At 43.2% G+C, this 59,017-nt stretch overlaps 1 protein-coding gene across 1 annotated transcript; it reads right to left on the reverse strand.

The window, feature by feature from the left end:
* Nucleotides 1-2,902: 2,902 nt before the first annotated feature.
* ODAD4 (outer dynein arm docking complex subunit 4) lies at nucleotides 2,903-43,239 on the reverse strand. The gene is made up of 26 exons (XM_075279087.1): nucleotides 43,091-43,239; nucleotides 41,648-41,779; nucleotides 40,148-40,301; nucleotides 38,847-38,908; nucleotides 37,473-37,632; nucleotides 35,193-35,414; nucleotides 32,457-32,661; nucleotides 31,630-31,716; nucleotides 30,925-31,121; nucleotides 30,213-30,313; nucleotides 28,114-28,189; nucleotides 25,796-25,836; nucleotides 25,187-25,243; nucleotides 24,230-24,261; nucleotides 18,743-18,784; nucleotides 18,543-18,581; nucleotides 16,631-16,684; nucleotides 15,901-15,939; nucleotides 15,730-15,768; nucleotides 12,806-12,829; nucleotides 12,704-12,724; nucleotides 12,447-12,512; nucleotides 9,206-9,271; nucleotides 8,467-8,556; nucleotides 7,401-7,424; nucleotides 2,903-2,990 (listed from the first exon to the last, which is right to left on the reverse strand). Exons 1-26 carry the CDS (start codon nucleotides 43,211-43,213, stop codon nucleotides 2,903-2,905), a joined length of 2,241 nt encoding a protein of 746 aa, XP_075135188.1. The 5' UTR covers nucleotides 43,214-43,239.
* Between the last annotated feature and the right edge of the window lie 15,778 nt (nucleotides 43,240-59,017).

Genomic DNA, 59,017 nt, shown 5'->3' on the forward strand with positions numbered 1-59,017 from the left:
GTGCTGAAATATACAGGTACTATATTACACACCCAATTCTAGAACAATAAAGGTATACACAGGGGAGAAACACCAGTGATAGAGCATAGCTACAAAGAGGATGTATACAGACCAGGAAGAGGCATGGAAGAGGAATTCCTCTACCTAGGTTTCGTCTTTGCTTCATCCAGGGGTCTTACAAAGTTTTTATATGATATAATACCCAACCAATTACACTGCACTTATACAAGAGAAAGCCATAACATATCTTGAGGGAGACCCAAAGGTGGCTCTGTCCTCGAAAATAGTCCACTATTCTAAATGGAACATGGTAGTTAAGGGGCTCATTGCAGATTTTTCATTGGGGCCCAAGAGCTTCAAATGACGTCTCTGATTGTATCATTCTGTAATTGATTTGTGGCATGTATGTTTAGGGCCTAGGTAGAAGGGTGTGTTTGTTAGCACAAAACTGGTTTATCCTTTTACTATTTTATACATGTGAGCAGTGGCATAACTAGGAATGGCAGGGCCCCGTGACGAACTTTTGACATGGCCCCCCCATGGCAAACTTTTGACATGGAGCCCCCCCTCCCCAACCAACACCGAAGACCTCGACCCCCTCCTCCGCACTCTATTATGTCCCTTAGTAAGCCCTACACACAGTATTATACCCCATAGTGGCCCCTGCACACAGTATTATGTCCCATAGTGGCCCCTGCACACAGTATTATGTCCCATAGTGGCCCCTGCACACAGTATTATGTCCCTTAGTGGCCCCTGCACACAGTATTATACCCCATAGTGGCCCCTGCACACAGTATTATAGCCCATAGTGGCCCCTGCACACAGTATTATGTCCCATAGTGGCCCCTGCACACAGTATTATGTCCCTTAGTGGCTCCTGCATACAGTATTATCCCCCCATAGTGGCCCCTGCACACAGTATTATGTCCCTTAGTGGCCCCTGCACACAGTATTATCCCCCATAGTGACCCCTGCACACAGTATTATGTCCCTTAGTGACCCCTGCACACAGTATTATCCCCCATAGTGTCCCCTGCACACAGTATTATGTCCCACTGTGGACACCCATAAACAATTATTATACTCTGGGGTCTTTTCAGACCCCAGAGTATAATAATTGGAGACCCGGAGGAATAAAAACATAAAAAATCACTGTTCCTTACCTGTCTCCCGGCTCCTATGCTGTCTTCTCCGCTGCCGTCCTTCTTCTATGACGTCGGATGTCACATGACTCGGGAAGCAGGCTGGGTTCATGTGATGTCAGAGACGTCAGACAAGTAGGAAGGAGGCCTGGCAGGATCGTGGAGAGGTAAGTAACAGTGTTTTTTACGTTCCCTTACCTCTCCCGGTCCGCCGATCATTATATATCTTTCACGTATATTAGAAGACTGTTATGCATGTGTGTCCTGATCTGGCTATATAAATGTAACAGAGCTGAATAAGTTAGGACTACATAAGACAATTGCGTAAGTTTAGTTGGTGCAATCTTAGGTGAAACTACCATCATGAATTGTTCTGGATGAAATATTCAGCATGGATACATGTCTACATACATAGTGTGCAATGAATACAATAGGGCAAAGCACATTTAGCTACATTCTACAGACTGTTCTTTTTACTATGGCGCACTCTAGTGGACAAAGATGTTATTACCACAAAGATAAACCTTATTTGTGTTGTACTTTAGCTTTCAATTTATTTCTAAAGCTTTAATGTAATTGGCATACATGTACGGGTAACATATCATTCATTTAAGTCCCTATGAAGAACAAGTCTCATACTCAATTTTTGTATTTATTGCAAACACACTGGAGACACCTAACAGAGAAACCATGAGTACAAGATAAACACTGACCTGATCAATTCCAAACTAAGGACCCAGTGCTTTAAGACGACTGATTACTATTATTACCTGTCTTGGTGACATATTGTAATTGTAAGGAGTGGAAAACCCCCTCTGGAAATGTGGGACTGCTGCATAGTGTGAACTACATTTACTACAATATTTCATTTTTATCATTGCCAGTGTGTACTTATACATAAGGGTTGTGCTGTCAGTACCTTGCTACTACCTAGGAGGAATATGCAAATCTGTCTCCCAAGATGTAAATAGGGAGTCAGTGCCTCTGTTATGCTGCCCTCTATAGGATGCACCCTGAACATCATGCCTGACTTTCCCAGAAGCCTTTACTGCATAATGTGGGATTATTACCAAGTCAGTTTCTCAGCTACAGACGGCCGTTGCGGTCTGGTTGGACCTCGTCAGTGCAGCGTAGAGAGAACTGACTTGGTAGAAGTGAGAGGCTGAGAGACCAGATTATGGGGATAACGTCCATCCTTATGGAGAGATCACCTATTAGGTGTGTAGAGACTTATACAGCCATAGTCGCTCCAATGTAAGGGATCATGGGAGGAATATGCAAATCTGTCTCCCAAGATGTAAATAGGGAGACAGTGCCTCTATTATGCTGCCCTCTGTAGGATGCACCATGAACATCATGCCCGACTTTCCCAGAAGCCTTTACTGCATAAAGTGGGATTTTTACCAAGTCAGTTTCTCAGCTACGGCCGGCCGTTTCGGTCTGGGATTTTTACCAAGTCAGTTCTCTCTACGCTGCGCTGACGAGGTCCAACCAGACCGAAACTGCCGTCCGTAGCTGAGTGGCAAAAACCGCGATGCGGTTTTTTACAGTCCATTAACTGTTCGGGAGGGAAAAATCGCCTGGCGTTTTCTGAAGCGGTTTTTTACCAAAATCTGCTCCAGAAAAGACGCCTCAAGTTCCAAAAACCGCTTCCGAATTAGGAAGCGTTTTTTTTTCCGTACCAAATTACGGCACACGGTATTCTAGTGTGAAATAAGCCTAAGACAATGTTCAGCCAGAGCTGTACTAGTTTCCCTTCACATCCGCTGTTTAGGTGGGCATCGCGCTGCCTCCCAGAGGCGTGGCGGAGACCCTAGATTTTTACTGGATGTCTCCGCCACACCTCTGGGAGGCATAAGGGGATTGGTTGACAATTGGAAAGCACCGCCCATATAATTTTCAATGTGTTCAGCAATTGGTTAGCACAAACAAGGCTTGAAAAAACGCGCCCAGCTTGAAACTGACGTTGCCTGGCCATTTTTTCATGCTATCACTCTCTTGCTCAATAACTGTTAGTTGTTTTTATCAAGATGGACTAAAAGGACTGCTTTTATGAAAAATACACCCTGGTAAGTGTCCCCCGTTTTTTGATTCTTTTCTGTGTACTCCATTTGCTATGTATGGGGTGTGAGCACAACTCTGTACGTCTGGTTTAAATCCTCTGCATTCCTGTCACTGGATGAAGTCAGTGGCATAACTACCGCCATAGCAGCAGAGGCGGCTGTCACAGGGCCCGGGCCATTAGGGGGCCCGGTGACAGTCGCTACCGTTGCGTTTTTTTTTTTTTAAATAGGTCGTTTAATAGACCGTTACAGGCCCTATTTACTTGCCAAACCTGGCTGGGCCGGAATCGGTAAGTGACACCGCAGGCCCCACAAAGACTATCATTATACTCGGGGGTCTTTGCAGACCCCCGAGTATAATGATCGGAGGCCCAGGAGAGGTAAGAAACATAAAAAAAACACTGTTACTTACCTCTCCACGATCCTGCCATGCCTCCTTCCTAGTTGTCTGACGTCTCTGACGTCATATGTACCCGGCCTGCGTCCCAGGTCATGTGACGTCCTACATCATTGAAGAAGGACGGCAGCGGAGGCCGACAGCATAGGAGCCGGGGGACAGGTAAGGAACAGTAATTTTTTATGTTTTTATTCCCCCGGGTCACCGATTATTATACTCTGGGGTCTGAAAAGACCCCAGAGTATAATAATTGTTTATGGGTGTCCACAGTGGGGCATAATACTGTGTGCAGGGGCCACTATGGGGCATAATACTGTGTGCAGGGGCCACTATGGGGTACAATACTGTGTGCAGGGGCCACTATGGGGCATAATACTGTGTGCAGTGGTTACTAAGGGACATAATAGAGTACACAGGAATGCGGAGGAGGGGGTCGGTCGAGGTCTTCAGCGTCGGTGTCGGTTGGGGGGGCCCCATGTCAAAAGTTTGCCACGGGGCCCCGCCATTCCTAGTTACGCCACTGCCTCTGTCTTTTATGTAACGGACCTCTCTGACCACTCCACTCAGCTCTTTCCCCCTCCCCCCATCTCTTATCCCAACTCACTTACTCCTCTCCACCTTGCCCCTGGCTTCTATTCTATTTTATAACCCATATGGTACAGAAAGTACTTTTAATGATATATTCACAAGCAGGTACACGTTGTTGTTTTTTTGTATTTTATTATGTTTTTGCATTTTTAATGAATAATTTGTAACGTTTCATCCGGGTTGGTATCAGGTCATGCAGCGCAGATGTCTTGATCAAGAAGTGGTCTAGGAGGCAAGCAGAGATCACAACAGAAGTCAGTACAGAATCGGCAGGCAGGAATGGGAGTCAGGAAGTCAGAAGCAGAGAGTCATACAGCAAAACCACAAGGGACTCAGAGTGAAGCTAACACCCAGAAGATCGGAATAGCCAGCAAAGCAGGAGAGACGGATACACCCAGATATAGACTAGAGAGTGAGGGAGAGTTACCCCTGAAGGACAGAGTGCAGCGCTGGCACATACAAGGCCGGAGCGGCACCTCAGCATGCCACTGCCAAGGAGCTGGCTCCCAACCTAACACTAAGGCGTGAGCAGAGTTATCCACCGGAGGACCAGGCACAGCGCAGGCACACACAAGGACGGAGCGGCACCTCAGCATGCCACTGCCAAGGAGCCGGCTCCCAACCTAACACTAAGGAGTGAGCAGAGTTATCCACCGGAGGACCAGGCACAGCGCTGGCACACACAAGGACCGGAGCAGCACCTCAGCATGCCACTGCCAAGGAGCCGGCTCCCAACCTAACACTAAGGAGTGAGCAGAGTTATCCACCGGAGGACCAGGCACAGCGCTGGCACACACAAGGACCGGAGCAGCACCTCAGCATGCCACTGCCAAGGAGCCGGCTCCCAACCTAACACTAAGGAGTGAGCAGAGTTATCCACCGGAGGACCAGGCACAGCGCTGGCACACACAAGGACCGGAGCAGCACCTCAGCATGCCACTGCCAAGGAGCCGGCTCCCAACCTAACACTAAGGAGTGAAGTGAGCAGAGTTATCCACCGGAGGACCAGGCACAGCGCTGGCACACACAAGGACCGGAGCAGCACCTCAGCATGCCACTGCCAAGGAGCCGGCTCCCAACCTAACACTAAGGAGTGAGCAGAGTTATCCACCGGAGGACCAGGCACAGCGCAGGCACACACAAGGACGGAGCGGCACCTCAGCATGCCACTACCAAGGAGCCGGCTCCCAACCTAACACTAAGGAGTGAGCAGAGTTATCCACCGGAGGACCAGGCACAGCGCAGGCACAGACAAGGACGGAGCGGCACCTCAGCATGCCACTGCCAAGGAGCCGGCTCCCAACCTAACACTAAGGAGTGAGCAGAGTTATCCACCGGAGGACCAGGCACAGCGCAGGCACACACAAGGACGGAGCGGCACCTCAGCATGCCACTGCCGAGGAGCCGGCTCCCATCCTAACACTAAGGAGCGAGCAGAGTTATCCACCGGAGGACCAGGAACAGCGCAGGCACATACAAGGACCGGAGCAACACCTCAGCATGCCACTGCCAAGGAGCCGGCTCCCAACCTAACACTAAGGAGTGAGCAGAGTTATCCACCGGAGGACCAGGCACAGCGCAGGCACACACAAGGACCGGAGCAGCACCTCAGCATGCCACTGCCAAGGAGCCGGCTCCCAACCTAACACTAAGGAGTGAGCAGAGTTATCCACCGGAGGACCAGGCACAGCGCAGGCACTCACAAGAACCGGAGCGGCACCTCAGCATGCCACTGCCAAGGAGCCGGCTCCCAACATAACACTAAGGAGTGAGCAGAGTTATCCACCGGAGGACCAGGCACAGCGCAGGCACACACAAGGACGGAGCGGCACCTCAGCATGCCACTGCCAAGGAGCCGGCTCCCAACATAACACTAAGGAGTGAGCAGAGTTATCCACCGGAGGACCAGGCACAGCGCAGGCACATACAAGGACGGAGCGGCACCTCAACATGCCACTGCCGAGGAGCCGGCTCCCAACCTAACACTAAGGAGTGAGCAGAGTTATCCACCGGAGAACCAGGCACAGCGCAGGCACACACAAGGACGGAGCGACACCTCAGCATGCCACTGCCGAGGAGCCGGCTCCCAACCTAACACTAAGGAGTGAGCAGAGTTATCCACTGGAGGACCAGGCACAGCGCAGGCACACACAAGGACCGGAGCGGCACCGCAGCATGCCACTGCCGAGGAGCCGGCTCCCAACCTAACACTAAGGAGTGAGCAGAGTTATCCACCGGAGGACCAGGCACAGCGCAGGCACATACAAGGACGGAGCGACACCTCAGCATGCCACTGCCAAGGAGCCGGCTCCCAACCTAACACTAAGGAGTGAGCAGAGTTATCCACTGGAGGACCAGGCACAGCGCAGGCACACACAAGGACCGGAGCGGCACCGCAGCATGCCACTGCCAAGGAGCCGACTCCCAACCTAACACTAAGGAGTGAGCAGAGTTATCCACCGGAGAACCAGGCACAGCGCAGGCACATACAAGGACGGAGCGACACCTCAGCATGCCACTGCCAAGGAGCCGGCTCCCAACCTAACACTAAGGAGTGAGCAGAGTTATCCACCGGAGGACCAGGCACAGCGCAGGCACACACAAGGACCGGAGCGGCACCGCAGCATGCCACTGCCGAGGTGTCGGCTCCCATCCTATTACAATTGTGTAATAATGCAATAAAATATACTACTGTTTACACTGAAAGTGAAAATGGGGAAGTGGAAGAATATTGGATACTCACATAGCATTTGGATCTGCGGAGGCAGGCACAAAAGGCGGAAACACATCTAAAAAATAAAAATATGTTCATGAAATCAGAGGTATCGTCTGCTGATACCATCTAGACAAACCATGCAGAGATCAATAATTACATGTATATAATAAATGTAATTTTCTGCAATGTACGGCTGGGATTAGCCAGAATCTCATCCACTTTGCAGATACAGTAAAACGCTGCATTTCACTAAAGGGAATGCAATTTGGGACATTTCTGTGTATATGCCATACATGTCTCATACATGCAGACCCCACCTCAGGGACCCACTTCTATATTGGGAGTGGTGATACCGACCCCCATCTTGCAATTCTCATGTCTGTTCTGTGTGATTTACAAGAGGTTATAATATACAATAAAGATCTGCAGACAATGAAGAATTCTGGGATATAAAGATATTTTGTCCTATTACTTATTTTTTCTGCACTCACCTGGTGAACCAGCTTCCTTCTAATCTAAATGGAAAACAGAAAAACAAAAAGAAGATTTATAATGTGAAATTAAACAAAAGTTATAATGTTTCTCTAGTACATTGTATGTGGCCGATCTATTTCTATATCTGGGGTCTATACTTCTTGTCTGATGTTTCCTCACTATAACACATCATATTTCCCATTGAAGAAAACCATTAAGTGCTGAACAAGAGGACAAGGATTTATGGGATCGGCTGTGAAGACCTAAGGTGCTGTATGGACCCGAAATGTCATAGACAAAGAAGCACATACTGCACCCCATATATTTACTCTACCCCTTATTACCCAGACAGCACCTTCAAAGCCAAGCCTGGGTGTGATCTTATGATAATACCTTGTCCTGTAAATGCCAGTGATACCAGTGATATGTAGTAGAAGTGCACATAGAGTTAGCTGCTTCTAGGACAGGATAGATAGACCTTTGTATAAAACAAGTCTTTTTACCTTTTGTCTCACCCCTATTTACTTGCACATTTACTTTTCCATGTCCCCTGATTTATAAAGTCCTGTACAATAGGTTGGTGCTATATAAATAAAGATGACTTTCTATCACACCGATGTACTGAGGCCCAGTGGTTCTAGAATATAAATGTCCCCAGCCCAGTGGTCTTATAATACAGTGTATCAGGCCTGCTGGTCCTATATTATATCTGTATCTTCCATAGTCCTGCACTGGTCTCTACTAATAGGAAGCTACAGTCAGCAGCAAATAGCAGCCACTTCCCATGTTAGGCTTGGTTCACATCTGCGTTCGGTATTCTGTTCGGGGGTCCCCAAGTGGATGTGAACCAGGCCTTATTGTCTAGGATCAACAATGGAGAATTCGTTCTGGTAGAAGCAATCTATGAGCATCTGTCAGGTCTCGGTGCGGCATTCTGGAACATTACTAGTGACTAGGACTTATCCTACTGTTCCTGGACATTTGTCTCAAAAACATGGCTGTCATACGCCTTGCCTAAGTTTCCCATAGCCCATATCTGACTAAACAGAGTATCCATCCATCTTATTATCTCTCTCCACTTACTCATCCTCTTCTTCTATTGGGTCTTCTATTATTACAATCTTTGCATTTTGCGGCTGCGGCTGCTGCGGATGTTTCTCTTCACTTTCGTTACTATAAGAGATAACATAGGACATCACATGTGAAGAATTTCTGTATCAAGATATTTCTCCTGGCAATGACTTCATCCATGAGTGGATCTTTCTGGTGGTGACTACTGGAGGTGTCTGATGTGATATGTTTTTACTAATAATCTCATCGGAGATCCTCATGATGATTGTAACACACTTATCACACGTTCCAGAAACTTTGCAAAGTAATGACTAAGCGATGACCTGCACCAGTCATAGAGAGACCGGTACCAATAATCATAATACATTGTGCAAGTCATATCACAACATAGTACAACATGTAACACAACCTAAATAACAATGGCTAGAGTAAGTAACTAGCTGTAATGTGGAGTAAGGGTAGAACAGCCAAATAGTTACCATGCATGTCTGCACCAACTTCCATGGCCTTTGTATAAAGTAGAGGAATATGAAGGTACAGTGTGAGCTCTGTGTATTACAACCACACTCTGACTCTGTAAATCGTATAGCTTGTATGGAGTTGTGCGCATTAGACCTTAACAACACAATGTTATGTGGTTGTGAGTGAGCAACGCTTAGAACTAAATTGTTCTCATTACCTGTATCACATATCTATTATGTAACATATATAATGTCTGTATAAAACCATCTCATTATATCTCTACACTTACATGACATGTTTGATCCTTAGATTCCTCTGTTGGACTTGCTCTCTCTCTTCTTTTTTGTCTTCTTCACTATAAGAGATATAACAAAGACATATGTGCTTACCAACAATTTACATTAAAATCAGGATGTTTAACTCCTTAAGGACGCAGGGTAGTTTGTACGTTAATGCTCGGCAACTTTTTTCATATTCTCCTTTCCCGGCTTCCAAAATTCGCAACTCTATTCGTAACCCCTGGAAGAAGGCAGCGCCGAAACGTGTGTTGGGGTTCTGGGTATCTGCTCCCTCCAGGCCTATTACTACAATTCTACTATGGCTATGTGTTCACTCTTATGTCTTTGATTATTCATTATACAGTCTATTTCACTCTCTTACTGAACACCTCTGAGACTTTCTGTTTCCGTGTCTGCTCTGATACTATATCCATTTACTATACACTCCGATGTTATGGATTCGTATATGATGTCTATTTATACTGCTAGCATTTATTGGATCCTATGGATTTGTACTTGATACTACTTCATACTGCTCGCACTTATTACCTGTCATTCTTATGTGTATTAATTGAGCAGCTCTGGTTATATACTGTACTAGTCAATTCCCGTATAGATCTTAGTATATTTATATACTGTACTATACCTGCTATCTCGGCTATTATTTGCTATCACCATATTATTTTACCTGAGCTAGTTACACTTGTGACTTTTATGTTGGTTCATACTGAGTAGCTCTTGGTATATATTGTACTCACTAACTATAGGCAGAGGTGCAGATAGATGGATATATTATACTAATTCTGTATGTTCATGAACATTGTGCTACCTTTGCATTCCCTTTATGCCTGTGTAGGAGCAGACTCCCTACTTGTCTGTTGCTAATTATCCTTCCCAAGTTTTTAATAATTTCTAATAAAATTTATGTTTTTATACTGAGTATTCCTCCCCGTTTTTCAGTTTTGTCCAGTTTATTTTGGCTATAGGAATACATTATTACGATGTGACCCATACAGAAGGAATATGGTATGTTCTGGTACTTTTGATGTTCCTTTGATGTCATGTTGGTTGCACACTCTGACTCTGTAAATCTCATAGCTTGTATGGAGTCAGGGTCAGACTGGCCCGCCGGAGCACTGGGGAATCCCCCGGTGGGCCCCGGGCCCCGACTATACTGCTGCTCATTTTAGCATAGGCAGGGGCCCGATCATCAATGGGCTGGATCAGGATGGTTAGGGGCCCGATCGGGGCCCTGACATTCCAATCGGGCCCCTGCCCAGGTCAGAGCAGGTTTAGGGGAGGCGCTTAGGAAGACCGGGCGATTTTTTTTCCTAAGAACCAGCGCAAGGAGAGCTACTGCTACCGGTACGGTAAGTATAATAACTTTTTTTGGTTTATAATAGGCCGCTGCCTGCTGCAGTATCTACCAGCAGGCAGCGGCCTATTTACCAACCCGGACCTGCTCACTGCCGCCCCCGCTTCCCCTTGTACTATAGGCCGCGGAGGCTGGCAGTGAATAGGCCCGGGCCAGGCCGTGATCCCACTGCCGCTAATTGGAGCCCAAGGGGAGGTAAGAAAACATAATAAACAATGTTACTTACCTCTCCGGGATCCGGTGTTAATCCAAGCAGGCTTCGGGGCTATATGGTAATGCCCAGACGTCACGTGGTCTGGAATATTACCATGTAGGCCCGAAGCCTGTTCTAGCAGTACCATATAGGCCCGAAGCCTGTGGTAGTAGTAATAACGTGTTACTGCTAGAACAGGCTTTGGGCCTGTATGGCAACAGGTTGTTACTGCCACCACAGGCTTTGGGCCTATATGTTACTGCTAGCACAGGCTTTGGGCTATATGGTAATATCCCAGACCACGTGACGTCTGACACATTACCATATAGGCCTGAAGCCTGCTAGGAGTAAGATCAGATCCCGGAGAGGTGAGTAACACTGTTTATTATGTTCCCTCACCTCCCCTGGGGCTCCGATTATTATACTCGGGGGTCTAAAAAGACCCCTGAGTATAATAATAGTTAATGGATGTGCAACTGTGGGGCATAATAGAGCTTGAAGGGTCCACTGTGGCCCCTGTAACCTCTATTATGCCCCACAGCGGCCCCCCTGCAACCTCTATTATGCCCCACAGTCTATTGTGCCACTGTGGGGCATAATATAGGCTGCAGGGGCTGCTGTGAGATATATATATATATATATATATATATATATATATTTATAGATATATACTGTGTATATATCTATAGGGGTTGGATGTGTGGAGAAGTGAGGAGTCAAAGATGTCTGTGTTTTACACTTTACAGAGTCAAGTCACAGCTGGAAGAAATGGTCATGGCGTTCCAAAGGGAACAGACGGGAAATGTGGGAGGACGTTTCCTGTGAGTATTACTGCACAAAATATCACACTGCATTGTATTTATTGTAATGTTGCAATTTATTGTAATGCTACTGCTAGCACCCCCAATTCCCCCCCACTGTCTGAGGCGGATGATCAAAAGATGAACAACTCCCCCCCCCCTTCCCCCCGAATTCAATACGGGGGGGGGGGGGTGGGGAGCGTCTTTTGATCGTCCGCCTGAGGCAGCAGAGAGGCTAGGTTCACCACTGGGTGAGGGTACATGAAAATGGCCGGCTGGAGAATGTCCCTAGCTATTTGGGCACGCCCCCTGTTGTGAGGCTATGGCTACACTATAACTTCTGTCATACAACCAAAGATGTGTCGCCCTGTGATTCTTTCACTCATGTTAGTGAATGGAGTCACATTGCAACCTGAGGGACCCAATGTGACTCCATTCACTAATGTGAAAGAGTCCCAAAGGGACACTGCGATCTTTGGTTGCATGAAGGAAGTAGTAGTGTAGCCATAGCTGTTTTGCACACTGTATTGTGCGTGAAAGTGCACTTTAAACGTGCATAATGGCAAAAACTGGATGGGCGATATTACATATGGCAGAAGGGTGGGCCCCTGAAAATAATCCCACTGGTAGGCCCTAGGCGGGTTGTATAAAGTAGAGGAATATGAAGGTACAGTGTGAGCTCTGTGTATTACAACCACACTCTGACTCTGTAAATCGTATAGCTTGTATGGAGTTGTGCGCATTAGACCTTAACAACACAATGTTATGTGGCTGTGAGTGAGCAACGCTTACAACTAAATTGTTCTCATTACCTGTATCACATATCTATTATGTAACATATATAATGTCTGTATAAAACCATCTCATTATATCTCTACACTTACATGACATGTTTTATTCTCAGATTCCTCGGTTGGACTTGCTCTTTCTCTTCTTTTTTGTCTTCTTCCCTATAAGAGAATATAAAGTGATGAAAGCAATAGATATTACCCAAAATGGTGTAACTAACAATAAAGGAGACATAATTCACTATATCCCTTCACTCCCTGACATCGTTCCTTACTGCACCTTTATCCTGAAGTGGTGAAAAGCAGAAATTCTATAAAGAAATGGAGACAAAATCCATCTTCTGACTACTCACCTAGATATCTTCTTAGGTCTCCTATAAAAAACCCCAACAAACAATATTAATGATTATAAAGACTGGATAAATGAGATGCAAATAGATCTTGTGACTACTCACCTAAGTTCAGTTCTTACTCTATTTCTGTAACAAAAATAAATAAATCAATCAGAATACTAATAATTAAATGCAAATTCATCAGTATCAGTCTGAAAGGTTTTATACATTGTTATAACAAGTGCTCATAAGTGAAGGTGTGAATTGTATAAGGCTCAACCCTTTACTGGGGTATATATATAACCATATACTGTATATGTGTATACCAAGAATGTATGTATTAACGTATAATGAAGCCTTCCCATGTGTTTCAATGAGATCTGTCTTCTTATTGAAGGATTTGAAAAGTTTAGACTTGGATACCTTTGGGTTACATTACTGAGTATTACTGTCTGCTATAATAGTGCCATATATATTTGGTATTTAGATCAGGTGGGAAGTCAATGGAGCCCAGAGAGAAGTGGGTCCTGTAGTGGGAATCACAATGCCCCTCACTTACTGTGCTTGGCACTGCCATTGAGGATGAAAGTGCCCTTTTAGTTTTGCTGAATCCCCCCCTCTATTGTTTACCCCATAACAGTCTCATTTACAGAATCTGGGAACAGTAGATTATCTAATATCTTTCTATCTGGAATATGGCCCTGACTGCTTACATGTATATAACATGGTCCCTAAATCCATGTCCCCATGTGCCCCTTATAATAATATCTCACCACTTTGATAAGCCACATTTCCCTTACTCAGATAAATAAACCATTAAATATCCTGAAGATTATTATCATACACTGTGTAGCCTATTACAAGTACAGCCTGATCCCTGTACCCCGAGAGCCTTGGCATGTGCCCCTTCTGGTACATATACCACAGATACTATAGTATACATGTATAATAAAATATACTAAATGACTGGCACCACCAAAACCCATTCTCTCTAGTAGAGTATATCACATATATAGAATAAACGTTACATAGAAGATTCTATTTCTCCTGACAATAAATTCATTGGCATTCTATAAACTTACATTATCAGATCTTTTTTAGGAATTTTCTTTCTGTGTCTGTAATAGAAGAATAAAGCTCCAGTGAGAATCATTAATACAAGGAAGAATATAAAACCTATAGACTATATCTGAAGTAACGCATGGAGTCACTCAGTTACAGAGGCCACATTTACTGTTGTGGCTCCCCTGAATATTGGTTTACACTGCTAGCTGTTAGGTGAAAAATACAAATTTGCTTATTCCCCCCCCCCCCCCATTTATTTATTTTTTTAATCTTGGATTTTTTTGATCACTGAGAAAAGTCATTTTTAGCTAAGCACATCCTTGCATAGTCTTTAGAAAGTCTATTCCACACCTACCTTTTGTATGTAAATTGTCTCAGCAGATTTTGAATAAGTCCGTTTTTATTGATATGCTAATTAGCCTTCTCTGTGCTCCCGAAAGTGTCTGTGTGCACCCGCTCTGCTATTCTCTATGTGTATGAGAGCAGAGAGGCTGCTGTGCTGAGGACTCATCTCTCTGCTCTCATACACATAGAGAATAGCAGACTGTGATCACAGACACTTCCGGGTGCACAGAGAAGGCTAATTAGCATATCAATAAAAACGGACTTATTAAAAAACTACTGAGGTAATTTACATACAAAAGGTAGGTGTGAAATAGCCTTTCTAAATGATAGAGCCTTTTCCCAGTGATAGAGCCCCTTTAAGGAGCCTCATTCCATGAAAAACAAGTGAATATCTGAATGAAGTCTTTGAAATGAATGGATGTTATTGCTGTGTGCAAAAATATGTATGTGAAATGTGAATAAGCCTTTATTGTGTGCCAAAATCTATCAGGTTTTTGTATCTCTATCTGTATCTCTATGTAAGAGAAGCCTCTTATAACACTGGGGGAGGATGAAAATAAATACCTGCACATCGGGACACAGCCCCGGAATTTCTTTTTCCATCTATTATAGAAATAAAAGAAGAAAGACACATTAAAAATCACATAATCTGCAGTGCAAAAGTTTTAGGCAGATGAGAGACAAGAAAACTCTGTACGTTTCATGGACAGTATCCCATCCTGCTAATTTCCGCATCTGCGAAAAAAAGATCAATTTTTTTTTTTGAACACTTAGGGCGGGTTCACACCAGCGCCTGATCTCCATTTTGCAGGTTTCTGTTTCCTGCCTGAGAAACTGGACAGGAGACGGAAATTGGCAGACAGTTTTCAATCCCATTCATTTGAATGGGATTGCAAAGTGTCTACCCGTGAGCGTCCGTGAGCGTCTTCTGCTCTCCGCGGCGAAACCGTTTTTTTTTTATCCGGATACAAAGTCAGACATGCAGGAATTTGTGTCCGGTTAAAAACAAAACGGTTTTGCCGCAGAGAGCAGAAGACGCTCACGGGCGCTCACCGGCAGACACTGAATACCGGTTTTCGTCTCCTGTCGGCAGAAGACAGAAACCTCACAACGAAGATCGAGCGCTGGTGTGAACCCGCCCTTAACTAAACTTTTCAATCTTTTTGGGTCCATGAAAAACAGATGAGACCGGATGTCTATTTATATTTAATAGAATTCATAGACATTCATTTTGCTGAGTTCACACAGAGTATTTTGGTCAGGATTTGAGGCCGAATTCGCCTCAAAATTCTGACCAAAAAGATGGCTCTCATTTAAATCAATGAGAGCCGGTCAGTTCTTCTTACTGGGAGCGGTTTGTTCCGGCTCCTGGAAAAAAGAACGGACATGCTCATTTTTCAAGCAGAGTTGCCTCGCGAATCCACCTGAAGACACTCCCTCCTCTCAACTAGGCCCATTTATTGGGCCTAATCCGGGGCGGAGTGCGCAACAGAGGAGGAAATAGGAAATAGTAAATTTGTCCTTTACCCCGAACCAGAACCATGTGCCCCTCTGTATTTCCCAGACATGAGCAATATTCCTGTATCTCTATGGAAGAGAAGCCTCTTATAACACTGGGGGAGGAGGAAAATAAATACCTGAAAGCCAGGACACGGGTCCTTCTTTTCTTTTTGCATCTATTATAGAATTAAAAGAAGAAAGACAAGATCAAAATCACATTAACTGCAGTGCAAAAGTTTTAGGCGGATGAGAGAAAATGCTGCAAAGTAAAAATGCTTTGAGAAATAAAGGAGTATGAAAATAAATACCTGAAAGCCGGCAGACAAGCGGCAATTCTCTTTTTCCATCTATTATAGAATTAAAAGAAGAAAGACAAATTACAAATCACATAATCTGCAGTGCAAAAGTTTTTTTTTTAAGTATTTTTTTTCTTATAAGCATTGAGTCATAACAATAACTAGATCACTTTGGTATTGCTATGATTTTACGAAGAGTAAAGGGAATCAGTATTTTTTATCTCATACTCAACAATGTAAGAACATTATTATAACAAGTGCTTATAAGTGAAGGTGTGAATTGTATAAGGCTCAGCCCTTTACTGGGGTACATATATAACCATATACTCTATATGTGTATACCAAGAATGTATGTATAACATATAATGAAGCCTTCCCATGTGTTTCAATGAGACCTGTCTTCTTATTGAAGGGTTTGAAAAGTTTAGACCTGGATACCTTTGGGTTACATTACTGAGTATTACTGTCTGCTATAATAGTGCCATATATATTTGGCATTTAGACCAGGTGGGAAGTCAATGGAGCACAGAGAGAAGTGGGTCCTGTAGTGGGAATCACAATGCCCCTCACTTACTGTGCTTGGCACTGCCATTGAGGATAAAAGTGCCCATTGCTTGCCCAAGTCAGTTTTGCTGACCCCCCCCCCCTCTATTGTTTACCCCATTGGGCCTGACTGTTTACATGTATATAGCATGGTCCCTAAATCCATGTCCCCATGTTCATTGTCATTCTATAAACTTACATTGCACGATCCTTTTTAGGACGCTTGGCTGCATTTGGTTTTTGTTTTCCATATCTATAATAGAAGAATAAAGCTCCAGTGAGAATCATTAATACAAGGAAGAATATAAAACCTATAGACTATATCTGTAGTCACACATGGAGTCACTCAGTTACAGAGGCCACATTTACTGTTGTGGCTCCCCTGAATATTGGCTTACACTCTATTCACATGGCCAGATTTTGTAGACGATTTATTTTCATGACCCAATAGACTTCACCCATTGATGTGACACATCTGTGATACGTCCGCGTCAAGAAATAAAAAAAATACGGGGCCACACGGTGGCTCAGTGGTTAGCACTGTGGCCTTGCAGCGCTGGAGTCCTGGTGTTCAAATCCCACCAAGGGCAAAAAAAAAAAAAACACCTGCAAGGAGTTTGTATGTTCTCCCCGTGTTTGCATGGATTTCCATCCCATATTCCAAAAAGACATACTGATAGGGAAAAATGTACATTGTGAGCTCTATGTGGGCCTCACAATCTACATTTAAAAAAAATAAAAGTACCTGCTTCATTTTTATTTTTTCGCGGATCAATGGCGGATGAAAAACTAAGCAGATGCTTAAATGAAGGCATTGAAATGTATGGATACTTATACTGTCTGTGAAAAGTGTGGATGGCATACGTAGGTGAAATGCGTATACGTATATATAGCCTTCCAATGTATTCACACGCATTTTACAGACAAGATAACTCTGTACTTTTCACGGACAATATTCCATCTTACTAATTTCCACATCTGCGAAAAACAGATATATTTTTTTTTTAATACTTAACTGTACTTTTCAATGTTTTTGGGTCCATGAAATACAGAAGATACACGGATGTCTGTTTATATTTAATAGACCCATAGACTAGTATGGCAGATGCTGGATATTCAACAATGGCGGCAGCCCGGCAGTCGGGCAGCGGCGACAGCTGCCTGGAATCTGCTGTTTCATACAGCAGACACCATGTACGAATACCCACAGTCAGTGCCCACAACGATCGTGGGCATTAACCCTTCTGGCATCTCGGTCAAAGCTGACTGAGGCGCCATTTTCCCAGTAGCGCATTGGCGCCGCCATTTTGCCAGTGATCGCCAGCATCTGGAGCAAGCTCCAGGGCCGACATCACGTTGTAAAGGCTCCCCGGCCTGTTTATAGTGACTTTCTTTTGCAGGCTGCTCTATGTGGCCTCCAAAAGAAATTACTGTATATACTCGAGTATAAGCCGACCCCCCTAATTTTACCACAAAAAACTGGGAAAACTTATTGACTCGAGTATAAGCCGAGGGGGGAAATGCAGCAGCTACTGGAAAATTTCAAAAATTAAAATGGTTTTTGGGTGCAGTAGTTGCTGGGTGCTGGGAAAGGGGAGGGGGTGGTTTGGTTGTCTGTCTGCCCCTTCCCTGAGCTTGAGGACTGTTTTTTTTTCTTCCTTCCACTTGGAATTCAGCCTGGCTGACTATAGGGCATCTGCAGATGCCCTATATTCAGTAGACCGGGCACTGTCAGACACAGGGAGACCTAATGTGTTTGTGTGTCACAGTCATTTTCAACTTTTATATGTATTCTAGTGAAAGGAGGGATTTAGAACTTTTACTTATTTTATTTTTTTATTATATTTTTAAAAGCTTCTTTATAGTGTGGCCCATATGCTTGCCATGCACTCCCCACACAAATCGTTCATGCAGGTAGTGCGCGGCAAGCGCATGGACCCCATTATAGTTTATTGTGCCCATGCGCTTGAACTGCAGAGCGCTTGCAGTTGTGCTTGTGTTCCGTCCATAGGAGTCCTCATGCGGACCCTTACGGATGGAACACATCAGCATATGTGAACCAAGCTTTAGAGAAGCCTCTTATAACACTGGGGGAGTATGAAAATAAATACCTGAAATCCTTGTTGTAAGCCCGGATTTTCTTATTCCAACTGTTATAGAATTAAAAGAAGAAAGACAAAATAAAAATCACATAATCTGCAATGCAAAAGTTTTAGGCAGATGAGAAGAAAATGCTGCAAAGTAAAAATGCTTTCAGAAATAAAAGTGTTGTTTTTGTGATTTAACAAATGGAAGTGAATGAAGATATTACCTGTATAGACGGACAGCGGTTTTTCCAGCTTTCCCCACATACCTTTAATAATAGAAATATTACAAAGTTATGGGTATCAGAATACGGCATCAGAAAACATTTTTTTAAGTATTTTTTTTATAAGCATTGATTCATAACAAAAACTAGATCACCTTGGTATTGCTATAATTGTATGGAGAGTAAAGGGAATCAGTATTTTTATCTCATACTAAATAGAGATGAGCGAGTACTGTGGGGATCAGCCGATCCGAACAGCACGCTCACATAGAAATGAATGGACGTAGCCGGCACGCGGGGGGTTAAGCGCGTCAAAGCGGAAGTACCAGGTGCTTCCATTCATTTCCATGGAGCGTGCTGGTCAGATCGGCTGATCCCCACAGTACTCGCTCATCTCTAATACTAAATGATGTAAGAACAAAACCCGAAATGTAGATTTCTTTTTCTTTTCCATCTCACTCTACAAATAAATGGAAATGAAAGGGAGTCTGTCAGTGGGAAAATCAGCAGGAATCTAAAGACAGTACATTGTAGGGCTAGTTCTACACTTTCCAAAGCAGCTTTTCTTAGTTTACATTGAAGCCACATTTTCATGAAAATCAGTGTTTTATTTTTATATAAATGAGATGAAAAGTTATTTTGGGACGTTATCGCTCTCCGCTCTACATAGTCACCACTAAGTGGCCTCCATTATTTAGTATGAAGTACTTCTGGGAGCAGCCTGATGTCCTCAGACATGTGCAGTACATCCAGTAGATGGCAGCAGTTAGTGGCAGTTATATAGAGTGAAGGCGGAGCCCCGCACTGGAAGAAATGCCCCTTAAGTACTTTGCAACTAATCTGCATAGAAGTAAAACACTAATTTTCATTAAAATGGAGATGCAATCTAAAATTAGAAACAAATGTAGAAGTGAATAATCAGCCCTACACGTTACTTTCATTAGTTTGAGACCAAGTTTCCTCACAAACACAGACTCCCTTTAAATGGTCACTAATAGAGATGAGCGAACGGCGTTCAATCGAATTGATATTCGATCTCATATCAGGCCGTTCGACGTGTTTGATTCCAATCGAACACCAGGTGGCAAACTCTCTAAAAATTCGATTCTCCTCCCACCTTCCCTGATGCGTTTTTTGCACCAATAACAGCGCAGGGGAGGTGGGACAGGAAATACGACAATGTAGGCAATGAAAAAAAATCGGAAAAAGGGATTGGCGGCCGGAAACAGATAACCTCCAATTTAGACGAATGGTGGATTTACCATTCGACTAATTTGGGACTGTGAACTACTGTATATGAATGTGAGACAGGGGCAGATCTACAGGCAGGGTTAGCTAGGGATAACCTTTATTTAGGGGGGAATGTCACTCACCCAGCTCTTTGGGGCTCTATCTTGTCGGGATCCCTGTCAGCTTGCGATATGCGCCAGCTGACTTTTTCCCATAGGAATGCATTGGCCAGCATTGATTGGCCGAATACCCTATTCTTTGTCCACTTCGGTCCATGGTCCGGGTTTCATAGCACCCTGCCCCCCTCTCCCTGACTAGTATTATAGAAAAGGCGGGGCTTAGGAGAGTGTGGGCAGATACTGGACAGGGAGACTCCCCGCCCACACTCTCCTAAGCCCCGCCTTCTCTATAATACTAGTCGGAAGAGGGACGGGGCTTAGGAGAGTGTGGGCGGGGAGTCTCCCCGCCCAATACCCGCCCACAATCTTCTAAGCCCCGCCTTCTCTATAATAATAGTCGGAGAGAGGGGGGCAGGGCGCTCTGAAACCGGGACCATGGATCGAAGTGGACCAAGAGCAAAGAGCTGCAGGTAAGCAGACACCGGTGGGGGTGGGGGGTTATTCACTACACAGCGTGGGGTACATGCTGTGTAGTGAATAGGATAGTCGTTACAATCCCAGCTCTGCTTAATCAACAAAAAGTACTGTCCGATACTACAAACTCAGCTTGGCTATACCGATAAACTGAGCGTGTAGTGTCCGATACTACAAACAGCTCGGCTATACCGATAAACTGAGCGAGTAGTGTCCGATACTACAAACTCAGCTCGTCTATACCGATAAACTGAGCTTGTAGTGTCCGATACTAAAAACTCAGCTCGGCTATACCGATAAACTGAGCGTGTAGTGTCCGATGTAGGTGAGCTGAGTGTGTAGGAGATGTAGATGTAGGAGAGCTGGAAGATATGCAGCAGACTAACACACTCAGCTCTGCTAACATCGGCCAGCTCTGCTACATCTCTGGTGTAGCAGCTCTGCACTACACCCAACCAACCCTCCATCTACTCCTCCTGTCACACACATCTCGTGTGTAGCAGAGCTCAGCACACACTCAGCTCTACTACATCTGTACAACATAATGTAGAGATGTAGCAGAGCTGAATGTGTGCTGAGCTATCTTACACCAGAGATGTGTGTGACAGGAGGAATAGCCAAGCTGAGCGCACGGCTGGCTCTGCTTCATTTCGCCATAGGTATGCATTGACCAGCGTTGATTGGCCAGTCTTACAGCATTTGGCCAATCAACGCTGGTTCTGCACTGCTACACCGGAGATGAAGCAGAGCTGAGTGTGTGCTGAACCCTGATGCACACTCAGCTCTGCTGTATCAGATTGCTACATCAGCCAGCACTGCTACATCGGACCGTTCGCTCAGCTCGCCTACTCCGGAGATGCAGTCGAGCAGAGCGCACGCCCAGCACTGCTACATCGGAGATGAAGCAGAGCTGGCCGTTTGCTGAGCTTGGCTACTCCGGAGTAGCCAAGCTGAGCGCACGGCCCGATGTAGCAGTGCTGGCCGATGTAGCAGTGTCCGATGTAGCAGTCCGATGCAGCAGAGCTGAATCTGCAACAGGGTTCAGCACACACTCAGCTCTGCTTCATTTCCGGTGTAGCAGTGCCGGCACTGCTACATCTCGGCATAGGAATGCATTGACCAGTGTTGAATGGCTGAATGCTATAGCATTCGACCAATCAACGCTGGTTCTGCCAGTGGAGGCGGAGTCTAAGAGGGGTCCACAGCAGTCTCCATTCTGGTCCAATATTAGACTCCGCCTCCTCACAGACGAGCCTCTGGCAGAACCAGCGTTGATTGGCCGAATGCCGTACTCTGTATACTCTTTGCAGACCCCCGAGTATAATGATCGGCGGACCAGGAGAGGTAATAAACATTAAAAAAAAACACTGTTACTTACCTCTCCATGATCCTGCCAGGCCTCCGTCCTGACGTCCTTTCTGACGTCTCTGACATCACATGAACGTCATGAACGGGTCATGTGACGTCTGACGTCATTTCAGAAGGACGGCAGCAGAGAAGACCGCGTAGGAGCCGGGGACAGGTAAGAAACAGTAATTTTTTTATGTTTTTATTCCCCCGGGTCTCCGATTATTATACTCTGGGGTCTGAAAAGACCTCAGAGTATAATAATTGTTTATGGGTGTCCACAGTGGGGCATAATACCGTGTTTCCCCGAAAGTATGACACCCCCTGAAAGTAAGGCATGCGGGGGTTTCTGTTGAATTGCCTAATATAAGGCATCCCCCGAAAAAAAGGCATGCCCGGCAGTGGTGAGCGGGGTTTGGGGGGGGGGGGCTTAGCGGCGGTTTTGGGGCGGGGCTTAGCAGAGCTTTCATGGGCGGGGCTTAGCGAGCTCCACTTCACTGACACAGCAGCCATGCTCTGTGCTCCGTGTGCACAGCAAAGTCGGCTGCTGCCTCTGCTGTTGTAGGATGAGCTCTCCCAGCTCATCCCAGAGGAAGACAGCAGCTGCCATACAGAAGAGGCAGCAGCCGGCTTTCCTGTGCACACGGAGCACAGAGCACGGCTGCTGTGTCAGTGAAGTGGAGCTTGCAAAGCTCCTCTAAGCCCCGCCCCCGAAGTCTCGCTAAGCCCCGCCCCCCGAAGCCTAGCTAAGCCCCGCTCACCACTTCCAGGATGAACAGCAGCACCAGCGCTGCTAGGAAGAAGGGAAAGGTAAGTATGATAACTTCTCCCCTCCCCTACACTACACTACCTACAACCGGCAGTCATGCTGACGCTCCACTAAGGAAGTGTAATAAGGCACCCCCTGAAAATAAGACAGGTCCTATATTTAGAGTGACAATTTAATATAAGACACTGTCTTATTTTTGGGGAAACACCGTAATACTGTGTGCAGGGGACACTGTTGGGGATAATACTGTGTGCAGGGGACACTATGGAGGATAATACTGTGTGCAGGGGCCACTATGGGGGATAATACTGTGTGCAGGGGACACTGTTGGGGATAATACTGTGTGCAGGGACCTCTATGGGGGATAATACTGTGTGCAGGGGCCACTATGGAGGATAATACTGTGTGCAGGGGCCACTATGGGGCATAATACTGTGTGCAGGGGACACTATGGGGTATAATACTGTGTGCAGGGGACACTATGGAGGATAATACTGTGTGCAGGGACCTCTATGGGGGATAATACTGTGTGCAGGGGCCACTATGGAGGATAATACTGTGTGCAGGGGACACTAAGGGACATAATACTGTGTGCAGGGACCACTATGGGGGATAATACTGTGTGCAGGGGCCACTATGGGGGATAATAGTGTGCTCAGGAGCCAGTAAGGGACATAATAGAGTGCGGAGGAGGGGGCTGGTCGAGGTCTTCGACGTCGGCGCTGGTTGGGGGGGGGGCCATGTCAAAAGTTCGCCACGGGGCCCCGCCGTTCCTAGTTACGCCACTGATGATGGTGTTAGTATGTCAGGATATGAGGGCCCCGCTTTTAGTGCCACACTTTGTCTGAAACTGACCCTGATGACACCAAATAGCAAGCTTTCAAGACTACCTAGTTATCTTCATCAGGTATAAGTACTTACTGTAAGGCCTTACTGATGTAAGGAAATGTAGATTGTGAGCCCTATATGGGACAGTGGCAATATCCGTAACGCGCTGTGGAATATGATGGCCCTATATAAATATGTCTCTTCATCATATACCATGCCTGAGGAAGAGATCTAAGGGGTAGTTCACACAGGCACAGAGGGGGCATAATCCGCCCCTTCACAATGGTGGTCTATGGAGGCCGCTAGCATTCTTTTTTCCGAGCTGCCCTTTCTCCAGGCAGATTCCGTGGCTCGTTGAGTCGCAGCGTCCGCCTTGCGGCAGCAACCTCGGAAGTCGGCCCATTCCTTTGAGCCTACTCCGGAGGGGGAAGCTGCGACTGTGAGTAGCCGCGACAGTCATGGCAGGCATATTTTGGCCCGAGAATGAAGTGGCTCCCCACGTCACTCTCGGTGCCAAAATCCGCCCTTCCTCTCCCCGTGTGAACGGGGCCTAATTAGTCTGGAAAGCTTAGTATTTGTCATCACCTTTTCAGATAGCTATTAAAGGGGGCTGAAGATTTTCTATTTTTATCTTCTATATCTACTGAGAAGTAACTAATATATAATACAATGAAATATTATCTCTTTCTATAGATCACAAACGTATATTACACAGGCACTTACTGGAATACGTTGGTATGGTTCGATTTAGGCATCTGTAAATGTAGAAAGAAATGATATATTTTATCCATTGGTGACTATGCTGCTATAGACATGGCTGACAGCTTTCAGCCCTGACTTTCCCTGTATACATCACTATTCCTATATACATCATATTTCAGTGAAGAGCAGGAGATATAAGCGGCTGTCCTCTCTACCTCTGTTGCTGCTTATTTCATACAATATATATTGGTTTTTTTGCACTACCCCAGATCTTAATACCCCAAACATTAGACATTGAGGAGCATCAGCTTTTCTGCATAGAGATTAGTAGATCCAAAGGAAATCACCAGGATGTTCATGTTCAGTTTCAGACATTTCCATGAGGCCATTTGAAGGGTTTAGGGTCCATTCACATGGAGGAAAATGGCGCTGAATTTGGTGCTGAATTTCAGTGCTGACAAAAAGCCTCCCATTGACTTGAATGGGTTCCTTTTTTGTTAGCAGACAAAGGAACCCATTGAAGTCAATGGGAGGCATTTTTTTTCAGCACTGAAATTCAGCACCAAATTCAGCGCCATTTTCCTCCGTGTGAATGGACGCTTAGGTGGCATGTGATAGTGTGTGGCATGAGGGGTACACATATACTCATTTATATGTCTATGACTGGACTGTACATTACTGCAGGGTCTTTGCTCTTCTCATGGATAAAGGCCACAAGGCATTAAATATTAACTCTACATAGAAGTCTAGGGGGAAACAAGTCAACCTGGAATCAGTATGTCCCCTATGTACTATGTATCCTAATGTCCTAATCTCCTGCTGGACATGTCTATGTCTGTACATTCTATGTATCTCATTGGTGGATATAATACTGCTATCTGCTAATGCCTATATTGGACACTACATTCACCCCTATGACATTCATCTCATACCATCCTACACTTGTATATTCATTCTGGACAATCATTTCTGACTTACCTCAATGAGACGACGATTAATCTCTACGTCAGAAAATAAAGTCACTTGCGAATCGCACTGTAAATGGTTTGGAAAGGGAAGAAAACAATTTATGTTTGGTATGAAAGGCCACAACTTTAAAAAATAAAATGCAAATTCAGCTTACACAAAGGAGTTAAAAAATGAGGGAGAAAAGAAAGAAGTCAATGGAAAGAAGAACAAATAGAAAGAGGACGGGAAAAAAATAATGGTAAATGAAAAGTATCAGAGACAACATAGGCTTGGGCGCCATAATTCTATATGACATCATAACTCATAGCAGCAACAGCAGTGACCAGGAAAGGTTCCAATAACCTTTGTAATTGGATAGAATGTTCTGCATCTACTCTCTCTCTCTCTCTCTCTCTCTCTCTCTCTCTCTCTCTCTCTCTCTCTATATATATCAGACTTATAGTGATTACAAAACCAAATTTCCACAGGACTAAAGAAAATGTTACATGACATATGATTAATATCAGTTCCAAAGTATAAGTAGAGGTATTTTAGCAGTGGCGTCAGCAGAGTACACAGCTAGGCACATAAAGAGAGATTATAGAAGACGTTCTATGGATCGGTGCAGCAATAACCTACCTTCATATCTGCATTGGTTTGACTATTGTTTTGATTGGTACCTTTATCGGGTATGTGACAAGTTGATCACCTTTTATTTAATTTTTGAGAGGGGGGTGTCTGAAAACCTGGGCTACGAGTAAGGGGCTGTTACCCATAGACTATAATGGGGTTCGATATTCGATATCTATCTATATATCTATCTCCTATCTATATATCTCATATCTATCTATCTATCTATCTATCTATCTATCTAATCTATCTATCTATCTATCTATCTATCTATCTATCTATCTATCTATCTATCTATTCACTTCAATGGGAGTGCTCGTAGTGAAAAAAGCAGCCCATTCATTTCTATGGGGAGCGCTCGTATGCCGGCTCCCATAGAAATGAATGGGAACTGATTTATACACCGCTGATTCTGAATGTGTTTTACGTTCAGAATAAGCTGCTGTTTACGTAGTGTGAATGAGCCTTTATATTGTGATGTTTAGGCCCGGTTCACATCTGCGTTCAAGTTTCCATTCGTGGAGTCTGCTTGGGACCCCCCAAACAGAAACCTATACGCATTAAAAAGCGGTTACTTTCAGGGTCTCTGATTATTATACTCGGGGGTCTGAAAAGACCCCAGAGAATAATAATTGTTCATGGGGGTTTATTGTGGGTCATAATGGTGTGTGTAGGGGACACTATGGGGCATAATAGAGCGCGCAGGAATGCGTTGGTTGGTCAGTTGAGGCCTTTAGTGTCAGTCAGGAAGGGGGGGGCCATGTCAAAAGTTTGCCACGGGGCCCCGCCATTCCTAGTTACGCCACTGGATGAACTGTACACATAAGACTGACCCCCACAATCACAGGCTTCAAGAAGGCCCTGAAGACTCACCTATTCAGGAAGGCCTACAACCTCCAATAACACTATCACCGCACTGCCATCTGTACAGTCTCCCCCTCTCCTACTGTCTCTATCCCCCTTCCCTCATAGATTGTAAGCCCTCGCGGGCAGGGCCCTCTACCCCACTGTGCCAGTCGGTCATTGTTAGTATTATATCCACCTGTATATTCTGTGTATTGTATGTAACCCCCAAATGTAAAGCACCATGGAATTAATGTGCTATATAAATAATAATAATAATATACAGACTGCATATATGTAATAGTTCTTAGTTGTGCCTCAGATACTTTCTTCTTTTCGCATTTGATCCATATTTAAAGACCTGACATGTGGCATAATAGTACAGATAACACAAAACATAGTACACAAAACTTAATAGCAAACCAGCCACAGTGTATTGTAGGGTCCATTGTGCTCAGCACCATCATACCTTTAAACCATCTTAGGGTGCGTTCACACGATGTAACGTGGAGCGCGATCTAGCACGTATACACGTGCCGGCAGATGATGCGCTCAAAATGCTCCCATTCATTTCAATGGGAGTTAGGAGCGTATATACCGCGTTATTTTGCGCCCGTGATTTTGCGGCCGCAAAATAACGCAACGTATACGCTCCTAACTCCCATTGAAATGAATGGGAGCATTTTGAGGGCGTCATCTGCTGGCACGTGTATACGTGCCAGATCGCGCTCCACGTTACATCGTGTGAATGCACCCTAACAGATGCAGCACTTCCATGATAAACATTTTACAAATATGCAAATGAGGCTGAAGTGCAATGGGGCATGTCAGGACCTCCAAGGGCTTTGTATTCAACTTTGAAATATAGCTCTGGCACGACCCATTGCACATGATCCTCATTTGCATTCCTATAAATGTGTCTTTTTCAGGGAAATGGCTCATCTGCTGGTTTATATAAATGGAAATGACACTCTATTGGCCTTTTTGGGTAAATGAAGCCCTATGGATACACTTGATATATACATTGTGAGCTTTTACTGGCTTATAGGCCAAATGCAATGCACTCTGAGCCTTAGCTGTGTATAGTAATGTGATCTTACTGACTACTGTCAAAATGACTACTAAATTGTTACTAAAGTAAAATTAAGAAAATAACAGGGGGTCATAGAAATACATATGGAAAAGTAAATATTTTATTTATTGTGCTTTATTACTAGTAATTAAATAAAAAGCAACTAATGGCATGGTAAGATTATCGATAGAATCCTCTCTGAGCAGACTGTGCCATATGGAGATACTGTACAGGGCTGCACACAAATGATTTTTCTCTTTGCTTTATACATTGTCCTCTGTAAAATAAAGAAAATAATAGAATTATTATCTATTATGATACAATAGGGATTATGTATTAGGCATAACATAATAACATAATGTTCCTTTAATCTTTTTATTAGCAGTACAGTATTATTTTCATGGTCACCTACCAGCGGGGGTATCTTCCCTCTCACTGTCTTCTGATTTCATCTCTCTTGCAGCTCCGTTTTTTGCATCTTCAAGAGCCTTGAGCAAAATACAAAAATTACAGAACAGTCAATGAATTTATTATTATTATACTGCAAGACAATATGATCTACAACCATTTAAATTCAGACATAAAACAGATGCTCCCCATTCTGTCTATAGCAAACTAGAGATGAGCGAACACCGTTCGATTGAATAGATATTCGATCGAATATCAGGCCGTTTGAGGTATTCGATTCCAATCGAATACCACGAGGCAAACGCAGTAAAAATTTGTATCCCCTCCCACCTTCCCTGGCACGTTTTTTGCATCAATAACTGTGCCTGGGAGGTGGGACAGGAACTATGACAACGGAGGCATCGGAAAAAAAAACGGAAAAAGGAGTTGGCGGCCGAAATCAGGTGACCTCCACTTTAGACAAATGGTTGATATAACATTCGATTAATTTGGGACTGTGAACTATGTGACTGTGAGACAGGGATAGATGTACAGGCAGGGTTAGCTAGGGATTACCTTTATTTAGGTGGGAATGTTACCCAGCTCTTTGGGGCTCTATCTAGTCAGGATCCCTGACTTTTTCCCATAGGAATGCATTGACCAGCGTTGATTGGCTGAATGCCATACAGACTACAGCATTCGGCCAATCAACGCTGGTTCTGCCGGAGGAGGCGGAGTCTAAGATCCGTCCACAGCAGTTTCCATTGTGGTCCGATCTCAGATGTAGCAGTGCTGACACACCTCTGCTACACGGAGAAGCAGCAGAGCTCAGCACACACAGAGATACAGTAGAGATGAGTGTGCAGCAGGGTTCAACGCACTCTCAGCACTGCTACATCAGATGCCACAGAGCTGAGTGTGCAGCAGGTTCAGCTGAACCTTGCTGCACACTCAGATCTGCTGCATCGGATTGCTACATCGAACACTGCTACATCGGCCAGCACTGCTACATCAGGCCGTGCGCTCAGCACTGCTACATCTCGGCACAGGAATGCATTGATCAGCGTTGATTGGCCGAATGCTATAGCGTTCAGCCAATCAACGCTGGTTCTGCCGGTGGAGGCGGAGTCTAAGAGCGGTCCACAGCAGTCTCCATTCTGGTCCGATCTTCGACTCCTACTCCTCACAGACGAGCCTCCGGCAGAACCAGCGTTGATTGGCCGAATGCCGTACTCTGTATGGCATTCGGCCAATCAACGCTGGTCAATGCATTCCTATGGGAAAAAGTCAGCTCGCGCATATCGCAAGCTGACAGGGATCCCAACATAATACAGTGACTTGGGCATGTTAGATGCCCCCAGACATGCTTCCTCTGCTGTCCCAGTTGCATTCCAGGGTGTTGGCATCATTTCCTGGGGTGTCATAGTGGACTTTGTGACCCTCCTGAGTCGAATGGTGGGATCCCCTGAAATGAAGCATTTTTCCCCATAGACTATAATGGGGTTCGATATTCGTTCGAATAGTCGAATATTGAGCGGCTATTCGAAATGAATATCGAATATTTTACTGTTCGCTCATCTCTACAGTATAGCAAACTCCTAAGACCATTAGTGGTGCAGGCAGCCATAATTTTTATGTCTTGCTTAAACCAGTAAGAGGCAGTGTTACATTAGAAAATCACTTGCCGTGAATGACAGGGACATGAGGAAAGAGCTCATAGGAAACATATTGATTTAATCATATAAGCTTCTAATGTGACAAGGAGGCCTGGGTCCATATCAATAGCTGGTATCTATTCTGAATCTGCTGGATCAGGCCCAAAGTTTTTGAAACAATCTCAGTAAATTTGTGCAAAAAGGGGGCATGACTTACAAAACACTGCTAACAGGTGGATAGTGCCACTCTTTTTGTAGCATATTTCCCTATATTGTTAACATAAATATGAGCATATCACTTCCAGGTCTTGAATGAATTGACAGGAATTCTTGTTTCTGAAATTGTTCTAAATAATTGATTATTGGACAGTGTAAAAGGACTTTAAAGAATAATGTTTACCAATGGGGAGATAAAAGTGACATAACAGCATTCAGCAATACTAGACAATATAAGGTTAAGCATACTTACAATAATGATTGCCTGCTCTGCATCCTTATTGTCTGCCATTCTTGCTTTCTCTAAGGCTTTTTCAAAACTGATCACAGCAGAATGATAATCCTTTAATTTTACTAAAATAAATGATAAAAAGTTTATTTTAAACAAGGCTGATACTGATACCTAGGATAGGCCATGAATATCAGATCGGTGGGGGTCAGACACCCCGCATGCCCACGCTCAGCTGATCTCAGCACCACTGCTAGAACTGCACAGTAGACAAAGACGAAGATGACAGCTGAAGATCAGCTCCCATTCAAAGAAGAGAATAAAGGATAGTTCATCAATATTAAAGCCTGGAAAATCCCTTTTGGCTACGGTCCCAAGGTGCAAAATAGCAGTGTTTTGGCCACGGCAGAAATAGCACATATGAATAAAGGTTGTCTTCACCAACTTAGTGGCATGTAGGGAAAAATTATTTCATGCAAAACTGTACAGGCATAGCAAATGCTACAGAGATGGGTGCACATTGGTGGTTAGAAAAGAGAAGGAATTGTCCAGTCAGGATATCACTACACCACCTAACCCTGCATGAGCCTAATTCCATCCCTCAGGGTGACATGCTGTTTCCTGCAAGGCTGTTCACAGATATTAGGCCTCTTGTGCCAAATTGAAAAAACTATCTACAGTATATACTAAAGTTTGAATGATTCATTTTTAAGTTACATATTATCAGACAATTTACCTTGGGCTTGTGCCACCAGGACGCTGGCATTGAGCTGCCACTCAACATCCCCAGACTCCTCTGCTTCGAGTTGAGATTTCTCACCATAGTCTCTTGCTTCTTCCAACAATTCAAGCTCCAGATAACATCTACCAATCTCATGGAAAAGCCAGGTCTTCTCCAAGCTTGAAGTTGCCAAAGGGATCTTTTCTTCCCACCTACAGTTAAAGGGATGGGGGGAAATAATTTCTTATAGATCCTTGCAGCCTACCTACTGGACCACTTCAAGGCTGCAGTTTTCCATGGTAAGTCTAAGGCCCCATGAAGCGTCTCACAGCAAAAAAGCACTGTGGGAAAAACCGCAGCGGCAACACATCACAGTTCTCCCCGTAGCACTTTAGACAGAAAGTTTGCAGGTTTCCTCTGCAGACTTTCTGTTACAATTATATCTGTGAGGAAACCGCCAGCATTTCCGTAGGTAGAATTGACATGCTGTGATTTCCAAAACGGCGCCGGTTTCGGAAATTGCGGCGTGCCCGCATGGTGGTTTTTACCGCAAAGTGGGCATGGGATTCGCTAGAATCCAATCCACTTTGCCCTGACTGTAAAACGCTGTGATTTTTCCTGGGCATTTGTGCCAGGAGCAAATTGCGGCGTTTACGTTCCATGAGGCCCGGCCTAAAGCAGTCTTCTACTTAAAGCTTCATAAACAAGACACATACTTACACTGTTACAGCTTCTTTAAACTTTCCAATCCGTGCATAGACCCGCCCTATGTTGTCAAGTGCACGGGATTTTGCTTCTAGTAAATTGCTGAAAAACAACAGGACGTGTAAAGGTTTTTTTGTGAGGAATAATAATTTTTGGCAGCGTAAAGTCAAATGTTAGTAATATACACCTGGGTCCCCCGTCACACTGATTCTTTTATGCCCTGTTCACATCTGCTTTTGTATTCCGTTCGCGAAGAGTCCGCATGGAGACCCCCCGAACAGAAAACAAACGCAATTGCAAGTGCTATAAAAGCACACAAACCCCATAAGAGTAGAATGTGAACTACTTTCCTGTGCGCACAATCCCTGCGGAGATCTGCCGGTAAGCATACGGACCACATTATAGTCTATGGGCTCCATTCGCTTTTACAGCACAGTGCTTTGCACTTGCGTTTGGTATTCCATTCGGGGGGTCTCCATTATGACTTATTGCGGATGGAATCCAAACGCTGATGTGAATGAGGGCTTACATTTTCTCGCAGCTATGAAGGTACACTAGTCTTGTCGCTCTGCCTCTGGGTCACATGACTGACCCCGTTGTACTCCTACTGCTTGTACACTGAATAGAATGGGGTCAGTCATGTGACTTAGAGTTGGAGCATCATCAGAGACAAAATTTCCAGCCCAGTGCAGTACTCAGATAATGTTAGCATCGGCATTACAGGGGACTGGGGTGTTTCTAACTTTCCTGATATGGTGCAGTCTGTACATTTCCCAAGATTTTTAAACAATTGAGGCCAAATAAAAAGTAAATTTATGATCACCACAGGCTAACCAACATACCATTCATTTGCTATTTTGAGATCCTTCTTGTGACTTTGTAGAGCTTCTTCCATATGTCCCATGTCCATATGAGCATTACCAATGCAGCTATGTAGGTTACCTATTAATTCCTGGTTACTTGGAGTGTTGTCTTTCCAGGTTTGGATGTTTTTTAATACTTGATGTGCTTTCTTGTAACTCCCTTCTGCATCTCCATTGGAAAGTACTACATAGAGTCAGACAATACTAACAGTGGTTAGTGACAATCACAAAAATCCAAAGTGTTCAGATAATTTTCTTGGTTTTCCTACAATATTAATAAATTGATTGTTGAGTGTCTGACTCCCAACATCCCTACTGATCAGCTGAATGAATTGTTGTGTGCCATGTCCCTTTATTATTTGCAAAGACTATTATTTTATCAGTCTTAGAAAACCCATTTAAGTTATAGGTGAAAATTTACATCTTCATCTTTACATTTGTGCCCAATCTTTGACTTTTATATACCAGAAAACTGGTGTAAATACTTTAATAAATTGTGTCCTCAGTATTTTATTGTGGATTTGGTTGCCAAAAATATCCTTAAAATGGGTAATTCCCATCTCTAGAATCATATTCAGACTTGTAGCTTAATTGAAGTGTTTTCCTCAATATACAGTCCTATGAAAAAGTTTGGGCACCCCTATTAATCTTAATCATTTTTAGTTCTAAATATTTTGGTGTTTGCAACAGCCATTTCAGTTTGATATATCTAATAACTGATGGACACAGTAATATTTCAGGATTGAAATGAGGTTTATTGTACTAACAGAAAATGCGCAATATGCATTAAACCAAAATTTGACCGGTGCAAAAATATGGGCACCTCAACAGAAAAGTGACATTAATATTTAGTACATCCTCCTTTTGCAAAGATAACAGCCTCTAGTCGCTTCCTGTAGCTTTTAATCAGTTCCTGGATCCTGGATGAAGGTATTTTGGACCATTTCTTTCTACAAAACAATTCAAGTTCAGTTAAGTTTGATGGTCGCCGAACATGGACAGCCCGCTCTCAAATGATCTGAAAACAAAGATTGTTCAACATAGTTGTTCAGGGGAAGGATACAAAACGTTGTCTCAGAGATTTAACCTGTCAGTTTCCACTGTGAGGAACATAGTAAGGAAATGGAAGACCACAGGGACAGTTCTTGTTAAGCCCAGAAGTGGCAGGCCAAGAAAAATATCAGAAAGGCAGAGAAGAAGAATGGTGAGAACAGTCAAGGACAATCCACAGACCACCTCCAAAGAGCTGCAGCATCATCTTGCTGCAGATGGTGTCACTGTGCATCGGTCAACTATACAGCGCACTTTGCACAAATAGAAGCTGTATGGGAGAGTGATGAGAAAGAAGCCGTTTCTGCACGTATGCCACAAATAGAGTTGCCTGTGGTATGCAAAAGCACATTTGGACAAGGCAGCTTCATTTTGGAAACAAAAATTGAGTTGTTTGGTTATAAAAAAAGGCGTTATGCATGGCGTCCAAAAAGAAACAGCATTCCAAGAAAAACACATGCTACCCACTGTAAAATTTGGTGGAGGTTCCATCATGCTTTGGGGCTGCGTGGGCAATGCCGGCATCGGGAATCTTGTTAAAGTTGAGGGTCGCATGGATTCCACTCAGTATCAGCAGATTCTTGAGAATAATGTTCAAGAATCAGTGACGAAGTTGAAGTTACGCCGGGGATGGATATTTCAGCAAGACAATGATCCAAAACACCGCTCCAAATCCTCAGGCATTCATGCAGAGGAACAATTACAATGATCTGGAATGGCCATCCCAGTCCCCAGACCTGAATATCATTGAACATCTGTGGGATGATTTGAAGCGGGCTGTCCATGCTCGGCGACCATCTAACTTAACTGAACTTGAATTGTTTGTCCAAAATACCTTTATCCAGGATCCAGGAACTGATTAAAAGCTACAGGAAGCGACTAGAGGCTGTTATCTTTGCAAAAGGAGGATCTACTAAATATTAATGTCACTTTTCTGTTGAGGTGCCCATACTTTTGCACCGGTCAAATTTTGGTTTAATGCATATTGCGCATTTTCTGTTAGTACAATAAACCTCATTTCAATCCTGAAATATTACTGTGTCCATCAGTTATTAGATATATCAAACTGAAATGGCTGTTGCAAATACCAAAATATTTAGAACTAAAAATGATTAAGATTAATAGGGGTGCCCAAACTTTTTCATAGGACTGTATTGCTTTAGCTATCGTGCGCCATTTGTCAGATATTGCTCAGTGGGCCTCTACAGTGTAGTCTAAGTTTTAGACTATGTCTCTGGTCAGGTTGATGTCTCTATTTCTATTTTGGTCACCTCCATTATCTTTCTATCTCTGTAAAGTGCTTTCAGTTGCTGAGCCCTAATAAGGACTAGAACAAAGCCTGATCATTGTCTGATGCAAATCCAGAGATAACTGTAATTGAAAAACAAGCACAGAGAATACCACTTGCCGGAGCTGAGAACCAACAAGTGGAAGGGGCGATACAGGAGGGCAATTGGAAAATCCATTCACATTTACACAGTTGTCAAAGCTGTGGAGCCTCATTTTATAACTATTTAAGGCTATACCATAATCTTTTGCAGTAATGGAATATAGAAAATCCCTACAACAATGATTCTGGTCAGTGCATTGAATTTGTCTGCTGTCTCCTTCAAACTTCTATCCTCACAAATGTAAGAAATCCATTATTAATAAATTATTACATACACATATCAATCTCTTCCATGCTCTTCAGAATATACTGGTTACGATCAGATGGTTTACGCCGTTCCCGGTTCCATTTCTGCTGCATAATTCTGCGGTCCCTTTCTCGGGCATAGATAGGCTTCTGCTGCCTCCAGAACTCAGTTCGGGTGTCCAGATAGGTGATTGCATTCAAGATCAGGTCCTGCAGTTTTAACCCACTTCTAGTGTTTCCTTTCACTAACCCTGTGACCAAGTGAAGTTAAACACTTTACAGACTCATTCACTCATTACATAGTAAACTGCTAAACAGATTTTGATGGAGACAAAAAACAAGACCAGCTTAGCTTTTTAATGTAGTGTTGTTTCCCGGACATGATTCTAATATTTGTCTGATACAGGTCTAAGGCGCTGTCAAGCTTTTCATTTAGAGCAGGAAAATGAAGATAACAAAGTACAACGGACACCAGCGGCGCCTGACAAACACCACTGTCATTTTGACGGAAAGACTAGCGATGCATGCTGCTCTATTTTTTCCTGTCAAATATGACAGAATCTCCAATGAAAGCTTCTAATAGAAGCTTCTCACGGAAATCAGAACCACACCAGCGCCTGAACTCATGCAGAAGACAGAAACCTGTCAAGCCGGTGAGCGTTTTATGTGCTCCACGGCAAAACCATTTTTTTTAAAACCGGACACAGAGTACTGCATGTTCGACTCTGTGTCTGGTTTTAAAAAAAACGGTTTCGCCACGGAGCGCACAAAACACTCACCGGCGCACATGGCTGGAGACTTTTCAAGCCCATTCAAATGAATGGACTTGAAACATGCCGGCAGGTTTCCGTCTTCTGCCCCTGTTTTGTGCAGGAAACGGAAACCTGCAGAACGGAGTACGAGCGCAGATGTGAACGAGCCCTTACAGGTCCATGTATCATTACTTTTCTAAATAATTAAAGAGGAGAGAAAATAAATTTGGTGCCCGATAAAATAAATAAAATTAAAGGGAAAGTTCATTATAGAAAAAGTGCAAAGTTTGTACCATGGAAATCCAAAAAGAGGATAATTGCTGGGGGTCTGATCGGAGGAACTTTGATAAAATATGGATATAACATACTGTCTCATGAGTTGTCATAGAGGGGTTTTGCTTCAATGTATCAGAAGGCCACTAACTAGCTCCAGATGTCACAACTGCAGCTTTCAGACTGAGAGTACTGCTAACCAAAGCGCTATATTTTGAACAAAGATAAATTATAATATTAAAGGTGGGAGATTCCAGCACGTGAGCAGAGCTGAGAATCCTTTAGAAGTGTATGAGATACATGAATTCAGGGTCAGATATTGGAGCTACAAGTCTTGCCAGTATATCTGCCCATCTATGTTCTGCCAGACAGACTTAAAAACATTTCTGTTTGCATGCACATGTCTTTTTGTCCTGGGCTCTAAACATCCCCCCAAGTCTGGAAAGAGTAAATATCGCTTAGGGCTCGTTCACATCTGCGTCCCGGGTCTCCGTTCTGCAGGTTTCCGTTTCCTGCCCGAAACTGGAAAGGTGATGGAAACCTGCAGTCATTTTTCAAACCCATTCATTTGAATGGGTTTGAAAAGTGACCGGACGTGAGCACTGGTGAGCGTTTTGTGCTCTTCACGGTGAAACTGTTTTTTTTTAACTGGACACAAAGTCAGACATGCAGGACTTTGTGTCTGGTTAAAAAAAAAAGGGTTTCGCCGCGGAGAGTACAAAACTCTCACCGGCGCTCACGGCTGGACACGGTCTGACAGGTTTCCGTCTTCTGTCTGCAGAAGACGGAAACCTGAAAACGGAAATCAAGCACTTGTGTGAACCCAGGGTCAGGCTTGTTATAGTTTTGTTTGCTATTTGTGTATGTTTTGGAGATACTGGAGTCTCATCTACCATAAAGGGGCAAGTGGTGGCCCTTATATCTGTGGATGTGTGATTGTAGGGGTCGTTTTAGTCCTGTGTGTGATACCTAGAATCTAACAGAATTGCTATACAGTGAGCCTTCTATATCTCGTATGAGACCCAATCCCTGGCAGAGATCCCTACCAATCATAAGAACAAAGGTCCTCAGTCCCCCCCATTTGAATTGTGCAGAAGTTGTGCACGTACATTACCACTATATTCCTGTATGGGACTGCAGAAAAGTAGTAGTAAAGTGCTCAGCTATCTCAGACAGTCCCACAAAACTGAATGAAGCATGTGCCACTGCATTCAAATGGGGTACTTGGGGCCTAAGGATAGAGCTTAAGTGTTGTTCATGGAACAACCCCTTTAAGATAATCACCTTCATCCTTTAATAGTGTCTCCAGATACTCCATGTCATTGTAGAGCTCTCCAAGCAGCTGGCGTCCAGTTTTTTGGCTTTTCAAAGGGTCTACCTTCTTCTGCTGCTTAGGGTCTTTCTTGGGTACCTTAGCTGGTGCTTTTTGTTTAGCCTTTTTACTCTAATAGCAACAACCAAAGGAAGACATGAAAATACCATTATCTCACTGTCTGAGCGATGAAATAAATAATATAATAATTTACAATATCCATATATTTTAAGACAGAAACCAGAAGATTGTAAAATGCTACCCAACACTTTACACCCATCAGTGCTTTTGTGCAACTTTGTACCAAAGCATGACACTTAGTAAAAATGCATAAGAATTCATGCTTGTGGCTAATATTCTTACATAGGCAGAACCCAAGATTTTGCTGCATTAGGTAGGTATGTATTGAACAAACCTTCTCCCCCTCCCTTTTTTCACCATTGAATAATTTTGCATAGAATCATTTCAGAATGGTAGTGACTGGTCATTGGTAATGAAAAGGAAACATTTCTGAGACTTGTGTACATGTGCAGTCAGGGACAGATGTACACTCATGACAATACGGCATATATTCATACATATGCAGCATGTACTCACACATATACAGCATGCACACATCAATTTAAAGCATATACATAAACATACAATCAGCATACACACAAAGATGAATGCAGACCATATTTGACAACTTTTTACTGCTTACTTTTTAATCCCATGGAGTAAAGAAACACACGTATAGATTTTTTTAAATATTCACTCTAATAGTTTATAATACATCATTGCTCTATGCAGCAGTTGGTGCTCCTCTCCTGTTCCCTTGTCTCTCACATACCCTCTTGTTAGATATGGCTCAAGTCCTCAGATACAACTGCGCTGTACGGCCCGCAAAGTCTCACACTGCGTATACGTGCCACATCACGCGTGCCGCGTTACTCCGTGTGAACTTACCCAAAGAGGTGTCATTCACAGGGGTGCAAAAAAGTCGCACTGGGGACAAAACTGGGGACGACTGCCCCTTTCACCAATGGTCACAAATAGTGACACACAGTTACTAAGATCAGTATCTTATGCCAGACTAAGTAAAGGTGATACTGTATTTGGAATATTACAAGTACAGTATACCCTCACAAATTTATTAAAAAGATGTAGGTGTCATAATAAATGTTGCAAATACTGCCAGGCAGGCAGTGCTGGGCAACTCAGGATAAGAAGCACAAAACCACAAGGCATTATTTTTTTTTCAACAACATAGTACCCCTTCCTGCCTGCTAGAGAATGATGCCCGAGGTGGTCTTGCTTAGTCCTCGTCCTAGCCCTGGCCAAGTCATTAATACCTAGTTACTCACCTCTTCCTGTTTGCTTAGAAACGCCATGCCTTCCTTGTTCTCTAGCTTTACAGACGCTGGAGCTAAATTAAGGAAATAAACAGATGTTGTTATATTTTCCCATCATCAAATTTTTCCATGTGTTCATCTTTAAACTATTTTCTATACTTTATTATGTCTATTATACTTCTAGTTTATATTTATCTGTATGTATTGGTTTGAAAACAGGTCGTCAATCCTTAAAGGGGTTGTCCCTTCACAAGGATCCTATCTATACTGCTGGTTAATGTGGATGTAAGACTTTTCCTAAATACACTGCTTCAGCAAAACTGCTTTGTTTGGCCACTATCTTACTTTATTCAATTCTTTGTGGCCACAGCCCTGACTTAGCTGCTCATGAGTCAAGTGATGTATCTGCTGCTCTCAGGGGGGAGGGAGGAGGGGCTAAGTGCAGGGAGCCAGCCTGTGTTTCTAGCTATTCCTGTGTCTACACCACGTGACCTAGCTTCCTGTTATCAGATAGGGGAGAGGAGCTGCTTTCATTTCTTCTGTTCTCCCAGTTATTAGGCTAGCTAATTCAATTGTGTTCATTATGGCAGAGACAGGCAGTCTCTGTATGTAACACAGAATGGAGTTGCTGCTGCCTGTACTTCATAGTCCAATGTGGGTGGGCGGAGCTACATGCGAATTTGGGGGTGGGGCTAAACGACAGGTTGCCTGTGAAACCCCGCCCACCAAATGATGCAAGAAACCAGGAAGAAAGAAGATTTTACAAGAGTGAAGACTGCTGAGTATGTGAGGTGGGAATACCCCTTTAAGAAAGGTCATCAATATGGTATTGTAGGGGCCTGACAGTTAGGACCTCCACTGATCAGATGGTTGAAGAAACTGCAGAGTTTGGGTGACTGCTGAGGCCTTCTTCACCGAATACCAAGCATAGAGCTGAACACATCGTAGAGGCTGTGCGTGGTATTACAGCTCAGCCTCAGTCACTTGAATGGGCCTGAGCTGCTGCTGTACCATATAACCAGTGAACATCACCAAATGAAATGCCTCTTTAGACAACTGATCAGAAGGGGTCCCAATTGTCGGACCCCCACGCATCACATATTGAGGACCTATCCTAAACTTATGCCATCAATATGTAGGTTCCCTAAAACTCCTTTTAAGGATAAATTTGGATTTCTTTCATGGAAACAAAACTTTACACAAGATTATCAACTTTAGATGTTTTTTTGTCTTTCCTGGAAGGTAGATTCAACAAAAATAATCACTTGAGGGCTCCCTTACATTGACACATACATGTAACCAGCAATACTCACTTCCAACTGAGTTTTCAATTGCTTCCTGAGCCTTCTGGATTCCCAAACGAAACTCCTGGAGTTCAGGGCGTAGTTTGTAGCCTCTGTGATAGAATACGAGGGCAAATTCAAAGTCGCCCATAGCATAGAGAGCTTCTGCTTTCTGGTAAAGACCCTGTATGGAGAACAAAGGAGCATTAGGAAATACTGCAACGGCCGTTCGGAAGAACACCATATAGTGCAACTCTTTTTACCAAACATGACACAAAGCAACAGTACTATATATATACCTGTAGCCATTTTTTCTATATTCAGCCTTCAGTGTGTGATTTATTGAGTACAGAACACAAATCCTATATTCCCCCACACTCTCACAACATAATATGCCTGTCCATATCCACAAGAAGGGGTCTGATTCATATGCACTTGTGAATGGGTCTTATTAACCTGAATGCCTTAGTACGCGTACAGCTCAAACCTTCCAATAAAGAAATCTACTGCTGAGATTGGGAGAACCAAAGATCAGCCCTCTATCATATAGAAAGCCTCTTATGTACCTGCAACCATTTTGGGTACCACACCACAATGACCAAAAATATTCAAGAGTTTATCCACTTTGGACAATCTCTTTACAGTCCTCAAAATGAGCTGATGACAAGGCCTCCAGATATTTGGATCCCCAATGATCACCCATTGTTTTTAGGAAAACCTAGCAGTATGTGCATGATTCCCTTGCAGCACCACAAAATAGGAAATTAAAGGGGTTGGCCATTTTTTTTTATTTATTTTATTTTCAATGTAGATTATGAGCCTCACATAGCACCACAATTTTTTTTAATTTTTTTTCCTATCAGTATGTCTTTGTAGAATGGGAGGAAATCCACACAAACACAGGGAAATCATACAAACTCCTTGCAGATGTTGTTCCAGGACTCCAGCGCTGCAAGGCTGCAATGCTAACCTCTGAGCCACCGTGTTGCCCCAACTTACGACGAAATTGGAGAAATGGCCCAATTCAATAGGTATTGCCATATACATGTGTAAAATGGTTTATTCCCCATTCTGGTACACACAGTAATGTCCACCTTCCACCCCTTTGATCATAGGCTCTCTGTCTACAGCCCCCAAGATAATGTACTCATGTCGCTGCACACTTGCTGAGACCTACCCCCCTGCTGCCCATGGATCCCTAGAGTAAGCATTGGATGCAATAGCCGCTTCATCCATAGCACCTAATATAATGGTGGTCATGTGATTTATGCACATAGCAGCTTCTTCCTCTTCTGTGATGGTGCTGAAGGTGTTCCCTATTTCCTGCATAATGCAAGAGTATAACTACTAGCACCTATGTGACAAATATGCCCACACTGGATCTGTAAAACAGTCTGCTCACTTTTGTCTATTGCTAAGCAGCTACCTAGAAAATGTATAATATGGGCGACTGTATAGAATTTTACATCAATTCTCCAATGAATGATATATGACAAGGTGTGTAACAGTACAGTTAGTTCATGGAATTACCCTAAAGAAATCATTCTCTTCTTGTAGTGAGGCTTCCGCATCCCTTAAGGCAGATGCTGGGTCCCCAAGTTTTAAGTAACATTTAGACCGTGCTACCAGGCAATGCTTCTCAGTGGGCTGTAAGTCGAGAGCCTATAAAGATATAACAACATTAATAAACATGTGCCAATGGCGGCGTGACATGGAGCGCTACTGATCTGCTTCATTTGTTTGGCTTCATCAAAACATGGGATAATGTAGGGCCAAGCCTCATGAATATGGCTGCAGCTGTGCAGACACCCACATGCGTTGTCTATTCTGCAACAGGATTCAGCAGTCAATTTAGCTGCGATTCCACTTATAAATCTGCAGTAAACTCTAAGTGTTACATGTGAAATTACCTTGGAATCCATTGTATGTACTGAAAATGGGGAATTGAATATAATGCTAGGAGTCTGACTCCCTCCATAGTGTACAGCCTGGTAAATCTGTCGAACTAATGGATGGAGTCACAACTGAGACATGGTTAAAGTGGAACCAGCCTTAGGCTAAGGCAGGGTTAGGGAACCTTCGGCTCTCCAGCTGCTGTGAAACTACAACTCCCAGCATGCTCCATTCACTTCTATGGGAGTTCCAAGAATAGCAGAGCAAGTATGCATGCTGGGAGTTGTAGTTTTGCAACAGCTGGAGAGCCGTACGTTCCCTACCCCTCGGCTAAGGCCTCAAGTCGGGAAATGGACTAAAAAAACGCAGCGAAAACTCATAGTGTTTCTTTCTTAGTGTTTACTCCGGCGTGCTCCACGTGAACGCTGGGGCCCAATCACAGGCCCCAGCAGTGAGGCTTAGGAAGCAGGACCTCAGTCACCGGCCGGGAGAGCTCCGGAGTGGATGCTGAGCCCAGGACAGGTGAGTATCAGTATTTTTTTATTTTTAATCAAGACGGCACCCCCAATCTCGCCGTGAGGGATGCCAAGTTGGACATGTATTATGGCGGAACCCCTTGTATGCTGCGGTCATGTTTTCTCGTGACATCCAAGGCATTAAAACCCCCGATCGTAGCTATGTGATTCATTACCACAAAGTGTGAGGAAACCCGTATTCGATGCGAATTGAATATTTCCTGAAATTCCGATGGAATTCCTCTTTGTCAGCTTCGATTCAGTCATCTCCAATCACAATATATCAGTAAGGGCTAGCCTACACGGCAGAAAGGTTTCTCCAATCCCAAAATAATGGGCCTAAATAGGAGCGCGAATCGAGCCGAGGAATCCGTGGCAAGCTAGGTCATGTCGTTTCTTTTTTCCGCTACTAGCTAGCGGAAAAAAAGCGAGCGGCTCCCATTGAAGTCAATGGGAGCCATTTTGCAGGCAGATTTTGAGGCAGATTCCACGTCAAAATCCAGCTGCAAAAGCTCCATGTGAACATACCCTAACACAGCCCTTCCCGTTGTGCCCCATCTCTTACATTACTGAAGCTCTCCCTGGCTTTGTCGTATTCCCCCTTCTGGTAGAGCTGTTCCCCCTCGGCCATGTAGGTTGTGAAGCTGCTACGTGGCGCCCCCTGCTCTCCATCCACCTCCTCTGCCATGATGCGGCCGCTCAGATCCAGGCACAAAGTTGTCACTCCAAAATGTTGCTAGAAGCGTACACTGTTACCTGGCAACGGGGAAACACGCGTCACGTGGTCATTGAATTCAGCTTAGTTTATCCGTAACTAGATAGACAGGAAAGTGTGCGCTGTAATTCCAGGTAGCGGCCACTGTGAGGCGCTGGTGTACAATGTGCGGAGCTGTGACGGTGTCAATTATAAAACTAATATAACAGTCTGTAATAACTGAGGAGCCTTATAGTCCGCATGAGGTAGACTTCTTATAACATACATATATACATACCCGTACATATACACATACATATACCTTCTGTAATCATAAACTGCTACACCCTTTATATTATAGTAGTGCCATGTACAGTACCGGCTAATAGTACTGGTATTAGTGACACCGCATAGAAAATACTCCAGAACATTCTCTAGATAGTAATACACAGGGAAAGAAAATACTGAGTGAGATGTGGTCTAATAATAAAAAACTACTCTTGCTAGTTACTTAATTCATGGCTCAGCAGGTTAGGCAGCGGTTCGTTCTTTTGACGGTTTGGGTTCGAGCCCTGGCTCATACTCAATGAACAAAAGTAATACTTTTTAAATTTATTTATTTTTTTAAATTGCCAGAGGACCTCCTTGTAAATCACTGAAAGCTTTAATCATTTTTCTTCATTATTAAATTATTCTAAATACATTGGCAATTATTAAAGCTCTAACGTAGTTATTAAGTAAATTGCAAACATTTTTTTTTAGTAAAGACCTGTTATACAAAACAATAACATTGACATATTTGGTATCACCAAGACTATCAACATGATCACTGAGGCCCGATTCACATCTGTGTTCGGTATTCTGTTCAGGAAGTCGGCATGCGATCCCCCCGAACGGAATACCCAACGCATTGACAAGTGGTGAGCAATGAAAGCACATGGACCCCATAGACTATAATGGGGTCCGTGTATTTTCCGCGCACTGTCCACATGAGTCATGCAGAGAGAAAAGTACTTCATGAACTACTTTCCTCTCGGCATGACTCGTGCGGACACCGGACAGAAAACACACAGACCCCAATATAGTCTATGGGGTCCGTGTGCTTTCATTGCTCACCGCTTGTCAATTCATCCAGTATTCTGTTTGGAGGGTTCTCAAGCGGACTCCCCGAACGGAATACGAAACGCAGATGTGAACCAGGCCTAAATTGCGTAAATAAAAAATGGCGCTATTATATATTTTATTTATCCAGTAACAAACTGGGATTAGAATGCTGAGGGCATAGGGGCAGAGCTGAGGTCAAGGGGCTGATACATGAGAGCACTTGCGCTAGGTTCACACCTGTGCTCAGGTTTCCGTTCTTTAGGTCCACCTGTGTCAGCCAGAAAAATGCAGAGAGCAAAGTCCTTCTTGCAGGACTGTTCTGTCCACAATTGTCAAGTGGGAGAATGGGGGATGGAAGCCGAGCGCTGGTGTGAATCCAGCCTTCCTGGAAGAAGGTCACAGATTACAGGAAAAGAGGAAGTTCCCACTATTCCACAGAATTAGTTGGGTGTTGGGTACAAACCAAATTATATAGTCATTCAGTGAAATATAACAATTTGGGATCTAATATTATTACATATGTAGTTATGCCCTTTATAAAGACTCTCTCTTTCATGTGACCCACCAGTCACCCTGTGAAGGCCCCCCAAGCTTGATATATCTGGCAATGATGTAATAATGATATAATAATAATAATTTTTATTTATATAGCGCCAACATATTCCACAGCGCTGTACAATTTGTAGGGTTCAAATACAGACAGAAAGATACAGAACAAAGAAAGTCATTTCACACACTGGGACTGAGGGCCCTGCTCGCAAGAGCTTACACTCTATGAGGCAGAGGGGGTGACACAAGAGGTAGCAGGGGCGGCATTGCTTATACAGAGGTCAGACAATGTTGTAATAGAGGTTACTGTCATTACACAAACATAACACTTTATGAGCCATCACTAGTGGTGTCCTGTAACATGTGGATGGAGCTTGGACATATAAAGTTAGCCTGAAAAGACATCATATCATGTGGGGTAATGTGGGAGAGGGGACAGAGGAAGTTTACATTTTGGGAATTCTAATTGTAGTACGGAAGGGTTTACATTAGAAATTGTGATAGGCCTGTCTGAAAAGATGTGTCTTTAGTTTGCGTTTGAAACTGTAGAAATTGGGAGTTAATCTGATTGTCCGGGGTAGATGTGATGTAACCAACTACCACATGCAGGGGTGGATTTGGAATATCTGGGGCCCCTAGTAATGTTATGCATGGGGGGAGCCTCTCTAATACTACAGCCATACCCACTATTATGCCCCCTTAGTGCCCCCTCACAGTATACTGCCTCCTTTGTGTTTCTTACACTTGCTTGTTACATCAGTTGTCGCCATCATCGGGCGGCATCAGCATATCATGTATAGGAACACATTGGAGTGAAGAGGAAGAGGCAGGAGCACAAAGAGGTGAGAATTAGGTTGGTCTTACACGCCCGTACTGAATGTACAGTCCGCAAGTTGCTGATCAGCAACACTAGTTGCTGATAGGAAACATAGACTTCACAGATGTCCGTGTCCTGCTGCACTCGCCCATAGAGTTCTATGGGCGAGTCCATGCTGTGCTGCAATTCACGGCCATTACGGACATGTCCTATAAATTGCGGACCACGGTTGCGGCCCGGCCACACCACTGATAAAATATCCGGTGGTGTAAGAGGCCACATTGAATATAACGTGTCCGCAAATGGTCCACAATTGAAAACCCTCAATTGCGGACCATTTGAGGACTTACATAGACTATAATGGGGTCCGTGTATTTTCCGCGCGCTGTCCACATGAGTCATGCGGAGAGAAAAGTACTTCATGAACTACTTTCCTCTCGGCATGACTCGTGCAGACACCAGACAGAAAACACATAGACTCCAATATAGTCTATGGGGTCCGTATGCTTTCATTGCTCACCGCTTGTCAATTCATCCAGTATTCCGTTTGGAGGGTTCTCAAGCGGACTCCCCGAACGGAATACGAAATGCAGATGTGAACCAGGCCTAAATTGCATATATAAAAATGGCACTATTATAAATTTTATTTATCCAGTAACAAACTGGGATCAAAATGCTGAGGACATAGAGGCAGAGCTGAGGTCCAGTGGCTGATACATGAGAGCACTTGCGCTAGGTTCACACCTGTGCTCAGGTTTCCGTTCTTCAGGTCCACCTGTGTCAGCCAGAAAAATGCAGAGAGCAAAGTCCTTCTTGCAGGACTGTTCTGTCCACAATTGTCAAGTGGGAGAATGGGGGATGGAAGCCGAGCCCTGGTGTGAATTCAGCCTTCCTGGAAGAAGGTCACAGATTACAGGAAAAGAGGGAGTTCTCACTATTCCATAGAATTAGTTGTGTGTTGGGTACAAACCAAATTATATAGTCATTCAGTGAAATACAACAATTTGGGATCTGATATTATTACATATGTAGTTATGCCCTTTATAAAGACTCTCTCTTTCATGTGACCCACCAGTCACCCTGTGAAGGCCCCCCAAGCTTGATATGTCTGGCAATGATGTAACCAACTACCACATGCAGGGGTGGATTTGGAATTTCTGGGGCCCCTAGCAAAGTTATACATGGGGGGAGCCTCTCTAATACTACAGCCATACCCAATATTATGTCCCCTTAGTGCACCCTCACAGTATACTGCCTCCTTTGTGTTCCTTACATTTGCTTGTTACATCAGTTGTCGCCATCATCGGGCAACATCAGCATATCATGTATAGGAACACATTGGAGTGAAGAGGAAGAGGCAGGAGCACAGAGAGGTGAGAATTAGGTATTAGACATTCTGTGATGCTAAGTGTGCCTTTTTAATGGTTAATTAAAGGTTAAATTTTACCGAGTTGGTAAGACTGTGTGTTGCACACCTACTTTATTTCCTTACAAGTATTCAGCTTACATTACGGCCGTGTCAGACCAGCCTTAATTAATGTCTTCTGTTACCTATTGAAATAATCTATGAGTAAGAAGAAAAAAAAAAAAACAGTTGGTATGTGGTCAGCAGGGAGACCCCCATCCCGGCTGAAGACCCCGATAGACTGACCCCATAGTGGCATAGTGCACACAGTATTATGCCCCATTGTGGACACCCATGAACAATTATTATACTCTGGGGTCCCCAGACCCTGAAGTATAATGATCAGAGACCCAGGGAAGATACAAAAAACACTGTCACTTACCTCTCCCTGGCTCCGGCGCACTCCCTGCAGATGTTGTCCATTTTCAATGATGTACAGGACACCATGTGAGCAGGGGCTTGCATTGCGATGCATAAGGACGCAAGCCTTGGCCCATGTGACGTCTGGGACGTCACCAAGTGGGCCCAAAGCCTTCCGGAGCCAGGAGAGGTAAGTAACAGTGTTTTTTTTTATGTCCTGCACATTTCGCTTCAGATACATTTATGCACTTAAAGTCATTTTGTAAACTGAGTTCTGGCCCACTTTAACCACTAGTTCAACCCGAATATTCTAAATTCTTTGGTTTTCAATGAAACCGAACAATTTGGAATTAGTTTCGGTTGAAAAAAAATAGCCACTGCTGATAAATTATGATGTCATGATGCCCGCCCATGTCACTGCTGATGCCCGATCACAGGCCTCAGCGGTGACCCTGGTGCATGACACCAGAGAAGAGACGGTGCCAGGAGAAAGATAGAGCGCCGGAGGCCCAGAAGAGGTTTCTGCGTTTCTTCAACATGGGGCCTCAGCATTAAGGATACCTGCAACTGTGAGTTTGCTGCCTGTAACTGCACCCACAGTTTGCTTGCCAGCCACATGTGTGTAACTTACTTGGGACTGCGCCCTCTACCTGTGTAAGATTGCATTGTAGAGGGAAAGATGAGAAAATTGTTTTGGCACAAGCAAAATTAAAATTTTTCTAAAGCATCATGCTCCAATATTTATAGGCCAGTCATGTGCATGAGCCCCAACAGCTAACAGTTTGCACACTTTTAGATTTTTTATTTTTTTTCTCCAGGGCCACTTTGCTCGTAATCCACCCCTGCCTTTAATCATGATCAAAATATATCAAAATATCAGGAAAAACTGTCTTTTGTGTGGAATGAGGTTCACATGGTGGTTTGATAAAAGAGCACTGGGCATATATAAATATAAACGTAAGGCAATAGATGCCATCTAAAGGAATTCTGTTTGTACCCGCTTAGTGTAGACTTCTGTGATTACAAATAGAGGCATATGCTGAATAGTAGAATTGGGATGTGTGAACCTAGCCTTACATGTGTACACCTTACCGTACCCATAAACATCAGCGTGGCCATGATATACTAGATACATGTGACTGGTTGTCTCAGATCTCTGTGATCACTGGATGAATGAACAGAAACACTTAGATGAGCACTGTGCCCCTTCCGCTGCAGTTGATTTTGGTCAAGGCTCCTTGGCGAGGCCTGGTAAGTAGCATATAGGCTTATAGCCACATATACTATTTTGCCCGGCTTCTCAAGGAGCGCCAAGCTGTCACTTGCATCAGACACTGACAACTGATTAGCGCTTTCCTGAGCCGCCAAGAGGTTTTTATTATGTCCTTCCCCAATTGCCATAGACCACAAAGTGTGACTAAAATGTGTATTAACATTAAGGTCACCAGTACAGGAAGACATCAAAAGTTGTGAACAAGAAGGTACCAGAACATGCAGAGAATAGACACAACACCAGAGCAAAGCACTATAAAAATCATTTTCAGAAAATCATTTTTTTAATGATGGGGAAAAAGAATAATCGCAATATATCCATCTACATAGTAAGTGACTTGTCCAATGCCCTCATGATGTCTGGTCATCCAGTAGTACTGGAAAATCCCTGGTTGACACATACTATGGCATATTATGGACAGATCGGGATTAATTATTGGTAAAGTATTTACATATCTACTGGACAATGAGCTTGACCCTGGCCCAGTCTTCAGAAATCCGGCTCCTTGGTTAGTACCAGTTGGTACAGCTGATCATAAACCTCATGTCGTCCACTTTTCTCTTTCCCATTTGGACTTGGGGTGCGCTCTCCTTCTCGCTTTCACGAACAATCTGTGATTCATCCTTCTTTGCAAAGTCACCTTTACTTTTCTCATTTGTTGATTTTGGCTCGGTTTTCTCTGTATGATTCATATCTTTATCTTCCTCCATTACCTGTAAGTGTATACAGAGCTATGTATGTATCATCTTTAAGCACAGGTAGTCATTGTAGTTTGGGGCCCACATTGTCCAATCGTGCTACTTCAAGGGGCCACTGTAAAACTTTGTATGCTTACAGGGGTTTTCCAGGCTAAAAATATTGATGACAAATCCTAAAGATAGTTCATCAATATCGCATCAGTGGGGGACTGGCACCCGGCACCTTGGAGCAGGAGGCAGACAGCGCTGTTCTCTGTCTAGTGGTAAAATGGAATCACTGCAGATTAGCACACATTCAAGTAAACTGGAGCTGATCTGCAGTAACCTAGTCTGGCCACTGAACAGAGAACAGAGCTGTCTGCTTCCTGCGTTATTCACTGTGTAGGACCTGCTGAGAACAGCGGATTGGTGCAGGCACTGGGTGTCAGACTCCACAGGTAGCAGGGCTCTAGGGAAGGTAGACTAGTACTAGCTGCTATGTGGGGTGGGCATGAAAACCGAGATGAAATTACACTGCTGCTCGTACAGAAGGTGACAGGTAACAGCTTCAGGACATGACGTGATACAAAGAACAGACTGTCCTGACTGTAGGACAGACTTGTAGGTCTACATGCTGCCATTTAGTAACCAACAAGCACTTTCCATTACTGCTGAGCAAAGCGCTCATAGCTTAAAGGGGTTTTGCAATGAAATATTAAATATAAAAAATATTAGAATAGGTGACATATAACAGATGAAACCCAGCACCCCCCACTGGACAGCTGTTCTCATCTGGTGCCATAACTAACAACTGCAAAACAATGAAAATGTAAGTCTTGCTGAATGAGTTAATAACAAAACCTACGGTGTATAATTCTACAGGAAACGCTCTATCACCCTGTACAGAGCACACAGGCTTATAGCACATTATACAATCACATTGTTTCCAACATTGTATCTCTAGCAGGTTAAATATATTATGATTTGCTCTGCAAAGCTGACGTAAATGTTCCCACTTATCCGTCTCACCTATAGCACAACAGCATGTAAGCTCATGTCATGGACTTCCTTGTATCTAGTAGTCAGGTGACAACACAGTACAGCCCACATTAAGGAAGTGTTTCCAGCTGCTCTTAAAGGGAAACTACACCTAAAAAGGTCTCTATAGCAATTGTTTAGGTGAATTTAATCCATTGTCCCTTGTTAGACTCAGGTCACGTGGACATAACATGGATGCATTTTAGGGTCTTTATTACAAATCCAAACTTTTCAGTCTGATTTAAAAAGAAAAAACGTATCCAAATGTGGTTCTCTAGTAGGAACTATAGAAGTCTATGAGAAAATTACTGTTTATACTGGGATATTATTTTGGAATATATACAAAGATGCCTAATGTGGATGCGGTTATAACGCAATAAAACTACATTTGGGAAAAAGACAATTTGATGTTGTACTTTTCTTTTTGGGGTAATAAGAAAGAGGAGATTATCTTCTTTCGTATGATGCTAAGGGTCCATTCACACGTGCGAGTAAACGCATGCTCATTTTGGCAAAATACACGTGTAAAAATAAGACTCCTATTGACTTCAATGGCATTTTACATGTGTATTTTGACATGTTTTTTGACGTTTTTCTTTACACCTGTATGGGGTAGTTCACACGGAGTAAACTGGCGTGTATTTTGGCGTGTAATTTTACACATGTAAAATAAGACTCCCATTGACTTCAATGGCATTTTACACGTGTATTTTGATGTGTATTTTGACATGTATTTTGGCGTGGGTTTTTTTATACGTGTAAAAAAATGTAATTGAAGCCAATGAGAGTCTTATTTTACACATGTAAAATTACTCGCCAAAATACAGTTTACTCCGTGTGAACTACCCCAAAAGAAAATGTAACTGAAGTCAATGGGAGTCTTAGGGTGCATTCACACTGAGTAAACGCTAGCTTATTTTGTAGAGTAAAATTACACTTGTAAATTTTGCTATCCCATTGACTTCAATGATATTTTTTTACAAGTGTAAAAATACGCCTGTAAAAAATACGCCTGTAAAAAATACGCCTGTAAAAATACGCCTGTAAAATGTCATTGAAGTCAATGGGATAGCAAAATTTACAAGTGTAATTTTACTCTACAAAATAAGCTAGCGTTTACTCAGTGTGAATGCACCCTTAGGGTGCATGCACACTACGTAACGCCGGGCGTGTATGAGAGCCGTACACGCCGGCGTTACAGCAGGGCTGCCGAGCACTTCCCATTCACTTCAATGGGAGCGCTCGTAAACGCCGCTGTTACGAGCGCTCCCATTGAAGTGAATGGGAAGTGTTCGGCAGCCCTGCTGTAACGCCGGCGTGTACGGCTCTCATACACGCCCGGCGTTACGTAGTGTGCATGCACCCTTATTTTCACACGTGTATTTTTTACACCTGTATTTTGCCAAAATGAGCACGCGTTTACTCCGTGTGAATGGACCCTAAATGTGGTTCTACCTGTATTATTTACAGAGATATCACTAGTTGTAAACACATTCGGGCTTGAGTTATTGGGTTTATTAATGTGCAGATGACACCAACAATTTCTGTTTTCTAATGCCTGAGATATAGCCATTTGAAGGGACCCTCGCCCAATCTCATTTGCTTTTCACTTCACACAGCCCATACACCATATACAGTGAGAAGCAGGGACAGCTCCTAATACTGAAGCAAGGGCTCTGACATGACTCCCTGCTGTCTTTGGGTCTTCTGTCAGGGACCACTGAGGCCTTTGGGCCATGATGCTCGGCCTGCCCATGTAACAACCATTGAGGCACAATCACAGGCTTCAGCAGTGGGTGCATGATATCACTGCGGAGACATAGAGAGACAGCACTGGATGTCGCGAGGAAGCCCAAAAGAGGTAAGGGAAGGGGAGTATAAAATTTTATTTTTTTTTGTTATTTTTACACTTCCATCTATTATACTCTGGGGTTTCAGGAGATCCCAGAATATAATTATTTGCAATTTTGGTTCATACCGAACTTGTTCGACTCGAAATGAATCTGGAACCTGAGCCACCTGTACCCAAAATGGAACGAATCTTGAGAGTTTCGCCCATCTCTAGTACTTAACATCATGGCAGTGTAGGCAATTGCTATGGGGTCTTTGGAATGAAGGGTCTACAGGGTCCACTGACAACACTTTCATCCCATTTGATGTTTGGCAGTCCAAGTATTGTAAATCTTTTCCTCCCACTCTGATTATGGAGATTTATTATAAGGTCTGTCAGACATGACCATTAACCTGTCAGGAGATCGTTAACCCTTTAAAGAAAAGTATCAGTAGGTGAGTATATAGTAACATAAGGGAGGCTGTGGAGAAAAATGTAGCTGAAAGAGTTACAGTATTGTTCTCAGCTGGATTCGTGGACTCTGAAGGCAGAGATAAGCACCCCATTGTTCTAATTGTTGCTGAGGCTTTCTTTATTTTTATTTTTAATTTTAATTATTCATATTTTTCATATGCATTTTCTTAAAAATATCAACCGAAATAATATATAAATAATAAATATATAATAATAATAAAGAATATAAGTAATAATATTTTTTAACATTGAAAAGGGTTCCAATTCTGATATTTGCCATGGGGGTCCCATGATTTTTACGAATGCCCTTGCTAATAACTCTATTTTGCCAATAGCAGGACATGATTTAGAAAATGCTATGTAAGCATTCTTCTATTATATCCTTATGGGTTCACGAGTCAGAATGCTTTAATTCACCAGTATTATTACTCAACATTACACAATCTTAACAACAAATAAATCTCTTATGACACATCTCTGTTAATATTAAGTAATGTCTGACAGGAGTGCTGTCTGGTGGCCTGATGTCTCCCAAGGTAATGTTAGGGTTGAACAACCGTAAAGTAAGTCATGTGGCAAATATGGGGATATTATGGATGGGGGGGATTTATGAGTCTATCTAAAAGAAAAGCTACCCATAGAAAACACTCAGGGTATGTTCACATGGCAGAAAATGGTTTCCGCCGTGCAAACTTCCGCGCGGCTAGCCGCGACAGGATGCTGATGCAGTGCATCGGCATTCTGTTGCGGCATCTTGCTCCTGATTAGGCCCGAATGAATGGGCCTAAACAGGAGCATGTCTCGAGTCGCAGATGCTGTGGCTGAATCAGCCGTGGACTCCGCAGCAAGATAGGGTATCTCGCTTGTTTTTTCCACTACTAGCTAGCGGAAAAAAAAGCTGGCGGCTCCCATTGAAGTTGTATTTGCAGATGGATTTTGATTCCGCGTTTTACATTTAGACGCTTTTGATAAATCTGTGTGAAAGTCCAATCAAAGAAATTTGTCCGGAACTCCGTGGTATAAAACAAATCCACTCTTTATTTCACATTCCCAAAGGGTGAAAACAGCATGACAGTGAGAAGTGGAATAAACTTATTATGGCTGGGGCACTACGTGCTGGAAACGCCGTGAGCAAGCCTTCTGTGATGTTCCCTCTCTTGCAGATGTTTGCAGGATAGTAAGCCTTGATCGACTCCTCAGGAAGCTTCCTGGTTATCTTCGTCACTGTCTCAGCACCAACTGCTGAACCCAATATCCCCTTAATTGAAGAGGGTCATTCTCGTCCTCATCGATGTGTGGTATTATATACTTCTAGAAAGCCAACAGTGTGCTGAATTCAATACACTGTTGTCTTTCCAGGAATTTGCCCCACTGGTGGAGATATTGGTGCCATTACTTTTAGTAGCAATGTCTCCCCACTATGGTAAAGGCAGGCCTTACAGCTCAGTGTCATCACTGGGCAGTAAGGAACACCCCCCTCCTCCACAAACAGTGTTGTTCCATAGACTTTTACTTTTAAGGGGGGAATTCATTACTAAGCAGCAATAACTAGTAGCCTTTCTGACGGAATTAACTATACCGATATCTCCACCACCAGGGTGCATACCGGGAAAGCCAACAGTGTGCTGAATTCTATCTTTCTAGCAGTATTTACTACCACACATTGATGAGGTCATCTTTAACTATCTTCTCCACCATCAATTATATGGCTGGTGTTGTCAAAACTAAGTGTAAGTTCCTATAGTTCAATTTCATAGAGCTGTAGTTGTAGCCCAGCCGTTTGATATGGTGTGCATGTGATATACAATGATGCACGGTATGGAGATATGGTATTTCTATGGGTCAGTGATGGCAAACCTTTAAAAGAGCCAGAGCCCAAACTGCAACTCAAAACCCACTAATTTATCGGCAAGTGCCAACATGGCAATTTTTTCTGCCTAGCTGCTACTCATTTTATGATTGTATTGGTATAATAAAGATGTATTTAAATTTTTATATGATTGACTGAAAATTATTTGAGGGTTTTTTCCTTTTGAAAGTGCTTTAGTGGTTGAATTCCCTCAGTTATTCATATGGTCTGTGGATAAGTGGTTTTCTTGACCAACATGGCAATTTAACCTTAATGTGTGGATCCACAATTGTGGACAGTTATGGACCCACAAAATATGTTCCTGTGAATGGAGATTTATAGAACTTTCAATAATACAAACAACTTTGTACTGAGAGGTAGAAGTGGTTGGTATTCTTTTGAACAATTAATGTTTACTATTTACGTCGCACAGGATCTGTTTTATAGTGTCTGAAATATTATCACAGCCTGTACTGGCCCCCTTACAGTATTATATGCGCCACAGTGGCCCCCACACAGCATTATATGCTCCACAGTGGCCCCCACACAGCATTATATGCTCCACAGTGACCCCCACTTTCTTTCTTTCTTCCAGTTCATCATTAGAAAGGATTCTAATTCTTACACATATTATAAATAACTTTATGTAAATTCTCCATTCCACCTTTCTGTGTCAACCAAGGGTGTGGTGTACACGCATTGTAAATATGATCTCAATAGTTTACTGTGACCTTAGTCGGTGAAAAGGATGTGAGTAGATCCTGCTCTGTATGAAGCCTTATTGTTGTAATTTTGTGTATTTTGCATTTTAAAAAAGGAACAATACTATCTAACTTAAACAGATGTGATTCTATGTAACATTCTACTTGTTTTGTGATATTTCTTCTTTTGGTAAAGTTAGATTTATTTTTACTGTATTACGAGACTGTTATGACATATTCTGTTTACACATCTGATATTGCAACTGAGAGAAGTCCAGACCAGACCATTGCAATATGTGTATTTTAGACTCTGTTCATGTAAGGGCTATTTTAGGACACATTTGTTTGCCTAAATAATTAGCTCATCCATTGACCACTAATGTGGTTGTATGTATCATGGCTGAGTTGCATAGAGCAGTAATATGGCACCTATAAGTTTATTAGTAGTGCTCATATCCATTGATTTTATCCAGAGACCTATTTAAGGAAATACGTTGTAAGGAAAAAGCTTATTATAATAAACTAGCAACAGTCATTGGTGTAACTATCTGGGTTAACAAGCATGATAGGGCCCATCTTCACTTTGCTGTGATGCAGATTCAGGATAAGGGAGCCAAACAGAGGACAGAGTGCAGAATAAAATTATTGTAAGCTTTGTATATCCTAAACTCATTTAAAGGGGTTGTGCTAAATTTACAACTTATCATCTATCCACAGGAGAGGACATAATTTGATTGGTGGGAGTCTGACTGCCCCATGGGAGTGGGTTTCCCTTGTTGCTCTATCTAAATAAGCAGAAGTCACTCCGACATATTGCCACTCCACTTGAACAGGAGTAAATTTATCAGAACCCCTTTAACGGTAGATTTGGTAGTCGGGCACAATTTCTAGACCTATTGCAGAGCCCCACTATATGTGACTCTCTTCACAACAATGAAATTAGAAAGCAAAGCAGTTTTCTATTTTTAAGACTGTAATTTGCAGATTACGCTACAATTGGTGAGTCAGAGGCCACTTTGTGATTACATCTGTTCATTTACTCAGTAATGATGTTCATCTACCACATCTATTGGTACAAACCTTTTCCAAATGAAGCCGTAAAGAGCATTTTCCCTAGAATAAAAAAATCACGGATAAACCCTTGACTTCTCTTTTTCAATACAGTTGTTAGCAGTTATTGCTATATATGTTCTTATGGGGTATTTATACTTTAGGCACATTTGTTTTCATTTCCAAATGATTCCTAATGCCAAAACCACTGTGATCACTGATGCACAAAAATTTAAATATAGGCTAAGGCGCCACGTTATGGAAATGCAGGTTCTTTTGTTGCAGATTTTGCTGTGATTTTTTTCCCAAAGGAATTGAGAATATATAGAAAGCTCTTATGTTTCTCCCTTTTGCTTAAAGAGGACCCTTCATCACTTGGGGCACATGCGGTTTTATATACCGCTACAAAGTCAGCGCACTGTCGGCTTTCACAATCTGTGCCCCCGGTGAAGAGCTTTGGGTGCCAGTACCATAGCTCATCACAATCAGAAGGGCGTTTCTGACAGTCAGTCACAGCAGCGTCACAACAGCGTCTATAGCCTGTACTGTGAGACCGGGGAGGAAGGCCCCCCCCAGTACTTGTCTATGGACGAGTACTGTGAGGAGGAGGGGGAGGCGTTCCTCACCGTTCTCACAGTACAGGCTATAGACGCTGTTGTGAGGAAGGGCGTTCCTGACTGACTGTCAGAAACCCCCTTCTGACGGTGAAGAGCTATGGCACCTAAAGATTTTGAAAGCAGACAGTGCCCTGAATTCAGCGCACTGTCAGCTTTCTAGCAGTATATAAAACCCCATGTGTCCCAAGTGATGAAAGGTCCTCTTTAATCCACTCCATGCTTCAGCTCAATAAAACACAGCAAAATCTGCAACAAAAAAAGCTGTGTTTCTTCAACATGAGGCCTTTCACATCAGTCTAATTTCAGTGTGCTGCTCTAATTCATCATAGGAGCAGAACAATGCCCCGAAAAAAACTAATAAAATGATGGAGCGCAGACTTACTATTCCAGTTATGACTAGATGCTGGGGTAAACATGGCACATCTTTGGTGCAGTGTGGTGGGATATCTTTGGGATAACGTTTTTCAACCTGCTAGATGTGTGGGTGTGGATACTCAGGCTTATGAGCACTAGAAATGTACCAATATTGTGTCGTAAAATTCTGTCTCAAAGGAAACCAATCAAAAACGCGGTATCAACTTAGGGCACCTTCACAAGGAGTTTACGCTCCATGTATTCTGTATACGCTCTGTGTATTCTGTCCATTTTCCATCTTTTTGTGCGCGTCTTTTTGCACGCGCGCATAAAGACGCGCGTTATACGAACAAGCCATTGAACTCAATGGCGAACTACATTTTACACGTGTATTTTTACATGTGGAAAATGGACAGAATACACAGAGTGTATACAGAATACACGGAGCCTAAACTCCGTATGAAGGGGCCACTAGAAAATCTAAGGATAAGTCAGATTTAACATCCATCCTGAATTTTCAGACTAAGTTTACAATGTCAGAATATTAGTAAATCTGTCATTATTCATTGTAATAATGTAAAAAGAATTATTGTTTGTGTTAGAGTTAAGTCCTCCATCTTTGTATTTTGGCAGCCATCCTGTAATCTTTCACATATAAACTGTATAAGTATGTATTTTTCTGCTTAAGTCAAGGAGGCCCTTTGTTAGACTTTAAGGAATGTGATAATGAACGTTAATGCAGAGGTTGCTAATCCTTATCTCTCAAGGGCCTCACTTTGAGAAGATGCAGCTGACTTTGTATATCTCTTACCTCCTTTACATGATGTATGGACACATAACCAACAAGAGTATTAATCTTATGGTATCTGGGCACTTTGTCATATTTTATGGTATATGAAGGTCACTTAGAGTGTACAGACACAATCTATGTAGCTCATTGTTAAATTAAGTTGGAACATGTCATCTTATCTCTTTTGCCATGATATATACATATAGACATAGTCTGGGATGTTAGCTCACACATAAGTATTTTGAATCCTTCTTTGTTTCATGGGAAAGTCCATTCCCAGTGTGGAAAGCTATAATGAGATGCAGATTATAATGAGCCTCAGCCAATAGTCATGTGCCAGGCTTGTCTTATATCTCTATAACCAATCATGATTGTACTAATTAGAATAGCCAAGCCAGCTCTTTGTCTGTAATGTATTTAAACTACCTTTTTCTTATAATAAAATCAGAACTCTTTTGATACACTACCATCTTGTGTCTTTAATCAGTTCTCCAGGCTTAAAGAAGATGGCTGCAGTCCATCTAGGCCTGTTAATTAATTATTTAATTTGGAACTCTGCAACATACTCTTATGAGGACCTGTTAATGTCCCCAACATTTGTTACTGTTTTTGTCCAGAAGATACAATTGTGCATTAAGTTCTTTATCTTCCATATGAAAAGTAAAAAAAAAAAAAACACTAGATGGCAGAAGGCTTATTTCATGCTGCTTTTCTATAATGAAATCTATAGGAAAAGGCCAAAAAAAAACCAATATGAAAGTCATGCTGTGTTTTAAATTGCAGGCCAAAGATGCAAAAAATGTCAGGAAATGTTAAAAAAAAAAAAATTGGAAAAAATGATGGTGAATTTTGAAGTCTGACATATTGTCTTAAAGGAGTTATCTGGTGAATATTAAAGCTTACCAGTAT

Source organism: Leptodactylus fuscus, chromosome 6 (genome assembly GCF_031893055.1).
Source record: "Leptodactylus fuscus isolate aLepFus1 chromosome 6, aLepFus1.hap2, whole genome shotgun sequence".
Classification (NCBI taxonomy): domain Eukaryota; kingdom Metazoa; phylum Chordata; class Amphibia; order Anura; family Leptodactylidae; genus Leptodactylus; species Leptodactylus fuscus.

Coding starts and splice junctions, on each gene's coding strand:
- ODAD4 (XM_075279087.1), bottom strand. CDS start 43,213: ATGGCAGAGGAGGTGGATGGAGAGCAGGGGGCGCCACGTAGCAGCTTC. Junction 25,837..28,113: donor GAGGGAAGATACCCCCGCTG/GTAGGTGACCAT, acceptor TACCCGATAAAG/GTACCAATCAAAACAATAGT. Junction 25,244..25,795: donor AAACCAATGCAGATATGAAG/GTAGGTTATTGC, acceptor AACCATTTACAG/TGCGATTCGCAAGTGACTTT.